General features: G+C 40.2%; 2 protein-coding genes across 4 annotated transcripts; one reads left to right on the top strand and one right to left on the bottom strand.

The window, feature by feature from the left end:
* Positions 1–2,999: 2,999 nt before the first annotated feature.
* On the bottom strand, positions 3,000–38,546 carry LOC132433521 (uricase). The gene is made up of 8 exons (XM_060024356.1): positions 38,465–38,546; positions 27,269–27,487; positions 24,999–25,115; positions 24,822–24,900; positions 10,175–10,361; positions 8,490–8,613; positions 6,436–6,519; positions 3,000–3,954 (listed from the first exon to the last, which is right to left on the bottom strand). The coding sequence occupies exons 1-8, from the start codon at positions 38,489–38,491 to the stop codon at positions 3,880–3,882; spliced, it is 912 nt and encodes a 303-aa protein (XP_059880339.1). The 5' UTR covers positions 38,492–38,546; the 3' UTR covers positions 3,000–3,879.
* A 336-nt stretch (positions 38,547–38,882) lies between these two features.
* On the top strand, positions 38,883–53,064 carry DNASE2B (deoxyribonuclease 2 beta). Of its 3 annotated transcripts, XM_060024382.1 has the most exons (7): positions 38,883–39,399; positions 42,393–42,570; positions 45,269–45,352; positions 46,400–46,481; positions 48,808–48,969; positions 50,315–50,512; positions 52,565–53,064. In XM_060024382.1, exons 1-7 carry the CDS (start codon positions 39,287–39,289, stop codon positions 52,903–52,905), a joined length of 1,158 nt encoding a protein of 385 aa, XP_059880365.1. In that variant the 5' UTR covers positions 38,883–39,286; the 3' UTR covers positions 52,906–53,064. The 3 variants fall into 3 exon arrangements, with proteins under 3 accessions (XP_059880365.1, XP_059880375.1, XP_059880384.1); XM_060024392.1 differs by lacking the exon at positions 45,269–45,352 and having other exon boundaries at positions 38,894–39,399; XM_060024401.1 differs by lacking the exons at positions 42,393–42,570; positions 45,269–45,352 and having other exon boundaries at positions 39,286–39,399.
* Positions 53,065–72,089: the final 19,025 nt, after the last annotated feature.

The following is a 72,089-nucleotide window of genomic DNA, read 5'->3' on the forward strand; positions in this document are numbered from 1 at the left end:
CCGTTAAGCGACCTACAAGCAGTAACAGCGTTCTAGATGACACCACCCCTGCCTGTGCTCTTGTCCTGGCCGGCAGCGCCATCCCGTCTGTCCGCCCTCAGTGCCCACAGCCGGTGCCGAGGCCGGGAGGGGCGGTGTAACAGCAGACCACAGGGTTAACACAGCGGTGCCTTTCTCAGAAGGGCCCGGGTTACTTACCTCAGTAGTCTCGGCTGGGGCCAGGCAGAAGACAGGGGAAACCGGCAAGTCCTTCCTAATCCTGTTGCCCACAGGGCGGCAAACTCAAACCACCGGGGGCTTACCTGCCAGTCCCAGGGCCTTTCCGTGGTGGGCTCCCCTGGACGTAGATCCTGTGGCCAGGGCAGAAGCGAGTTATTGTCCTGACCAATAGCTGGCGGTGGTCCTTCCATGGTCATCAGTTGAACTTGGATGATGTGGACTAACTGCCTCTGGGTTAACACGGCGGAGGCACTGGGACAATTGCTCCTGGGGTGTGTCCCTGTGTTGGGAGCCTCAATTGTTGTTGAAGTCGCCCATTCCTCCTTTCGATTAGCCCGGCAGCGGTGGGGTCTTAAGGCAGGTGGAAACGCCAGTGTATGGTGTTTTTATCAGCCCATTTCTGAACTTCATGGCCCGTAAAGTGGGTTCCTTGGTCACTCTCAGTGTCCATGGGCATCCTGTATAGCGTGCATGGCTGTTTTAGACCACAAAAAGCGGTTTTTCTCGTTGATGACCTGGCTAGGCCTTTTGTAACGTCTCCCACCTGTTGTAAGGCACTGTAGGCCGCATATGGCTGCCGTTCCATCTGCTGTATCCTGGCTCTGCCCCCTTCCAGAGCTGGGGCCGGAAGTCCAAGGGCACCTATTGTTTTGCCGTTGCCACAAGCCCCAACCAAACCCTTCCAGGTAACTGGCCACGTCCATTTCACAAGCCTGTCCCCGAGTAAAGCCTCTGTGTGTAACTGTTTAGGAGTGGTGGGTCGGGGGTTTGCTTGTGTTTTGTAGATAATCCAGGTCGTTGCGTTTTGTCTGTGTTCACCAGCCACCCCCATGCAGTCAGATGAGCCATGAGCATGGGGCTGGAAGTATCGTCAATGTAATGGAAGAGAAAGACATCTCTCATGGTGGTCGGCTGCCACAGGGCCCCGCATGCTAGCGGTCGGCCACCTCCGGGGTACCCCCTCAACTTTCCGTTTCCTGTCCTTAGTTCCTGACATCTTGGTGCTCACAGGAACCTCCTTGGGCTCTTGGCTGACTCGCCAATTGTTGGGCTGCACCAGCAGGACTGCAAGCCTTGTAGTTGCCCAGGCTTGAGACCAAAGAAAGAGCCCAGCAACAGAGACAGAGACATCAATGGCTTATTGGATAGGAGCTCTTACACATCCAAAACAAAGGGTCCTGGAGCAACACCCTACCATGTCTGGCAGATGGCAGACAGGACATGGCAACAACCCTCACTACTTGGGGGAGGAGAAGGCTACCATTTATAGGCGGAATTGACATCAGGTTGGCTCATCAGTTACCAGGGAAACCAGCAGCTGGGGCAGGGTGCAAGCACATAGGCAGTTACTGATTAAGCCTTATGATTCAGAGGATTGGATAGTCATGTGAGTGAAGCAGGGACTGGTAGAGCAGTGGACGCACAGAGAGCAAGAGAACAGCCATCTTGAGTGGACTGACCATACAACATCCTTCACAAAACAGTAACCTGGTCCTTGAAATTTTCACAGACTACAGGCTTTCCTGCCACACACCTAGGATATAATTTCCAATAGCTCATTTGCAACTCATTACAATAAATGTTTTAAGAACTCAGGAGAAGCGAAATGCATATATGTATAAAATAAGCCACAATTTCTAAGAATTCTGCTCTTCTTTTCTGAAACAAATACAGTGTTTCTAAAATTTATATGACCAAAACATATCGAGTAAAAAGGGCCTAATTAAGTTTTTTCTTTTTTTGTTTTTCTTTTAGGAAAAATCATGTTAGAGTCTAAATTCCTCTTTGCAGAGAATTATCAAATCAGCAGAGGAATAAAATGTACTAGCCATTTGGCCATGCAAGTTACATGATGTAGAAGCACATTTTGTGACATGAGTAGTCAATATAGCACAAAACATTCCTTATCACATTACTTCATCCTTCTTATCTCATGTTCTTTGCAAGTAGGCAGCAGCTCGAGAATGGCCGGTGGCACCTTCTACGGTTTGCTGCTCTCAGACCTCCCATCTCTCATCTCACCCATAAAGTCCAGTGATGACTTTCCATGTAGGTCTAACAACAAATGAAAAGAAGGCAGGATTTTTCATTTAACAAACACAGAAATTTCTATGTGTCAGGCATAAATACTACCATTGCTCTTTACAAACATTAATTCATTTAATCCTCAAAAAAACCTATCCGGTAGGTTCTATTTTCATATCCATTTTACAGATGAGGAATCTTGTCACAGAACTAGTAAGAGATGGAGCCAGGATTTAAATGAGTTTGTGCAATCAAACACGGCACCATACCGCCTTAAGTAGCAGTATCATAAAGGTGAATGCAGAATTATCAAATTATACTAAATACTCTTAGGTAAGTATTTGTTAAAAATGAAGACAAAGGGCTTCCCTTGGTGGTGCAGTGGTTGAGAGTCCGCCTGCTGATGCAGGGGACACGGGTTCGTGCCCCGGTCCGGGAGGATCTCATGTGCTGTGGAGCGGCTGGGCCCATGAGCCATGGCCGCTGAGCCTGCGCATCCGGTGCCTGTGCTCCGCAACGGGAGAGGCCACAACGGTGAGAGGCCCACGTACTGCAAAAAAAAAAAAAAAAAAAAATGGAGACAAAAAGTTTAAATAAATAGAGATTTTTAAATGGAGGAAGGTTATCTAGAATGTTCATGTGCGCAAGTTTTTGTCATGGATTGCTAAAATTATAGTTTATGAAGCTTTATGGTATATATACAACAGTAGTGTTAGATAACTGATACAAAGATAACCACCACTCAGATCTGCATACATCTTTAAACCATCAGTTAAATTTATTACCCTGATTATAAAATTAATAAATGTGAAAATCACATGACAAAAAAAATAAAAATCACTCATAATCCCCCCATCCAGAAATCATCATTGCTGATATTTTCATAAATATAGTCTCTAGTCTTTCTATATGTATATTCAACCACCTGGGTATTGACTTACCACTTATTAAATGTGGCTCTTTGTGCCAAAGTGATGCATTCTTCAAAGACAAACCATTTACACTTTTTTCAGTGCCTCAGTGTATACTAAATATTCTTTAAGGGTTGTAAAAGTCATAAAACCAATACATTAAGATTACAAAAGTACTTTTAGAGTGGAAATGTACTCCCAATGATACATATGCTAGAGCATTCTTAAGGACTTAAGTATTCGTCTAATTGAAGTCACAATGGTGATATTTTTCAAAATATGATATTATCATTACATTTTCTGCATTACCAAGGAGCAAGTTTTAGCATCAGTAGGATGAAAACAATGCTGACTTCTTAAATTTGTGCACAAAATTAACTGGTATCACACCTCCATTGATTCATGATTATCTTCTTAATGAATGGATTTTAAAACTTCTCTAAGATAGGAAGGAACAAGACCACTGAAATATTGATTTATGATTATTCTAATACTGCTCAGCATTTGTGAAGTAAACTGTGTCCACAAAGCATGTTATAATTACTCATTCTGAAACACCTTGCTGAGCTAGTATAGAAGAATTCTTTCATGTAGGCATGAAATGAACGCTATAAATCAACATACTAGTTGAAATTTTGCAGGGCTACACACTATGATTTCCAGCATCACAAGTGGCTTAAGGAATGCCTCAGCTGAGAATGGACTCCCACTGGTGGCCACAGTGTTACAGCTTTGAAGTCAGCTTCCTCTTGACTGTACCAGTAATTCTGCCATATGGATTGTCTAATGGTAGCAAGACCTGTAGAAAAACCACATGGTAAATTCAGAGGCATTAAAACAGACGCTACCCTTTTTTCTACAAATCAATATGAAATCAACAACAAAAAACAACTTGCTAAGCAGGAAACTGTATAGGCCCTACAGTAGTTACTTCAAGCAAGGTAATACCTTACTTTTCTGGCAATAGTTGAGACATGAGGCGATTTTCCAGAAAATTAAAGAGTTGTTTGAAAAATTTTAATCATCAGGATATAAATGTTTCTCAAATTCATTACATTTCCCTGCTTTTTAAACAGAGTGTGGTGAACATAATATGGCCTTTGCTTAATGACTCGCTCTGAACGCCAATCATTGTCAATGCTAAATACTGCCGTGCCCTCAGGAACATTTGAGGTCCTCAGGGCTCTTAGCCCAATGCTAAATGGCTCCAGACAGCGGTGCATTTACAGTTCTTCTGTCTTCCCACCCTGTCATTTGTCACTTCTCTGCTGTTCTCAGCATGTCCTGACTCACTGAGGGCTTCTCATATGTTGCCCTCACTATGTACACACCTGCTGAGTGAGGGCCCGAGAGTGGCTCTGGCCGTCCCCAGAGAGCAGACACAGACGTGGGGACAGCTTGTTCAGCCACTCGGGTGCCTTTATGCGGAGCCCTGGCCCAAAGGGACTCGGGCCTTCCTGTCTCCAGGTCTCCAGAGGAAGCTTCGTGTCTTACTTCTTGAGCAAAAGACACTGTGGCCTCAGTCTGCTGGCACACCTTCGAGCTAGGATCACTGCAGGCCCGAGGCATCAGGGGGCTCTGGGAGACCCTTCTCTCTCCATCGGGGCTCCTGAGCTAAGCACTGCTCTAGTCATGATGCCTGACCCTTTCTCTGTTTGGGGCCCATTGGTTTCACCTTTGTTGAACATGACCAGGTCCCTTTCCTGCCCTTTAGAAAGTAATCAGTCGGGACTTCCCTGGGAATCCACCTGCCAAAGCAGGGGACACGGGTTCGAGCCCTGGTCTGGGAAGATCCCACATGCTACGGAGCGACAAAACCCATGCGCCACAACTACTGAGCCTGCTCTCTAGAGCCCGCGAGTCAAAACTACTGGGCCCACGCACCACAACTACTGAAGCCCATGTGCTCTGGGGCCCCGTGCTGCAACTACTGAAGCCAGCGTGCCTAGAGCCCGTGCTCAGCAACAAGAGAAGCCACTGCGATGAGAAGCCCGCTCACCGCAACTAGAGAAAGCACATGTGCAGCAATGAAGACCCAACACAAGAAAAAAAAAAAAGTTCTGGAAATGTATAGTGGTAAAAAAAAAAAAAAGTAATCAGTCAAAAAAGTCTTTACATTCTATTTAACGGCATTCTGGGAATCTACATCCTCTCCTTCCTCTGAAGTAAATAGTGCTGCCTCTCCTTCAGCTGAGTGGACAGCAAGTGGGATCAAGATTGCATTCCTCTTTAACTCAGGGCCCTATACCAGCTACACCTGGCACCCGAGCATGACCTTAGGTACCCAGCACTGCTCCCCAGCCTCCAGCTCCAGCTGTAATGGTACAGAGCCCGATGGAGCCATCAACATAATTTGCAGAACAGAAACAAGGTACCTGGCCAGAGGGGCTGTGACTAATAAGGCTCCTGGATCAGCAGGCCCAGAATGTAGGACCTTTTGGACTCCCTTCATTGGCCTTTATCCACCAAAGGATATGAGCAGCAGGGCCATGGTAATAGACAGTCCCTTCCTATCTCACTCCCCCTACACACTAAAAGCAGCCAATAGAATGGTATTTTTTTAGCATTCTAGAAGCCCATGGGAAGATGGATCCGATAGGGGAAACCTGCCATTGTGAGAGTGGTCCAGCTGGGGAAGGGACAGTTCTGATCTCCCAGGACTGACCACAGCAGGCTACCTGTTGGGACTTCAGGCTGGCTAGTCAGACACACTGACTTGGCCTAGCCTTTTGCATGGCTGAAAACAAGTCAGGGTAAGTGCTTTTTTCAAGGCAAGGTTTCCTTTCAAAAAATGAACTTCCTCATCTTGCCTGCTGTAATGGCAACTAGAAACACAAATATCTTCATTTTTTGTGTGTATAATGTATTCCACTTAAATTGACTACTTAAAAGTTAAAGATGATAGAAGAAAATGAAAATAGAATCTTTCTTTCCTCCTCATTGCTTCATGATAGAAGAATAATGGAGCTGTGACCTTCTGTGGCAATTTTCAGAGAAGTAGATCTCAAAGCTATTTCATTGGGCACACTGTTCTTTCTTTGTCTTTTACTCTCTGCAACTTCCAACCTTCCTTTATAAGTATTCATCCACTTCTAGCATGCTCCAGCCTCAGATAGTGAAAGGCCAGAGTCTAAGAGGGCTCTAAACAGTGGCAACTATAAACATTCCAAAAGCAAGAGCTGTTGGGGATAGTATCATCCCAAGTTTATAAAGAGGGGTAAAGAGGGGTAAAGACTGGGTGGGGGGAAACGTGCTTTAAATATGTTTGAAGTTCTCTTACCTCTTCCCTGTTGATCAGTCCCATTTGGGACATGTCTATGGTAAAGTAGTGAATATTTGGCAGGCTGATTTCCATAGCTTCTATCTGAAATCCACAACAATATGCATTACATGGGGAAACTGTGAATCTGTCTCCGTTACTCCTTCCCCACAACTACCCACTAGCTCATTACTCAGATTCTACCTGTCTCTGAGATGTTCCTCTGATGTTCCTCTACTGCTTGACACTATTCTCTCCTGTTAGTACTATTATTAAATGATGGACCCACTCTTCTCTCTGTGTATGAAATCCGTTTCTCAGAAAAGTAAAATCTCCTTGGGTCAGAAACCTGGGACACGTGCAGCATCCAACTGGCCTCCTGGTGCTGGCTCGTCAGCCTCTTAAATTCCCTCTCCATCCATTCCCTCCTCTCCAGGCTTGTCCCTAACATTTGCAGGTCCTGGAGTAAGAGTATAATTGGATGTCCCCATACCAGATGTTTAAAGACTTAAAAGTTATGAATCAAGCTAAAACACTTTCAAGTGAAATATATTCTGTCCCTCTAACTTGACAAATATTCCTTCATCACAATCTGGAAGGTCAGGATCGAATTTAAAATTCTCTGATTCCTTGTAGCATCATGCCAGGACCTGGCATCATGGGAAGAGCCAGCCCTCAGCCCTGGCCATCCCATCTTCTCTCTTGGACTCATGTGGGTGGTTACACCAGCTTGCATGTCAAGGCCCATTCATACCTCTAGCAAACATCTGCCCCTTTTCTCACTCTCGGGCTTAAGGGTACACTGATGGCATGACCTGCACTCTAGGGGATAAATCTGGGGAACAGGCTTACACAGGTTCTGGGAGTAGTCTCAGGGTTATTTGGGCAGGACATTCTAGGATGTAAACATCCAGAGAATGGTCTAGAAGGGGAAGCACGGGCTCCTGAAGTGTTTGTTGCCTTGGTCCCACCAACTCCTCATCCAGCGGAGAGAGGCGTAGCTAAAGGAGGGCTTGGAGGGGGTGTGTGGGCCGTGGCAGGAGTCCCTTGTGCCCAGGTCTAAGGATGGCACTGTTCCTTTCCATCCCATCATGGCCTTAGTTCACATCCTCATTGCCAGTTTTCTGCAACAGCCTCCCAACAGGTCTCCTTGTCTATGGCCCATCATCCCTTTAATCTATCACATGTCTTTCAGAGTGGTCTTTGTAGAGTGAAAATCTGGTAGTGCCACACCTTGCTTAGATCCCTCAGTGGCTCCTAAGAGTTTTCAGGGTAAAATACAGACTCCACAGAGAAGCCCACAAAGGGCTTCCCAATCTGCTTCCCAACTCATCTCTAGGCACATGGAAAGACTTTCGCTCCTGGAGCTTCACTTGTGGCAGAGCCTCAGCAGTAAATGACTGTTCCATGTTGCCTCCTGTCTCCATCCCTACCCCCTCCCTCACCCTTGAGTATGAACTCAGATAACCCCTACCTGTCCCTTAAGACTCAGCTCAAATACCTCTTCCTCCAGAAAGCCTGGCTTGCACTATCCCTTACACTGGAGTTAGGTGACTTCCTCTGAATTTCCATAATATTCTATTCTCTATTGAACTGTAAGTTTAATTATTTTCTTCCTTTACTTAATGATGAACTCTTTGAGGGTAGGGAGGATGTCTAATTTATCTCTGATTTCCTCATGTGCTGACAGAGACATAATAACCATTCAATAATATCGAATGGATGGATGGATGAAATCTCTCTGCATTTATCCTTCATTCTCTGGCTCTCCTGAAACATAGACCCTTGGGATAATTACCCCTCCTTCAGGGCATTTGAGTGTCCTAAATTGTAGCAGGTTGAAGAGACTCAGAATTTTCAACAAAACTAAAGAACTACAGCAGTGGCCTGTGTTTTCAGGTCAGACAGATTTTTACTTTTTTTTATTCTCTTCTCACTTTCTATAACAAGCTTTTGAGCAACAACAGATGTCATTTTTCATGTGTCTTCCACTTTCTTATTTTAACTCTCTTTCTCAGAGCTGACAGGAGACACAAGTTCTCTCAGTCCTCGGAATGGCAAGTGACAAAACCTACCTCAGGAACCTGGTTCAGGGAGAGCACCTGGATGTCATAGAGGGTCTTCTGGATAGAGGGCGAGTACTCGCCTTTGTCATAGGGTCCAGCAAATTTCTTCAGGACAACGTCCCTAACAGTGTCCCTAAGACACAGAAAAGAGAACTGAGGGCCCTCACAGGGTGGTCTTTGGGGAACATATTATGAAGCTAAGAAGCGGTACCCTCTCTGTCTCCCCGAAAACAATTTTATTGCTGGTTTTAGAGAGGATTAATATCCTGTAACGCCAAAAAGAAAAAATAAAAAAAAACCTAACTTCCCATTTCCCTACACACACACACACAAGTCAATAAACCTATTGAGCATAACTAGGTTATCTTCATAATCTGGCACCAGGGCCCAGTGGGCCTTCCAGGGTGTTTCCCTCCATGCTGGAAGAATTTTTGAAGAGGACTTCCTAGTATTCTAATCTGCTTGGCTTGGCCCGTTGCTTGAATTGCTGCATTTTCAGGGGTATTACCGTGTCAGGCTGTGTGCTAAGTATTTTATGTAATTACTTCATTAAATTCTCTCAATATACCTGAGGCAGGTACTATTATTATCTCCAGTTTAGAGATGAGGAATCTGAGCTAAAAGTTAAATGATCTACTCAGTCCCCCTCCTTAGTGGGAGGCCCAGCTTGTACCCCGACTGGCTCAATTTCGTGCTCTTTTCAACATAAATACATCAGACTGCTGCCCATGGGGAACACTTGAAAAAAGGAGAAAAAAAGATTGAGGTGAGGTTCTCTTCAAGCATTTCCAACCTATCACATAATAAAAGGAGCAGAGTAACACTCTGCCCGTGGGAGGAAGCTACCAGGGGGCAGATTCCAGCTTATCACAGGGTAGAAGTTTCTAACAATTAGAGCTTCAGCAAAGGAATGAGATACCTGCTCAAAAAGCAAACTGGGATTCAGAGGCCTAATCACTGCTTGTTGAGGATGTTAAAATAAGAGTCACACCTTACAATGCTAAAGCATTTATCACTTATAAAATGCTTCTGTAACTTCATCTCATTTTGAGTTTAGCCTAGGGTGGCCACTTGTCCCAGTTTGCCTGGGACCAAGGGGGTTCCTAGGACATAGGACTTTCAGTGTTAAAATCAGGAAAGTCCTTGACAAACTGGGACAAGTTGGTCAGCCTGGTTTAGCCCTCTCTGCATCTGCCATGAAGTAACAAGGCCATTATCCTCATTTGATCCCGTGTTTCTTAAAGTGTGGCCTTTGGTCCAGTAGCATGAGCATCACCTGGGAGTTTGTTAGAAATGCATGTTCTCAGGCCCCATTCCGGGCCATAGAATTAGAACCTTTGGGGTTGGGCTCAGTGATCTGCAGTTTAATAAGCCCTCCAGGTGATTCTGATACACAATCATGTTTGAGTACTACTGATTTAGTCAATTAAAAAACAGAGGATCAGGGAAATCAGGTGGTCTGCTCAAGGTCATTATAGCTAATAGCATCTTAGCTAATAGTGCAGATTTACTAACTCAAAGTAAGACCAGTATTCTTCCTGTTATCCATCAGAAGGGGTGTCTTACAATGGGGAAGTGGAATTGAATGGCTTCCAAGTTTCCCTTTCAGATGGAAGACTCCATGAACTCTGGGCCCCTGGAAAAGAGGGTGGACACTACCTCCACCAGCGCCAGGCCCTAGCACTCGTTCATACCAGGTGGCCTCAAAGTCCACGTCTCTGTCCTGGTGGTAGCGCCACTTGCAGTACACTTGGGTGGCAAAGCACCGGTCCTTCACCTCAGGGAGGGTGGTGAACTGGTCCCTGATGAATCCTTCAAATCCGGACTGGGTTGTTTTCAAGACTTTGAGGTCTTTGATTCCAGAATTAATGACTGGAGGTCCTGTTTTACGTCAAAAGGTAAGAGGGGATGAGGTCATAAAGAAAACAGTGCCTTCTTACTGCCTAGCCCTGAGGATCCTGGTCATTAAAACATGGCACACTCCATTTGTACAAAGAGCTACATCATTGCCTGTGTTTTCTCTCTCCCTGTCTCCTCTGAAGTCCACATGATGAAGACGGTGTGCCTTTCCTTCTCTCTGAATTCCACAACTCCCTGCCTTCTCATGCCCTAGGAGAACTTATGGTCAGAGACTAAACGTCCATGCTGTGTTGAAGCCCACAGGAACAAATACCTTTTTCTCAGCTATGTGCAGAGGTATCTTCTAGGCCAATTACCTTCCACATTTTGAGCTCCATCTCATTGAGCAGGCAATCATGCTGGAATGAGTTAATAAACTCAAAAGCAGCTCCTCTGTCTGCTCTTGTGACGCCCTTTACTGGGGGTGGTCCTCATGTGGACTGTCTGCACTGCTGATGGCTCCAATCACCACCAGACCCCTCAGTTCCCTTGCGTTTATGAACTCAGCAACACCAGAAAATTTCATGAATAGGTAGCATCATGGGCATGGATGAGCCTAAATAGAGACTGATAAGATGAGGTCAGTGACCCATGAGGTATAGATTGCCTATGTGGATTCTCATAAAGGCCTTTGTTTTTTGGCTGAACTGAGAAGGTGCAAAGTTGGCTTGTGGGGACCTGGGCAGGGTGGGCAGAGTTGAAAACAATGGAGGAGATGACATGGCTCTCCAGCTGTCCCTACATTACCTCATGAGGTGCATCAGGGAGGTGGAGGGGAGAGAGGCATAATCAATCTGAAAAAGCTGTTTACTTATGCCTGGCAGTTCTAGGTCAGGGCCCAGATGACTGGTAGGGTACCGAGTTAGTGAGGGGAAGATTCTCTCTTTCTTTTTCTATGTGGAACACACTGTAGTTCCAGCAGTTTGGTGAAGCCTGAAGAACACATGGCACCAGGTGACACACTGGGAAGCCCCAGGGTACAATGTCTGTGGAAAGCAGCCTTCTTCCCAAGGAGGAGTGGCAACTGGCACAGCAAATGCTGGGCAGAGCCAGTGAGGCAGCAGTTGTACTCAGTGGACGCAAACTTCTCCCTGAGCACGTGTGAGACAGCCCTCCAGGCTGGGAGAAGGTAGGAAAGTTTGGCTGGAGAGGTACAGCAGTTTTGTAATAAGAGAGCAACAAGGTCAGGGAAATTCGGGAATTAACTTCACCATGGCCTTATTTGTATGTGCAGGCTGGTGAGGCCAGGACACTCAGGGGGCACTTGGGTACAAACTCCCAAAAGCATAGTCAAGGCAGAATGACTTAGATCACCTCTTTTCAGTCTTGAAATTAGTCCAGACTAATATCTATGCTTTTTGACCTGTTGAATCTTAAGCCAAGAGCTGGAGGTATCAGGCATCACTATGTTATACATGGTCTTAGTTGAAGAATAAGAATGTAACCCACAATCCTCAATTAAAATCCAGGGCAGCTCTTAATAATCCAATGGTTTACAACATCCTGTGTGATTTCTATTGCTGTGGTTAACTCAGGAGTTGTGGACTTTCAGAAGTAGGTAAATAATGACTATATTTTGATATTTTCCCAACCACATGTGTGTACCTGCCAGAGAGAGCAGTGGCCATAGTTAGTGGTAGATTTGCTGATTAAATATGTGCTGATTAAATAAGGTGTTCTGGTCACAGTGTTCTAGGATAATGTAGTAAGAGAGAAAATGGTATTTTCTCAATTGGAAAATACTGAAGTTCTCATTGGAAGCTATATCTGAATCAGGATCAAGAGAAAGATACCAGCAATGATTTCATGCCTTAGGTTGGCTGGGTTTATCAGATTCTAAGTGTTATCAAGACACGATTCTGCAAAATCGGCATTTCTAACAGTGTAAAGCTGACCCAAGTGAGTCTTAAGTCTCAGACCCAAGAGAATTGCAGAAGCAATCAATAAGTATCCGTTAAATGAATGAATGAGTGCAGTAAAATTGACTCACCTTAACAGCTTAGCCTTACAACTTAGTGTCGTTTTCTTTTAGACAGTTCTCCTCCATCAATCTTTACCATTTCCCTTCCTGATCTGCCCCCTCCCCTCAACCCTCACACACAGACAGTGTGACAGGGGGAGAAGGGGAGGGCATCAACACTGAATGAGAAGGTCCTGACTGCCAGCATGCGTTCTAGTCGTATGGCTAGACACTGGCAGAGGTGGAGTTTGAACTCAGCACCCCATTACGAGATTTCATGCTTTTCTTCCCCCTTTTTTGGATCACTCCCCATCCTCAAAATGTTTCCTCCTTCCTTTAACTCTCTCTTCCCATTTCTGTAATAAAAGAGGACTTTCCAAGAGACAAGAAAGTTGCCACCACCATTCCGCGATGTGCATTCAGGGCTCAGACAGAGGCCCCAGTTGAAAAATATCATCCCCATTGGTTTGAAATGAAGATTGAAGCATCACTTTTAGAAATGACCCCATGTGTCTTGAAAACATTTTATCATTTTAAAATTTCCTATTGAAATACCAAGACCCCTTAGAGGAGTGACTCCTTAAGCCTTTATAAACTAATATCATAATTTACTTCCAACAGTAATCCCTTCTAGAAAAAAAAATCCTATAGAAATGAAACTTGAATTTGTAATCAGAAGTGGGGTTAGAACAAGTAGTGGGAATCCTCGAAGGAGGATAAAGAGAAGTCAAGGGAAACCAAAGGCAAACTTTATCTATTTCTGCTTTTCCTATACAGCTGGCCTTGATCACCAGAATCTATGTGAGCCAACCAGACTTTGAATCCTCAGTTGTCTCAATCATAAAAGGATTTCCAGATGCAGGGTTACATATGTTTGAGTCCACAGTCTTGGGACTCAGGTTCCTTGAATTCAGCCTCAGTTCTCTCCATGCCTCTCCTCCCCTATTTATGGGCAGTATTTCCTTGATAGAATGACTTAACCTCTCTCTACCTTAATTTTCTCATCTGCAGGAGATGATAATCATAACTATTTCCTAGAGATGATAGATGTCTAAGATGATACACATAAAGGACTTAGTAACTTAGTAAAATGGCTGTCCAGGAGGAAATGCTCTATAAAATTATTATGATGATTTTGCCCTAATTGACCTTTTCTTATTGACATCAACTCCCTGTAAATACTTCCCATGTTTCACAAAAGTTCATTGGGTTCTGAAAACTCCTTCTGACATGCCATCCCTATCCACCTCCAGCCCTGTGATGAGATTTATTGATCTTTGGGGAGTGTCAGTCTGCTAGGCAACTTTGAAATGATCTACTTTCTTGCTAGAATCTGAAAATGGAGAAAGCAGTTGCATTTTCTAATGTGTTTTGACCTCAGTTTCACGTGTAATAAAACATCTCACGTTCTCAAAGACAGTTCACTACTGCCACAGTTTAGGCAGAACGCAAAACATCTACTCTGGTGTGCTCATCATTCTATGAACAACGACAAAAACCTATTCTCTTTGAATTTGAAAAATACATTTTCTTGGCACGCATCAGACACCCTGGATGAAATCTGGGAGCTTATTTTATCTTCTCTGTTGGCGGTGCCCCAGCTTTCTGAACACTGGTAGGAACCTGAGCCTTTCAAATTCATGGGCCCATCAACTAAAAATACGATGCTTCACACACTCTTAAAAAAAGATTCCAGTTTAGACTAACAAGAAGTAATTCAACCCAAAAGACTGTCCTTTTCTAGGTTACTTCCTATGAAACCACTTAATCAGCTCTTTTTTGCCTTTCTGCCATGGTTATGGAGTAACGCAAAAGGAAGATTTTCACATTTTACTTTGCTAGAACATAATCTTTTCTAACTTTCAGTGTCCTCCTACACACTTAACAGATTGTGGTTTATCTCTCAGAGAAGCATACATCCTACCCCTTCAGGTCTCTAAGAAACTGCAAATTAATAGAAACTAAGCCTGATTCCTTACCTACGCATCAGGTGTCACAAAGCACAAAGCTTTACCGAGCCAAGAAAAAAAAATCCTGTCATGAAGGGGATAATTGCTTCCACACTTAACACCTCCAAAAAGGACGCAAATAGCTAAAAGGAGGATATTTTAAAACTATATTAAATCATTCTAGTAGAAAACCTCAAATTTGTAAAGTGCTAGAAAAAGTGAAGATCAATTAAATATCATTTGCCTTTGAGAGTCCATTTAGCTCATGGAGGTAGGTTGAAAGCTCCCTGTGTGCAATTCTGGATGGGGAGAGATGATGTCACCCAGATGGAAGGAAGTTAACTGGGTTTTTGTACAATGAGGTGATGATCAAGATGATTTTTAAAAGATCTTGTGCTTGCCAAGAACTTTTATTTTGGAATAGATGAAGAGTGTCTTAGTCTTGATATCAAAATGACACAAGCAGCCTTCTTGGCAGTGGCCATCTCTGTCCTGAGTCTCCCACTTTCCCCATCTCATTTCTTCCATCTGCCCTGCTTGACACCTCTTAAATCTCTTCTCCTCCAGGACTTTAGTTTTATCAATCCCCTTCCTAAAATCTTCCTCCTACCCCTACTAGTCTCCATGTCAATAGATTTTTTTTTTCACCACTACAAGACAGTATCTCTTATTTGAAACCTCTTCTCTATCTTCCATTCCTCTATTTGGTTATGCTTTAGTTGAATTTTTATAATTAGTGTCAGATTGGGAGAAATTTGATGCTTAAAGAATTATGAATTATAATTCTAATTGTGTGTGTGTGTGTTTGGGGGGCGGGTGTTGGGGAGATTCTCTGCTTAGTTCAACTAGTTTAAATTAGTGACTCAACCATCCCAGTGACTTCAAGGCTTGGCTAAGCTTGTAGTTCACAAAGACTCACAGAGAAACAGTTTGGAAGATCGAGGTTCCATATAACACCTACATCAACAGCCTGTACCGCACACGCAGAGCCTAGCTCTCCTCTCGGAGCTGGGGAAGTCACAAAAATAACACCAGCCCTCATCCCTTTGGTGAAAAAATTTCTCTCTCTCTTCCAGATTCTCCCATGGAACTAGCAGACTTTGAAACAGCTAAAAGAACACTTAATGATGTAGCTTAAAAAGATACCCTAGGAGAAAATAGTGTAATGGGAGTTTTATAGCAATTCTCAGGGCCTAAAGTGGGTGCTTCAGATTCAGTAGGCTTTCTATAAATGTTTGTTCAATTAATAAGAATGAATCCAGTCCACCAGGAGAAACCCAGTTACATATCCTGCTGGGAAAATTTGCAGGCTGAATGGGTGATTAAGTACATGTGTTTGAGGGGGCAGAATTCTCACTATCCTAGCCAGCCCCCCACAAAAAGCCCTACTTAGAGGTTTGTAACAACAGCCTTCAGCATGTGAATTGGGGGGTGTGTGTTTGTGTAAGATGATTATTTTCTTTAGTTAAGCCTATGCAAGGGCATTTCTTATGACAGTGATTGTACACTGAATCACCTCATGATATCTGCAGTTTTAGCTCCTGGAAAATAAGCAAATTAAGAATTAAACTTTGTTACCAAAAAAAAACGGCATAGACCCCTACTCTCCAAAGAGGGACAGAGTACAAATATCATCTTCAAATAGACAACACAGGAAGATACACACACTCAGGAACGTGCACACACATACCGCACACACCCAAGGCAGCAGATGCCTGCTTCCCTGCTGACCCCTGCCAGCCCCCGCATGCTACGGGAGGGGGAAGGTGCTGGACTCTAGACAAGTCAAGCTGGAGCTCTGGGAACACTGCCACAGTGATCGCAACACCCTGAAGTTTTCTGCAGAAAGTAAAAGCTTTGGCCTGATTCTGTTGATTAGTTTCCTCCCGGTAGCAGCCAGGTGACTAGAATTCAGGCTGATGATAGCTCCTGGTAATTCCTGGAAAGAACAAGAGTGTGAAGAGCAGCCTGTTTTCTTCCTATGATCAGCTGAGCCCTATATTTGGCCACTGCACTTCCACCTCCAGGGGTCTGCTAAATATTCTTGCAGAGGGAGGTCACTAATGATGCCTACTTGCCAAACTGCACACTCTCTTCAGTCTTCTTTTAAACCAAACTTCTTAACCTTCCTGTGGCAGAGACCACTAGCAGGTCCTCTTCCTCCTGGGTCCCCGGCTAGACTACATTTCCCGGCCTTCCTTGCAGTTAGGTGTGGCTGTGTGATTGGGTTCTCTTCATTTGATGTGCTCTGTGCTACTTCAGGCCTTGAGCAGTTTCGCCTCCTCCTTTTTTTCTTGAAGGTCTTTTCTTCTCCTCGTTGTCTGGTATGCGGAATCTACTCTGAAGGTGATCCCAGAAAGTGAGGATCAAAACTGTCTGGTTGCATCAACCTGGATTCCTGAATAACTTCCTGGAGAGGAGCATCCTCCCAACACACCACACACACACACACACACACACACACACACACACACACACACACACACACACACACACACACACACTGAACTTGACTTTTACAGAAAGCTGTAAACTTCATGTGTGAAGCCACTACATATAAGCCTACTTATTATGCATTCTATTACCTCAATAACTATCCCTCATTTCTCGAAATGTATTTTCCCTTTGCTTCCATGGCACCACTGTCTCCAATCCTCCGCCTGTCCCTCTGACCATTCTTCTCTCTCACTCTTTAAACTGTCCAACGCTTAAACTGGGGAATTTCCCCCCAGGCCCTCTCATCTTTCCTCTTCTCACTTTATATGTTTTTCTGGATTGTTCCTTCTTCCCCATGGCTTCACCAACCAATTTGGAAATAGATAGTCTCCAAATCCATCCCTTATTCCCAAACTTACCAGCTTTCTCTGGAAACTTCCTCATTATATGTATTATTCTTAGTCAACACCCACAAGTCCCTGACTTTAGGATAACTTTAACCCCTCCTTCTCTATAACCTTCCATCCTTACGCAAATACTCAGACTTATAAGCACACTTCAGAAATGCCTCACATAATGTCTCTCCCCAAGCTCTGTAGTCTTTTCATCTCTACCTCTTCTGCCTTAGTTCAGACTCCATCATTTCTTCATCTCTGCAACAAGTCTCCAAATGTCTCACTACTGCCTGTTTCTCCAGCCAGTTTACCATAACCTTGGTCAGAATTACTAAACAGTACACATATACACATAAAGACCTTTCCTGTATCTCTATTATCATTCAAAATAATAATAATAACAGCTTTCTTTCAAGGAGTGCTTCTTTTGTGCCAGGTACTGTGCTAAATGTTAAATTAACATTTATCTCCTTTCATTCTCTGGGTAATTGCTGAGGTAGGCACTGTTATTCTCATGTTAGAAATAAAAAAAAACACTGAAGTAGTATATTTAATGTGCTCACAGTCACAAAGTTATTAAGTAGAGAAGCTCAAATTCAAAAACAGTTCAGTATTCATACAATAAAGTTAGGAAATCATCCACATGCAATGCTAGTAGGGAGGTTAAAAGACAAAAGTAGTCAATTCATTTGTATCCATGATAAGCAGTTAAGGGATACACAGAACAATTAGATGTAAAATATAATATCAAAAACAGTAATCATGAAGGGAGCAGAGTACAAATGCAAGGTATCTATATATAGAGAGATTGCTATACAAAAACCTCATGGTAAACACAAAACAAAAATACCCACAAAAAAGAAAAAGAAATCCAAACATAATACTAAAGATAGTCATCAAATCACAAGAGAAGGAAAGAAAAGAAGAAAGGGGAAAAAAGAAGAACTACCAAAACAAATCCAAAACATTAACAAAATGACAATAGGAACATACATATTGATAATTATCCTAAACATAAATGGACTAAATAGTTCAACCAAAAGACATAGACTGGTTAATGGATTAAAAAAGCAGCATCCATATATGTGCTGCCTACAAGAGACTCACTTCAGACCTAGAGACACACAAGACTGAAAGTGAGGGGATAGAAAAAGGTATTCCATGCAAATGGAAATCAAAAGAAAGCTGAAGTAGCAATACTTATATCAGACAAAATAGACTTTAAAATAAAGACTGTCACAAGAGACAAAGGACACTCCATAATAATCAAAGGATCAATCCGAAAAGAAGATATAACAATTGTAAATATATATACACCCAACATGGGAGCACCTTAATATATAAGGCAAATGTTAACAGACATAAAAGGAAAAATTGACAGTAACATAATAATAGTTGGGGACATTAGCTCTCCATTACATCAATGGACAGATCATCCAGATAGAAAATCAATAAGGAAACACAGACCTTAAATGATACATTAGATCAGCTGGCCTTACTTGATATTTATAGAACATTCCAGCTGAAAGCAGCAGAATACACATTCTTTTCAAGTGCACATGGAACATTCTCCAGGATAGATCACACACTGAACAACAAAGCAAGCCTTGGTAAATTTAAGAAAATTGAAATCATATCAAGATCTTTTCCAACCGCAGCACTATGAGGCTAGAAATCAACTACAAGAAAAAAATTGCAAAAAAACACAAACACGTGGAGGCTAAGCAATATGTTGCTAAACAGCCAATGGATCACTGAAGAAGTCAAAGAGGAAATCAAAAAATACCTAGAGACAAGTGAAAATGAAAACACAATGATCCAAAACCTATGGGACACAGAAAAAGCAGTTCTAAGAGGGACATTTATAGCAATACAAGCTTACCTCAGGAAACAAGAAAAATCTCAAATAAACAACCTAATCCTATGCATAAAGCAACTAGAGAAAGAAGAATAAACAAAACCCAAAGTTAGTAGAAGGAAAGAAATCATAAATATCAGAGCAGAAATAAATGAAATAGAGACTAAAAAAATAGAAAAGATAAATGAAACTAAAACTGGTTCCTTGAAAAGATAAACAAAATTGATAAACCTTTAGCCAGACTCATGAAGAAAGAAAGATAGAGGGCCCAAATCAAAATCAGAAATGAAGAAGGAGAAGTTACAACTGACACCACAGAAATACAATATGCCAATAAATTGGACAACCTAGACGAAATGGACAAATTCTTAGAAAGGTACAATCTCCCAAGACCGAACCAGGGAGAAATAGAAAATATGCACAGGACAATTAACAGTAGTGAAATGGAATCAGTAATTTAAAAACTCCCAATGAATAAAATTGCTGGACCAGATGGCATCACAGGTGAATTCTATGAAACATTTAGAGAAGAGTTAACACCTACCCTTCTGAAACTATTCCAAAAAATTGCAGAGGAAGGAACACTTCCAAATTCGTTCTATAAGGCCACCATCACCCTGATACCAAAACCAGACAAAGATACCACAAAGAAAAAAAATTGTAGGTCAATAACACTGATGAACATAAATGCAAAAATCTTCAACAAAATACTAGCAAACTGAATCCAACAGTACATTAAAAGGCTCATACAACATAATCAAGTGGGATTTATCCCAGGGATGCAAGGACTTTTCGAAATCCACAAATCCATCAGTGTGATACACCACATTAACAAATTGAAGAATAAAAACCATATGGTCATCTCAATTGATGCAGAAAAAGCTTTTGATAAAATTCAACATCAATTTATGATAAAAACTCTCCAGAAAGTGAGCATAGAGAGAACATACCTCAACATAATAAAGGCCATATATGACAAACCCACAGCTAACATCATGCTCAATGGTGAGAAGCTGAAAGCATTTCCTCCAAGATCAGGAACAAGACAAGGATGCTCACTCTAGCCACTTTTATTCAACATAGTTCTGGAAGTCCTAGCCACAGAAATCAGAGAAGCAAAATAAATAAAAGGAATCCAAATTGGAAAAGAAGTAAAACTGTCACTGTTTGCCGATGACATGATGCTATACATAGAACATACTAAAGATGCTGCCAGAAAACTACTAAGCTCATCAATGAGTTCGGTAAAGATGCTGGATACAAAATTAATACACAGAAATCTGTTGCATTTCTATACACTAACAATGAAAGATCGGAAAGAGAAATTAAGGAACAATCCCATTTACCATCGCATCAAAAGGAATAAAATACCTAGAAATAAACCTACCTAAGGAGGCAGAAGACCTGTACTCCAAAAACTAAGACACTGATGAAAGAACTTCAAGATGACACAAACAGATGGAAACATATACCATGTTCTTGGATTGGAAGAATCAATATTGTTAAGATGACCATACTACCCAAGGCAATCTACAGATTCAATACAATCCCTATCAAATTACCAATGGCATTTTCCACAGAAATAGAGCAAAAAAATTTTTAATTTGTATGCAAACACAAAAGACCCTGGATAGCAAAAGCAATCTTGAGAAAGAAGAACAGAGCTGGAGACATCATGCTCCCTGACTTCAGACTATACTACAAAGCTACAGTAATCAAAACAGCATGGTACTACCACAAAAACAGACATATAGATCAATGTTACAGGATAGAAAGCCCAGAAATAAACCCATGCACTTGTGGTCAATTAATCTATGACAAAGAGGCAAGAATTTACAATGGAGAAAAGACAGTCTCTTCAATAAGTGGTGCTGGGAAAAGAGGACAGCTACATGTAAAAGAATGAACATAGAACATTCTCTAATACCATATACAAAAATAAACTCAAAATGGATTAAAGACATAAATGTAAGACTGGATAGTATAAAACTCCTAGAGGAAAACATTGGCAGAACACTGTTTGACATAAATCACAGAAATACTTTTATGGATTCATCTCCTAGAGTAATAGAAATAAAACCAGAAATAAACAAATGGGACCTAACTAAACTTAAAAGTTTTGCATAGCAAAAGAAACCATAAACAAAATGAATACATAACCTATGGACTGGGAGAAAATATTTGCAAACAATGCTACTGACGAGGGATTAATTTCCAAAATGTACAAACAGCTCATACAGCTTAATATCAAAAAAACAAAGAACCCAATAAAAAAAATGGGCAGAAGACCTAAATAGACATTTCTCCAGAGAAGACATACAAATGGCCAACAGGCACTTGAACAGATGCTCAATATTGCTAATTATTAGAGAAATGCAAATCAAAACTACAGTGAGGTATCACTCTCACAGGTCAGAATGGCCATTATTAAAATGTCTATTAATACTAAAAGCTGGAGAGGGTGTGGAGAAAAAGGAACCTTCCTGCACTGTTGGTGGGAATGTAATTTAGTGCAGCCACTATGGAGAACAGTATGGAGGTTCCTTAAAAAACTAAAAATACTAAAAATAGAGTTAATCATATGATCCTGCAATCCCACTCCTGGGCATGTATCCAGAGAAAATTCTGATTTGAAAAGATACATGCATCCCAATGTTCACAGCCACACTGTTTACAGTAGCCAAGACATGGAATCAACCTAAATGTCCATCAACAGATGAATGGATAAAGAATATTACTCAGCCATAAAAAAGTGTGAAATAATGACATCTGCAGCAATATGGATGGACCTAGAGATTATCATATTAAGTGAAGTAAATCAGATAGAGAAAGACAAATATCATATGATATCACTTACATGTGGAATCTAAAAAAAATGATACAAATGGACTTATTTACAAAATAGAAATAGACCCACAGAAATAGGAAACAAACTTATGGTTACCAAAGGGGATAGAAGGAGTTGCAGGGGAGATAAATTGGGAATTTGGGATTAACATATACACACTACTATATATAAAATAAATAAACAACAAGGACCTACTGTATAGTACATGGAACTATATTCAGTATCTTGTAATAATCTCTAGTGGAAAAGAATCTGAAAAAGAATATATATATATATATATATATATACATATACATGTATGTATGTGTGTGTGTGTATAACTGAATCACTTTACTGTACACCTGAAACTAACACAATATTGTAAATTAACTATACTTCAATTTAAAAAAAGGTTTAAAAAATCTGTTAATAAAAATAGCAAAGCAGGAAAAAAAACAAAAACAAAATGAAAACAGTCTAGTCTGACAAGACCTATGGACTTAACTACCATGCAAAAACTGCCTCCTAGTTACACCAATTTTTTTTTTTTTAGCCATGCTGCATGGCTTGCAAGATCTTAGTCCCCTGACCAGAGATCAAACCCGGGCCCTCAACAGTGAAAGTGCAGAGTCCTAACCACTGGACCGCCAGGAATTCCCTAGTTAGGCCAATCTTGCTAGTATGGTACTTTAGGCTCAAACCAAGCTCTTCATCCTCATCTCTGCTCCTTACATTCTAAAAACTGAACCCTTCAACCCTACTACCGTTGCTCAAATTCTTTGCCCTTTCAACACTAAAATCATTTGCCTAGTATGGTGATCTACATAAGGCAGATGCTCGAAATATTTGTTTCCCTCTTCCACTCTTTATGACTCCTACCCATGTACATTCTGTTTCTTCTGTCTGTAATTTCCTTTCCCCTTTCTATGTCCAGCACATTCTGAATCATTTTTCAAAAGTCAGTTGGAATATTTCCTCCTCCCCCATCAAGCCTTCCAGACTGCCCTAGAAAGAGTTAGTTTTCTGCACCTCTTTACTCCCATAGCATACCTTTAATTCCTTCATAGTGGTCTTTAGCCCCTCATATTGCAATAAATCTATTTATAAGTCTATCTCCTACTATTCATCTACTGTGAACTCACGAGGGTCAGAGAATGTCTTATTCACGTCTGAATCTACCACCACTAGTATACCTAACAAGTCCTCAAAATCATTATTGAATGAATAGTATTTCAATCAATGACATAAATATATTTTATACAGGCTCTTATCTTTTTAGTTAGTTCTCCTGAAATCTAATTCTAGCCCCTTCTATTATTTTACATAATTAAAAGTGGAATGAGAAACATGTTAAGTATTGCAAAAATCACTCAAAATGGTTTAAAGCTAACCAATATGGCAGCCACTAGCCACATGTGGCTATGAAGCCCTTGGAATATGGTAAATGGGAAACGAGACGTCCTGTAAATATAAAATAAACACAGAAATTCAAATATTAAATATTTCATTAATAATTTTTATATTTATTACATATGTAAGTGGCATTTGGGATATATTAGGTTAAATAAAAAGTATTGTTAACATTAATTTGTTTCTACTTTTCTAATGTGACTACTAGGAAATTTTAAAATTAGATATGTGGCTTGCATTATATTTCTGCTGGGAAATGCCAGTTTAAAGTTTATAATTTTACAGGGGTATTCACTGTGATTTGGGTAGGAAAACACTGGCCTGGGGAATCAGGAACCTCTCTCCTCCAAAGTCACATACATAAAGCAAGAAAGAAGGAAGGAAAGAAAGGAAGTTACATTTTAACTAACAAACAGCTCAGTAAACAAGTTAATATATCACATGACTACATATTTGGAGGATTAAAAAAATCATTATCTTTTCAACTTAACAACTAGTTATTCAGTCTTCTCTATATAATAATAATTTCATAACTGTTAATCAAACACTGAAAAGGCCCTGGCTGTGTCTAGAATTTAATACAGATAGGGAAAAATATTAAATGATAGCTAAAACACTAGGACTTCCTAAGGGAAGGCATTATCCAATAGAACTTAGAATGAGAAGAACTTATATTTTATTAACCTTTTAAAATTTCTGACATTTATGAGATGTCACCTCAAATTCTTACTAAAGAGAGCTAGAGAAGAAAGAAAAAGAGATACAGAAAGGAAAAGAAATAAAATGAAAGAAACAAGCAGGAAAGGGAAGGAAAGGAGAAGAAAAAAGAGAAAAGGAAAATAGAAAAGAAAAAATTTCAGAGTCCACACTCTCAATTTATAATGATCATTAAAGTTTATTTTTTATTAGGATAGAGACATTTCTACCATGGTGGTTCTATGGTTCTTAGAGGTCTTCTAGTCTAAGTCTTAGTCAATTATTGAACTCTGCTCTGACAACCTCAACAAATCAGTGGAAGACACACTTTGCTAAGTTCAATAATCAGTACTAACAAGGTCTATATTGTAATTATGTTCCACAGTTAATTTTTAGATTTCTTGGTAAATAGAAAGAATTATATAATTGTCACTGCTATTTTTAAATGAGGTTTATTTTATGGTAACTATAATAATATCAGTGGTTTTATTATTATGACAAAATTTCAAGGAAATGTGATTGTTATTTTCTAGGTATTTCCTATAAAGGTTATTATAATCAAAGCATGGTATGGTACAAAAATTACTGGTCAGAAAATTCAGAGATTTGAGCTTTTGTCAGCCTGTGCCCTTTTTTCCCTCACTTCAAAATCATGCAATAAAAATGATCTACCCCACTCAACCCACAGATTTGTTGCAAAGGGTACTATTTCATTTTTATATTTTTAAGATAAAAAGCAGATAGTTCTTTAATGTAATCCAAGGTCACACTGTTCATTCCCATCTCAGATTTAAAAGACTTCAAAATTCTCTACAGTTTTCCTGGGTGTTAATAAACAGAGTTGTTTAGAAGAAAAAAAAAAAACCTGAAATTGCTATTGAAGAATCAAAACATGAAAAACATTTTCTCACCACTCCTCAACTGTTCAACCTCACAGAAGTGTGTTCCAGTGGGAGTATGAATAAATGCATGGACATGCTTAACTCCATTCTGAAAATTAGAAAAAAAAATATTTCCAGTAAAATTTCAACATATGTCATAAAGCCAATTTCTTTAATTAAACTGAGAGCACGAATAAGTGAGGTAACCTTTTCAAAACGCTTCCAAGGGACTTCTTCCACATAGACTTGAACTCGAATAACATGGTTAAAAGAAGAAAGGAAATGCTCGCAGATATTCACAGCAAAAGTTTCTATGCTTTTGATCTGTAAAAAGAAATAAATGTGAATGATCAGAAATACTTGTCCTACTTAAAAATCATTTTTAAATATCCATGGGACTCTTTTTCCTGATAAAGTGTTTTTTAGAATCAGAGAAACAAAGAATTAGAAAGAATTAGAGATGAATTTGTCCTAATCCCAATTTTTCACAAGGGCTCCTAAGTGTAGTTAATGGATCACCATCACCAGGTGAGACTATCCTGTTTTTAAAAGAAAACTGTGTGCAGGAGAGGATGTGTCTATCCATCAGTGGACGAGCAAAAAGGAACTTAACGTTCAGATTCTCCTCACGGTGAGCTCAATCATCACCCATGCCAGCTAAAGTACTGCAGGATACTTCAAAACACTCTGCTCTCTTCATGAGGCTGGGAAACAGACCTCCCAGTTTCCCAAAGAAAAATGTTAATGAAGGGTCACTTCAACTTCCTTGCCTTGCAAACAGGCCTTCTATTGACCATCCCCAGCTCTCCACCCCCATAAAGCAGCTCCCTACTTCCATCCAAATTCTTCAGGTTAATCTCTAGGCAATGTTTTATGGTCCTAGTACAGTCTACAGATTATTTATGGCTTTGCCTATAATTAAGGTAGACTGTATAGGTTTCCCAAGGATAGTTTTGTTTTATACCTGTTGTCTCAGAATAATTATTAATAAGCATCCTATTTCACTCTGAAAAGTATCCTGGTTTGGATAAGAAATTATGCAGTCACTCTATCTACAATGAATAAATTTAAATTGTTTTTAACATCCAGGTCCATTCTTTCACTTTTCTGAACTTCTCACATAGTACAGGAAATATAAGAATTTGTGTTATATAGAGACCCTCTTCTCTAACACAGTACAGAGCTTATTTTCGATTCATTTTTAAAGAAAGCAATGCCTTTTTCCATAGCCTTGCCTATACTTGCTGGGCCATTCTGATTAGCAAGAGAAAGGTTCAAGGTGTAGACAGACCTTGCAGAAATAATATTTCAATTAGTTTGTTCGGACTTCCCTGGTGGCACAGTTGTTAAGAATCCGCCTGCCAATTTAGGGGAAACGGGTTCGAGCCCTGGCCTCGAAGGGAAGGCGGGAAGATCCCACATGCTGTGGAGCAACTAAGCCTGTGTGCCACAACTACTGAGCCTGTGCTCTAGAGCCCGTGAGCCACAACTACTGAAGCCCGCGTGCCTAGAGCTCATGCTCCGCAACAAGAGAAGCCACCACAATGAGAAGCCCACGCACTGCAACGAAGAGTAGACCCCACTCGCCGCAACTAGAGAAAGCCGCATGCAGCAACGAAGACGCAATGCAGCCATAAATAAATAAATTTCTAAAAAAAAAAATTAGCTTGCTCATTTTGTGTAATATGGGTGTGAATTTCATGCAAAAGCATGAGAAAAGAAGCTTTCCAGTCTACATTTCTTGCCTTTCTAGACTTCTTAGCAAATAAAAAAATTATCTTGAATTGCCCAGAAATCTGCTGGTCGTCCAGCACAGTTTCACTCACACTTAGAGAAACCTGAGGTAAGTGCTAAGAGATTAGAGTCTATCCATTCCAAGACCCTTCTGAAAAGTACAACTACCACCAAATGTGGATGCTAAGTGGTCACGGAGTTGGGAAAATCAGGAAGGTATTAAAAGTTGGACAGATCTCGAAATGTATCTTATACTTGATTTTCTTCTAGAGTAATACCAAGAAGAGAAATGGTACTTTCTTCTATAAATGCACACCCTTCTAAAAGAAAAAAATAATAGGACTCAAATAATTGCATGACAAAAATGTGTAAAATTCTATTTGGAAATCTTCTCAGGGCCTTGATTTGCCAATGATCCTAATTAAGAGATAACATGTAAATTTGTCAAGTAGGATTCTCTGCCTAAAAGATGTTGTAGTGAGTTGAGAAACAAGAAAAGAGAACAAATGGGGAAAAAAGAAGAAAAGAAAAGAGAATAAAGAGGTGAGTTTAAAAAAAAAAGCAAGATTTTCTGTAAAGCTGAGACTTTTAGAATTAGAAAAGGAATTTTTTTCAATGGTTTAAATGTAAAAATAGGGTTAAAAAGTACAGGGAACTGAAATAAGCAAGTAGTATCCTCATAATATAGTACAGTGATTTCTGCATCCAGATGGGCAGCAGCTAAGAAGTAGAACGACACATACGCCTTTGAACTTTGCCAGGACATGAACTGTGTTCTTGATGGTGTCTGTAGGGATGAGGTCTGAATTGTCTCCATGCAGGTAATCTTTTTTGGAGCTCAGAGTAAGTTGCACTGAAGTTGACACTTCTTTAATGCTGTGATATTTTCCATCTCGCTGAATACGGAGAACTTTTACCATATCCTTCCCATAGCCAGTTCGGACAAGATCCATCTCATCATTCTGCAATGAAAACAGTCATCTTAATGAAGAAGGATAAATGAAAACAAAAAGTCAACTGCAATCTCTTTAAACCTTAATTTTATCATGTAATCATGAAAGGTAGGAGTCAGAGTATTCCTGAAAGAAAGATCATGCCCTACCTTTGAAGGAGAATGAGAATTTGTATGGAGAAAAGAGAATCACAAGGAAAAGATGAAAATATATCAGATTGGCCTGAAGAGAGACAGGTAGACGGCTTTCTTGATAATAATAAGCAACAACAATAATAACCATACCTCCTGAGCCAAACTATTTACTCTTATTTGATCTCTACTAACTTAATCCTTATATCAGCCCTATGAACTAATATTATTCCCATTTTGCAGAGGGAGAAACTGAGGTTCAAAGAATTTAAGTGACTTACCCCAGTTAGTAAAGGATAGAGCCAAGAATTCACCCTCAGGTCTGTTGACTTCAAATTGTGTACTTCTGACTACTACATAAACTGCCTTCCTCTATAAAATCTTTTGACTATGTTAACTGGAAATAATTATATCCCCTTTTTTATAGAGAGTAGTATTCTGGAGAAACTGCCCTGTGAGCAATAAAAACAATTTGAAAATTGCTTTTTCTACTTGCTGCCAGGAAGAAGAGTAATTAGTGACAGGGTCTAGACTACCTTCAGCAGTACAGAGCCAGAGCCAAATCGCTGCAAGGAAATCTATGCTTTTAGTGAAGAAACACTTAATAAAAGCCTGTGACTGATTCATTAGTATCCCTGTCTGAAGCTGGAGCCCTCGCTAGTGAATACGTCCATCTCCACTGCTAGACTCTGTAAGACTTGTCCCTGGGCTTTACTGGTGTTTGAGAGGAGAGGCAGGAGGGAGCAGAGGGACAGGAAAACCTATTTTATTTAGCATGAAGATTAGCATTAAAATGGTAATGAGAAAAGGTGACAAAAATAAAAGTAAACCAAAAACAACATGCAGTGAGAATCTGGGGAGGGTCACAAAGAAGAAACCTCGTCTGCGAATCCCATGTAGGCGATATGCTCAGATAGGCCAAGGGCTGCCTAAATATCTACCCGCATAAAAAAATCACCAAATCCCTTGGGAGGAATTTAAAAATGCTAGCCAACATCAGAAATTATTGTCATATTCTTAATCAAAGTGGGGTAGTGAAGGTTGTCTTAAATCTTGGGGATAAAGCCTGGTAGGGCATGCTGCTCTTGGTTATTGAACATACCCTGAAGGTCTGTGGTGTCTGAATTCAGTGCTTCCTCTGTACGAGGGACACATGTAAGGGACAACTCTTGGAGAGGCCCCTTGGATGCATCTGACCCAATTTTGGGGGGACTCATCTTCCAGAAAAGTATCAATAAGAAAACCTAAAGAGCAGACTTAAAGGATCCTAATAAGAACTATAATGCTGACAGGGAAAGAGGCACAGTTGTGTGATTGTAGTGGCTTTGAAATCAGACCAGGTCCAAATTCTGCCTTACCACTTATAGTTTTGTGGCTTGTGACAAATAATTTGATGTCCCTGAGCCTCAGTTTCCCGCTTTGTACAAATGGAGATAACTGCCCCTACAAGTTAGAGTTGCTGGTGAATGTGAAAGGGCTGGCTCAGTCCCTGGTACCTGGTGGTACAGTGAGGTCAACCCCAGTAAGAGTGGCCATGTCAGGCCTGGCTGTGGATGTAGCAGCAGAAGAGATAACAGAGGGGAACTTGATTAAGGGCACTAGTTTTTAGAGTGGGGAGCACTGCTGGAAACAGCAGAAGGAAGACTCTGGCATGTCTCGAACCGCAAGGGATTCTACCCGGGCCAGGGAGGCACTTGGCTGGCTTGGGGTCCCTGGATGGTATGGGCTGAGGTCCCAGACCAAAGGTCTCTGAGACCTTCCATCATCCTCGGCACACAGCAGGACTTAACAAATGTTACTCCTCAGTCCCATCCCCTGCTACTAAATACCCAAGTAGGTTAGTCTGTTGAAAGCAAGTGGTACCCATGAGATACAGAGTAAGATTAAATGATAGCTACCCTTCATTTCCCAACCCCTGCTCATCAGTTCAGCTTCATATCTTGCCACACCCTATTTCAAACTCCACTTCAGCTATCCTGAGCTAATTGTCGTCACCCAGGCCCTGAATGTGTTCTTCTTTGCCTATAGGCCTTTGACTTTGCTATTACCTCTTTCTTGAACATTCTTTCTCTTCCTTGCTATCCAACTATACCAGTCTCTTTACCTGCCTAACTTCTTCTGACTCAACTTTTTTAAGTCTCAGATGTCACTTCCACTAGGTAATTTGCCCCAGCCCTTCAAGTCTGGAGTAGGTGCCCCTTCTATGTGCTCTCAGAATGTTCTGTTATTGCCTTATCAGAGTCTTTATCAAATCACATTACAATAGCCTCTTCATGGGTCTGATTTGTTCAAAAATAGTAAACTATGAAAGCAGAAACAATTTCTATCTTGGTCGCCATGGCAACACCAGTGCTCAGCAGAATGCTTGGAACACAATTGGTGCTTAATAAATGTATCATGAATGACCGAATGCTGCCCCAACACCTGCACCTCTTGTGTAGTGACATGGAATAGTTCATGAAAATCCCCCAAAGATTGCAATACAGGAAAAGCTGCTTCGGCTCAGACCCCAATCAGGAAGTTCCTCTTCCTGGGAAAGTGAGGAAAGCAACTTCTGCCCGCTGGCACCACAGCCTGGAGATCACAGGCACAGCTGGCTGGAGAATAAAGGGCCAGGAAGGGCAGAATTGCAGGTAGACAAAGTTAGTGACACAGCACAAAGTGTTCACATTGCTAATAAGACAGAGCATTCTAGCACCGTGCAGCTATCCAGGGGTTCATGCATGACACACGTGGGAGAGGTCAGCACTCTTTAGCAAGCTCCCGCCTGGACTGTGACGCTCTGGCAAAGGCTGAGTAATCATGTGTACTGAGAAAAGAGTCAGAATAAAGAGGACAGGGCTTCCCTGGTGGCGCAGTGGTTGAGAGTCCGCCTGCCGATGCAGGGGACACGGGTTCGTGCCCCGGTCCGGGAAGATCCCACATGCCGCGGAGCTGCTGGGCCCGTGAGCCATGGCTGCTGAGCCTGCGCGTCCGGAGCCTGTGCTATGCAATGGGAGAGGCCACAGCAGTCAGAGGCCCGCGTACCGCAAAAAAAAAAAAAAAAAAAGAATAAAGAGGACATGACCATCTGAGACTGGAGCAGGATGGAACAAGAACGGTGTGGGACACCCAAGAGTCCCTCAGCAGGACCTGACAGAACAGATAATGGCCCAGGCCAGACTGAGGTTGTTCTCATCAATAAGACCTCCCCAGTTCTGCAGTCTGAGAAACCGGAAGTAGGTGCCAGAATCCTATTGTGTATAACACACAGTGTAGGGCAGGGATCCATGTCCAAGATAACCGTACAGTAAAATCCCAAGGTTGCTCTCATCTGGAGGGTGGGCGGGTAGCTGAGAGGATGGAGTCAGACAAGCCAAGTGTGAGTCTCTCTTCCACCACCTATTAGCTCTGTGAATGGCGGCAAATTTCTTCATTTATAAAATTAATAATAGTAGTGCCCATCTAGCAGGATTGCTGTGAGGATTATAGGACATAAAAACATAAAGCACTTAGAAAAGTGCCTGGCAAATAGGAAATGTTCAATAAATGTAGTTATGATTATCATTGATAAATAATAATTATATGTCATATTTTCCATCAAAGGGTCCTGCCAGTTACTGTTAGAGAGCAATAGTCAGACTGTACACCAATCCAGAGCTAGGGTGGCTAAAATCAAAGACTGCTGCTATGATATGGCCTACTTCTGCCTTCATACCTTGGTTGTCTTTCCTCAGGCTTGTGTGGCTTGAGGGAACAAAGTCATAAAAGGAAACAATTTCCTAGAGTAATACTCTGGACTTGTAAATGTCAGTAGGAGTAAATCTATACTTGGCTCTACACAAGAAAAATTCCCTTTTCTTAGACATGTCTTGAAATATAAAGGGATAGAGAATCATCGATTGCCTGCAAGTAATGTAGGAGAGAACTCTCAGAGATTTTAAATGAATCTTACGCATTTTCGCTTAGATACTGAGTGTTCTCTTATTTCCACATCATATTGAAAGTGATGTAGGTTGTCACTACAGGTCTAGGAGTTCTTAGCCTGGAGTCTCTTAAGCTCTATAAGGCCCAGTGGATGGATTTGAGGTGGAAAAAATATTAGGAAAGATAAGGGAAAATTTTTTAAATTTTAATTTTAAAATGACTAGAATTTTCTCTCAAGTATTAGAAGAGCTTTTGTAAGCATATCTCTACCCTCCATAACAGAGGGAAATACAGAAGTGCTAGCTATTTTGGACCCATCACACATATTTAAACATCAATTCAGTTGCAGTGTGCAGTGATAGATGGAAGAACTATGCGTGGAGACATGCCTCCCTCTCTATCTTTGGAATGTGCTAGAGAAGTCCTTTCAATTTTCCACCTAGATTTTTCCTTTGCCCGGCTATTTTCTTGGACATTTGTGAACAAGAAGACTTCTGAGAAAAACGCTGAACTAATATGAGAAAAAGGGGCACTCATATGAACCATCTTAATATCACTTTGTTGGATCTTAATAATACATAAAGATAAGAACAATAATGATGAATAATAATCTTAGAGGCATCTGGTATTTTTTGGCTGCTTAGGATCAACTAAATCTCAGATGGAAAAATATTGATATCTGCTAGCAAATGTCATGTTGCTTTAGGCTGTAGAGTGGCTTATTTCTACTATCAAGGGGGGATATGCCTTGAGTTTTGTTCAAAGTGTGGCTCCAAAGGGACTTGTCAAGCAGATGTTTCAAGCACAATATAACGACTCATATGCATAATTATTGCAGAAAGGGCGATCTGTCACCTAATGAAGACTCCATCTACAGGTGCTCCGTTATTTTCATACTTCTGCCTATTACAAAGGATGAGAGACTCATCACTAAATGCCAAGGGAAATGCTAATTTTCTTCTTGCCAGCCTCTCCATAGTACCAAGAGCCTTAGGGCAGGGAACTGGAACAAGGCCTCAGGAGCCTCTAGGAATAGGAGCAGAAAACCTCACAACGAAGAATTGATGGAGACCTCCAAACATGCAGTTGGAAGGAAATTCTACTGAAATGCATACACTGAAAGATTTCTCTTTCCTAATGTATAAGACTTGAAAATAAAAATAATAGTAGCAACAATTTAGTGAGGGTTTGATGGGAAATTTCTATATATGAGTTCCTCTAACCCTTTACAAGAACCCTGTGAAGCAGATATCCTTAACCAAGTTTTACAAAGGAAGACACTAGGGTTAGGTAACTTGCCAAGGTCACACAGTTCCTGGGTAACAGAGGGAGGAGGAGTACCTCGACCATTTGCCCCAAAGTGACGCTCTTTCTCACTACATCAGAGTCCCTACACTCATTAGGGAGAGAAAGGAAGCATTCTGATCCCGCCCAGAAGGAGGGAAGTGGGCAGGCTATTGCAGAAACTTGCATTTCTATACCATTTAAAAATTTTCTATCCAGTAAAGACCTATATTATCTTATCTATTCCTCACAAAACCTGTGATTCGGTGGGAAGGACACTTATTTTAATATAAACTAGATCAGTGATGTTAAGTGAGCTTCCCAAAGTCACACAGCTGACAGGCAGACTGGTATAGTGTAAAGGGCCCTACTGAGACTGAACAGTGTTATTCTACCTACACTATACTAGGCAGAACTAACCCCAAACTGGGAGATGCACCCTGCTCAAACCATTGGTTTTTCTAGCACTTCAGTCATTTTTCTAAATTACAGATAAATTCTAAGCTCAGATGAATTCTGTGTTTATTGCAGGTTTGTTTAAACTGTGAAATAGGGGAAGGAAAGAAGGGTGCTTCCCCTCTGGGGCAGGACTAAAATTCAGCTTCGTGCCTTCAACAACGTGGCACCACTATTGAGTTGAACATTGACTTTTTTCTGGATCAGCACCATTGAAAACACGAGTAATGGAGGCTTCTTTGTAGTCAGTAGAACCATATCACTAAAGGACTGTTTTCAGTCCATCTGCAAGGACAAAGAAGTAACTGCATCATGATAGAAAAGAAACAAGGTAAGAAGGAACCAACATTTAATGAGCACCAGTTACGTGCTGGAGGCTATGTACACAGCATCTCACCGAATCCTGATAGCATTTTGTAAAGGTGCAGCTCATGAGTCCCACCTTCAGAAAAGGAAGCTGACACTCATGAGGTTAAATAGTTTGGTCAAAACCGCATGGCTAATGAGAGGTAGGACCAGGCATGGAACCCAGGTTTGCCTGATTATTTTTATGATACTCAGCTATCTCCCTGATATAACATTATAGTGAAGTTCTTTATAATGGGATTTTACCTACATACCCACATTTATTTGTTTCTCTGATTAGGTTTAATTCATTCTAAAACCTGCATAAACCCAAAACTGAAGTCTCTGAAACCTTTTTCATTCAATCCATACATTCATCTCTATTTATTTAATTCCTTCTAGTGACAAGCACCGTGGTAAGTGCTGGAGATAAACAGCAAACAAGGCAGTCACTATTCTGCCCTGATAGAGATTAGAACAAACTTCAGAGTAGAATAAACTTTTCTGGTAAAGAATCAAAGAGTATTTTAGGTTTTACAGGCTGTATGATCTCTGTTGCAACTACTTAGCTCTGCCATTATGGCATAAAGTAGCTATACATAGTACATAAATGAATGAGTGTGACTGTATTCCAATAAAGCTTTATTTACAGGAACAGACAGTGGGCCAGATTTGACCCACAGGAGTTTGCTGACCTCTGCTTTCTAGAGGAACTTCAGAAAAGAAACCAAGTATTTAGAACACATTGTGATAATTACTCTAATTGAAAAAATACAGTGGGTTTTGGGACTATATTGCAAGGGACGCCTAAGCTGGATTGAGAGAGATGGGGGATGGCTTCCAGGAGGAACTGGTATCCATAAAGCCCCCTAAGTGATGAGTAGGAATTAACCAAATAAAACTGTCTGGTCCTCTTCCACTTATTCTACTTATATTTCCCTTTAACCACATTTTTCATGAACAATTCTTTATTTTACAAATGCCTGAGTCATTTTGTTTGTCTCATCCCATTTCATCAAAATAATGATGCAACAAGCATTCAACTTTCTGTCACATTCTAGATTTTACTCTGTATATTAACAGTTTTTTAACAGTTTGAACAAAACTAAAGTTGAACTTAAATATGAAAATTTTATGGTATGTAAACCATACCTCAAAAGGTTATTGAGGATAAATAAATAAAACCAACAGTCTAACTCCCAGGAGTCCTCACAGGATGACTGCACTTTGATGAAGCCAGCACAGACCAGGGTCTGGAGAAACCCAACTTTATTTCAACCTCAAATTCTCGCATATAAAGCTTTAAGGAACATGAACTCATAATCAAAAATCAAAGGTACACATGGTAGCAAAGTATCATGAGAGAGAGTCATAGAAATAACAGGTAGCAAAGTCTGACCAGCAAAGATTGGAATTATCAGACACAAAATAAAAGTCATATATTTAATATTTTTGCAGAAATGAAAGAGAAGGTTGCATAGCTTCTCTGGAGCAAGAAATAAGGCACTATAAAAAAGACAAAGAAAATTTGGAAAATAACCCAACAGAACTTCTAGAAATGCACTAATAAGTGGATTAAGAAACAGATTGAACACAACTGAAGAAAGAACTAGTTATTTGTAAGAGGTAAAGTAACAGATTAATCTTGCCAAAGAGAGAATTAGAGAACTGGAGATTGATCCAAATAAAGAATCAGGGATTAATGCAGACACACATGAGATAGAATATATGAAAGAGACATAAAATGTACTAGAAATGAACTTATTTACCAAACAGAAACAGACTCAAAGACATAGAAAACAAACTTATGGTTACCAAAGCAGAAAGGTTGGGGAGAGGGATAAATTAGGAATTTGGGAGTAACATATATACACTACTGTATATAAAATAGGACCTGTATATACTGTATATACAACAAGGACCTGTTGTATAGCACAGGAACTCTACTCAATATTTTGTAATATAACCTACATGGGAAAATAATCTGAAAAAGAATATATATATTCCGCTACTTTTGAGTTGAACATTGACTTTTATCTGGATCAGAATATATATATTCTTTTTCAGATTCTTTTCCAATGTAGGTTAGTACAAAATATTGAGTAGAGTTCCCTGTGCTATACAGTAGGTCCATGTTGTACGCTGAGAAAACCATAATTCAAAAAGAGACATGTACCACAATGTTCACTGCAGCACTACTTACAGTAGCCAGGACATGGAAGCAACCTAAGTGTCCATCGACAGATGAATGGATAAAGAAGATGTGGCACATATATACAATGGCATATTACTCAGCCATAAAACGAAACAAAATTGAGTTATTTGTAGTGAGGTGGACGGATCTAGAGTCTGTCATACAGAATGAAGTAAGTCAGAAAGAGAAAAACAAATACCATATGCTAACACATATATATGGAATCTAAGGGGAAAAAAAATCATGAAGAACCTAGGGGCAAGACGGGAATAAAGAAGCAGATGTAGAGAATGGACTTGAGGACACGGGGAGGGGGAAGGGTAAACTGGGACGAAGTGAGAGAATGGCATGGACATATATACACTACCAATTGTAAAATAGATAGCTAGTGGAAAGCAGCCGCATAGCACAGGGAGTTCAGCTTGGTGCTTTGTGGTCACATAGAGGGGTGGGATAGGGAGGGTGGGAGGGAAACGCAAGAGGGAGGGAATATGGGGTTATATGTATACATAGAGCTGAAACTAACACAACATTGTAAAGCAATTATACTCCAATAAAGATGTTAAAAAAAGGATATATATATATATTCTTTACTGTGCACCTGAAACTAACACAACATTGTAAATCAACTACAATTAAAAAAAATTTTAAAGAATAGTATTAAAAATGTACTAGAAACATACGATAGAGAGAATGTGGAAGAGGCAAAATTTGAAGAAATCAGGACTGAGATTTTCACAACTAGAGATTATCATACTAAGCGAAGTAAGTCAGAAAGAGAAAGGCAAATGCCATATGATATCACTTATATGTGTGGAATCTAAAATATGATACAAATGAACCTATCTATGAAATGGAAACAGAAGCATGGACATAGAGAACAGACTGGTGGTTGCCAAGGGGGTGAGGGTTGAGGGAGGGATAGAGTGGGAGGTTTGGGTTAGCAGATGTAAGCTTTTATATAGAGAATGGATAAACAACAAGGTCCCACTGTATAGCACAGAGAACTATATTCACTATCCTATGATAAACCATAATGGAAAAGCCTATAAAAGAAAAGAATATGAATGTATAACTGAATTACTTTGCTGTACAGCAGTAATTAACACAACATTGTAAACTCTAATTAAATTTAAAAAAAAGACTGAGATTTTCTAGGATTATTGGATGAATGAATGCAAACTTTCAACCATTGAAAAAGAAGCTCATTACCAAGTAAAGTACTCGTCTTTGTTCACTATACTTGGCCAAATTACAATGAAGGGATTTTCTACTAGTTCTACTATATAGAGGTAATCATATTGTGAAGGAGACGTGATATTTTCATAATATTGTACTAATTGGGCTTCAAAAGTGGGTAATGTGAAAAACATTCTGCTCAGTTTGTGTTTTCTCCATCCACCAAATTCACTGTGCTTCCTTCCACGACATTGCTTTGCTGATTTTAGTAAAAACCCAGGACTGGAATCTAGGCTTTAGGGTAATGTTGAAATCCCTGCAACCCCTCAACCACCGGTACAGTGTTTGACACCTAGTGATTGCATAAGGAAGGTTGTTGACTGACCATCAGCATGACCAGTTCAGCAACAACGAGAGTTAAGAAAGCTTATTGAAAGTGACACCTGAAAGGAAAGAACCTAATTGCATTTTTCCAGATCTTGAAATAAAATTGGCTTTAGCAAAACCATCCTAATACACATATCCTGCAGCTCAATCACAGGAAGGGCTCAGGTTGTAGTAAAAATAATCTTAGCTAACATTTATGGATAATTTACTATTTGCCAGGCACTGTGCTAAGCGTGTAATGAGGAGAAAACAAGAATTATTTTATATCCTATTCAACAAATGTTCTTTAGCCTACATAAATGAAAACAAGTTGCTTGCATTCTGTATATGAATTAATGAATCCTAAGCCTAGTGTACTCACCTGTTATCATTATAATACCAAAAGTTATCACAAGATAAAATTAAATTTATTTCACTTTAACTTAGAAAAGTAAACTTCATGCTATGAAATTTTTTTAAAAACTGATGAAATTTTGGGGCTGCTGAAATCCTTTTTTTCTGAGTGCAGTAAACACATACATTAAATAAAATGATACCCATGGAGGAATGGTCAGAAAAATGCTTCTCAGTTTACCAGTTTGGTAGGTTGTGAAACCAGATACAGCACAACGTTGGCCTCAGGGCATTAAGTCTGAAAGTTTAGGGTGCCGCAGCATCACCAAAAAACTTGTAAATAATGTAGATTCTTGAGCCCAACTGGAAGAATTCTTATTTAGCAAGTTTGGGTTGAGGTCCCTTTTTGCCAGCACCACAGGAAAATGTGGGCAGGTGGCCCATAACATTCCTCACAAAATTCTGTTTTAGGAGAAAGAGCTCTAAGCCCTTCGTTTTTTATGAACCCCAAGGATCCTGAACAACACCAGCTCAACCATAGAAGTGATCCAGTTTGCAAGGGTCCAATTTAGTCTGAATCCCTAAGTGACTCTGATCTGGATCCATAAGCAAAGGGACAGATCAGAGCCATACTGACTTTCAGGCATAAAGTAAACTGCTATTTATTATTATAGCATCTTTAATAATTGATTCAAAGGCATCATGCACTTAAAGAAATGTTTTCATATGCCTATCTACTTCTTCCCTCCTCCAAAAAGAGAATGGTCTCACCTTTGTATAGTCATGGAAATGAGCCATTTTCCCTTTGCCTTCAACTTCAGATTCAGTTTCAAGAATGGGAAAGAATAATTTGGGCAAAACAGATGCTTGTAACATTTTTATTTGATCTGAAGCATGAGCGGTCAATATGTTTACCTGATTGCGTTGCAACCAATTGGACACCAAGGCCTCTTTGGAGTAAAGCACCATGCTGAGTGGCTAAAACCAGGAGGTGGAGAGGCTATGTAAACATCTTCAGTAAAATACAACTGGATTTGCTCTTTCTTTGAAGCAAACCTTTGAAGTACCCTTTAGGAAATGTTTCCTTAAGATAGAGAATATTACAAGTGATAGATCCTAATTATTACTAAGATATAAAGTTTTGTCATTTTTGTGTAATGTCTGAACCACAAACATTTGCTCTCACTCACAGAGAGACAATCATAAGGGAAAAAACATGAAACAGATTTTATTCAACATCTATTTATCAGTACAGAGTTCTCCTGTCCACTGAATTTCATACTACATGATGTTTACTCCCAAGAGTTAACGATACATCCCTTTTTTCTTGCCAGGACTTTTTGATGACGTTGCAAACTATTCAGCAGTCAACAATTCAGCACAAAGGCATTCAGAGTCACGCCGGCATGTTGTGACAGAATCACACAATTACATGGGATTCGTCCCATTCTGAAAATGCCTAAACAGCAAATGGCAGAAGCAAATGGAATCAAATGTCAGAGCCAGCACAGTCTGAGAGACTTGAAACTGAGACTCCACGATCCATGGGGAAAGTTTCCTGCTGTGCCATGGAATAAAGGTGCCAGATAGAAAATGACAGCAAGACTTCTAAGAACACCCCTGGCTTTGCTCTTCCTTGGCCTCTTTGGGATCCTGAAGGCGACAACAATATCGTGCAGAAACGAGGAAGGTGAAGCTGTGGATTGGTAGGTAAATGAAATGTAAGGCTTGGTGCGTGCAGATAGAAAGCCAGAGTACTGGTGGCTAACTGGTGCACTGTGAAGTTCAGGAGACTTCCACTCCACCTCTCCCCTTAAAAAGAAAGCAAGTTGAAGTGTATAAATGAGCCACGTATCCAGATAGGGGTAGGCTTCTGAATGAGAGAGCTTCCCTTTGAGAAAGAGCTTAGCAGCCCCTCGTGGGCCTGATTCATGCTCTCAGCAGGGCAAGGCTGGTGGCCACAGAGGTGCATTAGAGCTGACAGCTTCTCTCAGTTGGCAATTTCCTTTAATTGCATTGTGGCTTTCCTAACAGAACCCTTCCAACATCCTTTTAGAGTTGATGAAGGAGAGAGGTTAATTTTTCCCTGACACTGGAGCGTCTCCTTATGTGAAGGAGAAAGAGGGCTTGATGGTACAGAGCACTGTTTGGTTAACCTTATTTATTGGACAGCACAGACAGCTGTTGGAGTGGGTGGTAGGTCACCAGTCTCCTGCAGTGTCAAAGAGACGAAACACAGCTTTGAGTTACAGTCATGGATTCTCCGAAAGCTTTGATCACTTTTTCACTCTTTAATTAGGGTGTTTAGGTTAGCCTTTATGGTTGGCATCAAGCTTTGTGTAAACTTCAGGCTAGAGAACATAGATCCACTCAATCAGTCTCTCAGCAAACAGTTACTGAGCTCACACCAGCCCTGTGCTGAGTTTTGAAAATACAAATATGAACAAAACATAGTTCTTACCCTCGAGGAGCTCATCGTTATGTGGTAAAGGCATATATGGGGCATTAGATGGGGCATTGGGGAGGATAGAGCCCAGAAGACTTCTCTGGGGAAGTATTGGGCTGGCCAAAAAGTTTGTTCGGGTTTTTCCATACCATCGCATGGAAAAACCCGAACAAATTTTTTGGCCAACCCAATAGTTTTGAGCTAAGTTTTGAGAAGAATTATGAGTTAGTTATAAAAACAAGGGAGATGCAAGGGCACCTCAGGTCAATGAAGAAGCAATGAGGAGGTCCAGAGGCAATAAGCAATGGGGAGAGTTTGGAAGCAGTTAAGTAAAGTTGGCGCTTCAGGAGAACGTGGGGAAATGGCAGGAGGGGAGAGGGGAGCTTAGAGAGATAGGTGAGAGCCAGGTCATGAGGGGCTTCATGTGCTGAACTGCTGAGTCTGAACTTGACCATGAAAGGGAGCTACTGACAGACTTCAGATGGGGACTTGATAAAGTCATATTTGCATTTTAGAAAGCCCACTGGCAGTACTCTGAAGGCCAGCTGGCTGGGGACTAGTCTAGAGTCATGGAAACCAATAGGACTTCACCAGTGTTACAGGTGAGAAGAAGTATGGACCCAAGTTAAAGAAGAGGAAATAGAGAGGAGGAACACACTGAGAGGACTTGGTAATGGATAGGCACAGGGGAGTAGGAGAGAGGAAGAAGTTAAGAAAGACTTGCAGGTTGCTGGCTTCTGTGACTGTGTGGATGTGTTCCCTAAGAGCAGGGGATGAGTAGAGTTGTCGCAAAATATTGTGAACTTGGTTTCGAAGATATGGAGTTGGAGGTCTCTGAGACATCTTTGTATTTGGGCTTATCTAGACCTCAGCATAGAGATCTGGGCTAGAAATAGATTCAGAAATCTTCAGATTATAATTGGAGATAGTCACCCAAGGAAAATGTTTAAAAGCACTAGTCCTTAATTGGTATGCCATGATAGCTGACAAACATTTCACTGGTGGGCCACCAAATTGTGATCAATCTATAAAATTTATTTTTGCCACAACCGAATGGACATATTACTTAGCAATATCTGTCAGAGAGAATGCTGTGCTAAGCAGACAGGGAGGCACAATCTCGAGCTGCTACAACTACCTGCAAGAGTTAAAGGGCAGAGGAACGTGAGGTCAGCATCAAAGAATAATTTCATGTTTCCTGCCATGTGTGAGGACCTGGCCCTGAGAGTAAGAAAGCCTGGACAGGGCAGGAAAGAACATAAATGGAAACATGAGACTGATGAGAACCAAGTGACCGTTGAAGCTTTTCTCAGCAGTGTGAGACACTGTTGTGGGGTAATAGTGAATGCATTACAATGTTTGGTCCAGTGTGAGTATTTGAGGGTTAATTGTGGGGTTTGTGCTATTAAAGAGTGTTTGGCTAGAACTGGTCAATTTTGCCTTCCAGGTACTTTTGACAATGTCTGGAGACATTTTTGATTGGCACGACTTGGGGAGTACTGTTGACATCTAATAGGAAGAGGCCAGGGATACTACAATGCACAGAACAGGCTCCCAGAGAATAATGGGGCCCAAAATGTGAATACAGCACACTGAGAAACCCTGGGTTAGATGATCCAAGAATGGCTGAATGCCATGCGGGTCTAACAACCTCACCTCCCTGTGAGATAACCAAAGGAGATATACAGATAGGAGACAACAGTAAAGAAAGCAAGGCATTTACTCAATTGGCTGGTCTTGGACCTGAATCCTCAATGCAGAGCATTCTGATAAACTGAGCTGAAGAATGTGGCTTAGGCCAGAGGCTCAAGAAAGCCTCCACTGACTCTGATGACTAAACCCAAACCTCAGACCCAGCCAGCCCACTACAAAGAGATGAGCATGCCAAGCACCTAAGGCAGCAGAGAAAAACAGAGAAGAGAAAGGAAAGGAAAGAACAGAGTTCTGTTCTTTCTGTGGAAAGAACAGAGAAGCCATTCTCAAAGTGTGCGAACTTCTACTATGGGGATCCCACCACCCAGGCCAGTAAATGTTTTTAGAACACGTACAGTCAGATTTGCATTTCCTTCATTGGGAAGGAGCAACAGTAAGGGTGGAAAGAGAGGCAGAGAGCTTGCGCAAATCCCCTTCCTTAGACTTAGAGGCCTTCGGTGAAACATAAGTGAAATGATACGTTTAAGTGCTTGACACAGTGGCTGCCATCAGGGAAAGAGTTAGGAAATGTTAGTAATTCATAATTATTTCTTTTGTTAGGTTTACATTTTATAAGTTGCCTAAAAGGCAAGACAAGGAAAGTAGAGAGACTGGGGTAGAGTACCTATACCTAGACTCTGCAACCAGAAGCTGGAGAAGGAGTAAGCAACTAATGAATACCACCAAGAGTGTTTTGGGAAGGACATTACAACAGCTATATGAAGCATATGCTTCCGAGGTATGTTATAGTTATCATTTATTTGAATCATATAAAATGCATAATACAGACTCCAAGGCTTCCAAAAGATTTTAACTCCTTGTCTACCCAGTGCCCAATCCTAGCAACTGGAAGTAAGCTAGCTCAGAATCTGAATCAATCTAACTAAGACCTTAGGGAATACATCAACATACTCCATAGCAATGCCAAATTGTTGATATGTTCGGCACTATGTCCAATGGCATCACTGGGCAAAGTGTGAACTAATTACATATTGAAATCTTTTGGCTGCCAAACTCTGCCAATGTGCTCAGTACTTGCTATCTTACTCCTTTAATGGAAATAGAGAGAAGAGCCCTCTCCTATTACAATGCAATATAGATCTGTGATCAATATGCCATGAGTTATGGGTTGTTTAAGCCATGGTGGGATGAGTTTGGTGGGAAAAGTAAAGGGTTCCACTTGGTCTTCCTTTTAATTAATTATTTTCAAAATAGTAGGTTGAGAGCTAGGGCTCTAGTTCAAGGCCCTGGAACTAACTTGCCTGAATATGGAGCTTAAACCTGCTATCTGGACTCCATCAGGCAATGAGTTAGCTACCTCAGTGTGGGCAGTCTCCCAACATTCCAGGCACCATCTGCTGTTCAGTGACAAGATACTGCTTTTCAACCAGGGGTGACAAGTAAAATCGAACAATAATTAACATCCAATTATACTCATCTATGCATTTCCTAACAATAATTTATAGAGAAGTAAATATGTAAAATAACTCAGCACTTACAACGTGCTGGGTCTTTACATATGTCAACTAATTTAATCCCCACAACAATACTGAGTTAGACTCTAGCACCACTATTTGAACATTTACTGAAAATATGCAGAGAGCTGTCACCTTGTGCACAAATATCCACTTTATTCACCTGTCATTAAGACCAGCCATCGGAGCCAAGTTACAAAGTCAAAACTTATTTGTAAGCTGTTTGAGTACATGTGATGTTCCAAACACTGTCCTAGAGGCTTTTAGAAATTGTTCATTCTCAGCAACATCCCTGCTTTGAATTAGTCGATTATTGTATAAAAGCAAAACTACCTATAGCTGCTTCTGCTTTCCAAGGTTGGGGATGGAAAGCCTGGAGTATAACCCATCAGTGAGAAAATAAACACATTCTTGCAGACTGTCCAAGAAGAGAAAGGCAAGAGCAACACTGCAGCCTCTGTCATTTATCTTATTTGGGGAAGATGGGTCTTCGTTTGGCAAACTATAATAATGATCTTTGGAAGTGCAAAAGTAGCCCCAGAGCCTAGGAGGGCATGAGAGCTAAACTGCTCTGCAAAATAAAGAAGGGGTAGATGGGAGCTAGGAATTAAAAAGTATACAGAACATGGAGGGAGATTGGAGGCAGGTCAGCTTGGTGATGTAAAACCATTCAATGTTTCATACCTTCTGTAAAACCTGCTCACACGCAATGTCTTGAGTGGTGGATTCTGGGAAGAAAATGGCAGTAAAGGGGCTGATTTCCATGTCTGATTGGCATGGAGCCCAAAGAAGAACAACCAAAAAGACTGAGTGTTCTCTGGAAGTTGGAACTATGTGCCAGAAGTGACCATGAGAACACAACTTCCCCACCTTCTGATCTGGAATTGAACTTCTGACAGAGAGTAGAATGCAAGATCAGACCAACTGGTTTTAAATCTCAAATGTCAAGTTATGCCAATATTGGGGTTATGTTGGAAAATATCCCTTCTTTGCCTTTGTAAATGAGAACCTTCCATATACCTTGATAATAACACTTATCAAACTATATCACAGTTGCCTATATTTACCTGACTATTCCCTGCTAGACTGGGGTCAGAGACCGTACCCTTCTTATTCAACATCCAGTAGTCAAAATAATACCCAACATAAGTGTTAAAGGAATAAAGATGTCCTGGGAATTTGCTGGTGGTCCAGTGGTTAGGATTCCATGCTTCCACTGCTGGGGGCCTGGGTTGGACCCCAACCCCTGGTGGGGAACTAAGATCCTGCAAGCCACGAGGCCAAAAAAAAAAAAAAAAAAGGTCTAGAGGCACAAGCCTAGGTCTGCCTATTCTTCTTTTTTAATTTTAATTTTATATTGGACCATAGTTGACTAACAATATTGTGTTAGTTTCAGGTGTACCGCAAAGTGATTCAGTTATACATATACATGCATCCTTTTTCAAATTCTTCTCCCATTTAGGTTATTACAGAATATTGAGCAGAGTTCCCTGTGCTACACAGTAGGTCCTTGTTGGTTATCTATCTTAAATATAGCAGTGTGTACATGTCAATCCCAAACTCCCAATCTATCCCTCCCCACTATCCTTCCCCCTGGTAACCATAAGTTTGTTCTCCAAGTCTGTGAGTCTGTTTCTGTTTTGTAAATAAGTTCATTAGTATCAATTTTTTTAGATTCTGCATATAAGCGGTATCGTATGATATTGTCTTTCTCTGTCTGACTTACTTCACTTAGTATGATAATCTCCAGGTCCTATTCTTAGGTCATGATTTTTTCGCTTTATGAGAGAGCTTCTTTTCACTAGAGCTACATCTCATTTACCTTAGCTGGCTGTTATACCTCTGGTTAGAATGTTAAACTTCATCTATTAGAAGAATTAAGTTCCTTACTGAATTTTCCCAGAGGCCTTCCACATTGTACCCCAAAGGCACACAATGGCCTTGTTACCGCATTCCATACAGGCTCACAGGATAACTAACTGTCAGAGTTCTCCAGTGGAGAATCTGAACACCAACGGTAGCGATGGTCAATTACAGAAAATGCAGGTAAGAAAACAGCTTAATTTCCTAAATATTCCTAAACATAGTAGCCAAGAATGCTGTAGAGACTATGTTGTGCCTTTTTTTAAAAAATGGTTTTAGATTATATCAACTAATGAAGCAACTGTAAGAAACTCAGTTATTGATTTTTTTTTTTTTCTAAGAGACAAGAAAGGGTCTTTTTTTAAGGGGATGGGTTGTCCTTTCCTGCTTTTAATTATGTCACTGAGACTTTTTAATATTGACATCATTGGCTTCATTAAAAGTCACTGCATCATGACACAACTGAAATGGAACGACACAGAAAAAATATAAGCAAGTTTCCAAAACATGACAAAGAGATACTATCAAAATAATAGCTTCACTTTGACTCAGAGATTTGACCAACTGTTTGGGGAATGTACTCGCATGTTGCCTTACCAGAGGAAATCCATTATCACATTCAACTATACCACTTTTTTTAAGCAGGAAAATGTCAAGTTGAAAAGGTGAAGTGACAGGAGAAATGGATTGAAGAAAAATCCTCCCCTATCAGGGAGCTAGTAGAAGCAGAGAATGAGGAAACCTGATTAAACAGGAAGCTATGACCAAGCAGTGAAACACAAAGTAGGCAGAGGAAATCAGACCCTGACAGCCAATTCCGCATTGTGCCTATAATATCAATGGAGAAAACTTAGCTGTAATCCTTGGCTGGTTGTTCCTACTGCATTTCCTGAATGAATATTTAAGTACCCCTTTATCATACACTAGTTGCCAGATCAGAAACATGGGTCCAAAATAACTGAAATAGGAATATTGCCCTCACACACACATCACAATGCACAGGGCTCCTGTCACACAAGACAAGACCATGTGTGGTTGAGAATGGACTTCTTGTCCCTTGTCTTGCATGTCACAGAATTCATATCGATGGGAAAGCTGCCTATTAGAACGGATGACTTCTCATGTGTATTAATGAAAGTTCTGTATTGCAGGCCGGGTAGCTGGTAGAAATGTTGTGAGCATTTATGAGTGAAAGATTTATGCCATTATAACCCTAAAATGTCCCTGCAGGATAACAGCACAGCCTATCTAATATACAACGATGGAGTCCCTAAATCCATGAATTACAGCAGAAAGTATGGACACACCAAAGGTATGACAAAGGCTCTTATTTTCTCTTTCCTACTGGAAATCAGTATTTTTGTAAACATTCCATCTTCAGTAGTCTTATACTCCATACTAAAAAGATAGCTTTTCTTTTTAATGGTCTGAGTTATCAAAATGAGTGATTTCTGTATCACAGGTTATAATGATATACTTTGACTTTGCAATATCCTTCTCACAAATTCCATTTTATTTCTTAATGTATCTTTTAATATATACTTTAAAGAAGAAATCCAATATTGACTACTGGGAATACCAGCCAGACTATTTATATATGTGTGTGTGTGTATACTGTACACACATTTTAGTCAGGTTTATAGAGGTATAATTTGCATAGAGTAAAATTCACCCTTCTTAGTGTCAAGTTCCATTTGAAATACAGTAAACATTTTTGAAAAAGTATTTAAAAATATTTTTTATATTATAGTAATTTTTGTTGTTATATATTTTGTTCTATAATTATAATAATTTTTATTATAGTGATTTTTGGTATTTTTCAATTTATAAGCTATGTATATATATGTTAATGAAAAATTCAAAATGATAGTAAACAAAAAATCTGTAAACCTAATACTCATTAGATAATTACACTTAATACTTTCTACTTTTTCTATGATACATATTTTGAAACATTTTTATAAAACTACTGTAATGACTACTTCAAACTTTTTTCAACTTAATATACCATGAATAACTTTCCATGGCAACAAGTATTCTTCAGAAGGTTCCAAACTCAAATGTCTTCAGAGGCAGGCAAGTGATGTCAGCAAGCCAAGGGGGCTGAACTGGCAGGTAACTAGACAACTGGAGAGTATATACTTGCTCTAAGGAAGCAGTTACTATTCAGCTTGCCTTGTGGGAATGCAATTTTTCCAGAGAAAATTAGAGGTTGTGGGAAATCTCCCCAGTTTTTAAATGTTGGTAATAAATTCAAAGTTTTAAAAAATACTCTGCAAGCATAATAATATGTATCTGCAGGCTAGATTTGGCCTGTGGGCTGCCTGTTTGCAACCTCTGATTAAGAATATCATTTGTAATGGCTGTCAAATGTCATGAGCATTGAAAGCCTTTGATTTAGCTAAGTTGCCTTCTTGATGGTCCTATTTGCATGGAACCCAACAATTTTTATAACATGCCGCATTCTGCAACCTCTCCTTTACCAACCTCCCACCACCATTTTCGCTCCACCCTGTTAGTTGATACAAGGGTTTAGAAAAAAGGCTGGAAAAGGAGTGGGACCTGATGTCACATTGGGGAGTTCCCTGCCAACAGGTGTCCCGACATCCTGTGGCATTTGTACCAGGAAGTTAGGATTTCAGACAAACAGCAATACTCATCTGGGCCGAAGAGAGTCCATGAAGATCATCCAGCTCTGTGAGGCAACTGAACTTTGAACATTTTCCATCTCGACACAGGTATTGATTCCATAGCCACTGACAAAGTCACTGACAAATACCCTGCTTCCTTAAAGTGTGTTCTTTGAAAAAGAAATAACTGGCAGGCATTTGGTTTCTGTTCTAACACTAAGGCAAACATGACTTTTATGTCTCCATGGTCGTATGCAAACTGGAAAGTCTAGTTAGCATACCAAAACTGTCTTGATATATTTATAAACACAGAAATAGTCATAGATGCCTGTTGGACAGGGTTCTTTGTGCCATGTCACAAGATGATGAAAATCTTTCTGTTTTCTTCTCTTCTGGCTTTCATGTTAGTCTGCTCTAGAGATTTTTACTAAATACAATTAACTGGGGTGCTTTAGAACATGGCTTCCCTGTTTTTTTTCTCTCTGCCTCTTTTTTCAATCTTGTGGAACTGGGTGAATTCTGCACATAAATGAGCATCAGTTTCTGACAATAAATTACTGCAAGTACATGTTTTCATTTGATATTTTCTCTTTCAATTCTGCTTTTTAGCTGGCTTTTGAAAATAGCTTAGCTGCTTAGCAGTAAAGACATTATCTGAAGCTTGCCAGGTGACTACATAGTCTAACAAGGTCAAATACCAATTTAGCAAATTTGCATTCTGCCAAAACAAATTTTCCTTGTAGTTTCAACATGAAATGCCTCTCAACTCTTCACAGGGTGGCTGCCCTAGCTCCCTTTTGTGGTGGGTTATTAACAGTAATGGGGCAATATGATGTGTACCTGAATTGGTTCTGAAATTATTGAAAAAAAACGTGATCCTTGTAATTATTAGCCTAATAAAAAATTAGCCTGAAGTATAAAGGGCTTAAATGTTGTAGCTTTGAACTCTGTTTTTTTAAAAGGAGCTTTGTTTTTCTAATTTATCTGTATTTACTGTATCTTTGGTAGGTTTACTTCTGTGGAACAGAATCCAGGGGTTCTGGTTGATTCATTCCATTCCCCATTTTCCTCCAATTCCTGAAGAAGGCTATGAGTATCCACCCACAGGGAGACGAAATGGACAAACTGGCATCTGCATAACTTTCAAGTACAACCAGTATGAAGCAATAGGTAACACTAGAGTGTGTAAAAAAAGAGAGAGAGAGAGAGAAAGAGAGATAACAATATTGAAGAAGGGCTTTGGAAATATATTAATAAATTTATCACTTCATTTGCTTCTCTATTCATAAACCCTCTGATACCTAGATTCTAATATTGGCTTTGGTGAGATCTCGGGCAGGCTCACTTACTGGACCTTGCTTTCCTGGTCCACCAATGAAGTCTTTGAACTTGATCAGAGACAGTAGTTTCAAATGTCTACAGGGGCCAGGCAGGTAACAAAAATGGGTGACACAGGTGGACATTGCATGGGCAGTGGGGACAGTGACAAACTGGGTTGTTGACTCTCCCCTAGCTTCCCTCAAAAGCTTCAGCTTCATTATACTGTGGTTTTGTGGGAATACAGACTTACATCTCCATATTTTTAGAGGAAGCAGAAACCTAGGGGAGGATGTAAGAATACAAGAGAGGGAAGGAAAGAGGGAGATAGATCCTTTGATTTTCAAATATGGTCTCAATCTTATTTATTTTTTAAATTGTGTTGACCTCATGTTGCCTATAGGCCACCAACATGACACTTCGGAGCATAAACCAGATGATCTTCCCTTAAGATCTCAAGCTCAAAGGGCCAAAAATACTTGGATTTGGAAAATCCAAAGTAGGAATAGGGAAGAGAAGTAGGAATGGTATTTTACCAATCACTTTTTACTGAGGAAGCTGCTAAATAGTAAAGAGTGATTATTTGCCTCTGGATATAGGAGGTTTAGAATATTTTTGTTTTTTATCAAATTTCCATCTTATGGAAAGGATTATTGAGCCTCTCACCCAAATTAAGCCCTAGTCTAACTAGCTGAGTTCCTATAATGATTAGAGAGCTTAATAGCATAGAGATTAGGTGTGCATGCTGATGAGTTGGTCATTCTTGGAGCTGGATGATCAGTACATGGGTGTTCTCTACTTTTGTATGTGTACACATGGGAGAAAAAACACATGGCCTCCAAGACCAGACTGCCTGGGCTTTAATACCAACTCCTTCAGTTACAAGCTTATAACCTTAGGCATGTGACATAAATTCTCCATTAATTTATCTATAAAATGAGGATAATGATAAAAGAACTTACCTAATAATAAGGTTGTTCTGATTAAATTAGTAAACCCACATAATAATGCCTGGAAAGTAGGGAGTGTCAACTATTTTAACCAAAAGTTTGAAGGCTATTGGCTTAAAGAAGGGAATACTTTTGCTTTTGTTTTTCATTCTATTTAGTTTTTTAATTCACAACAAGACCTAAAATACCAACAAGCATTTCCATTTGTGTCTTAATTCTCAACTTTTCTTTATTGTTTCTTGATTCAGATTCTCAGCTCTTGGTCTGCAACCCAAACATTTATAGCTGTTCCATCCCAGTAACCTTTCACCAGGAGCTCGTTCACATGCCCCAGCTGTGTGCCAGATCCAGCTCATCAGAGATCCCTGGCCGGCATCTCACCACACTTCAGTCAGCCCAGGGACAAAAATTCCTCCATTTTGCAAAGTCTGATTATTTTCTTGACGGTATGAAAGCCCATCATCAAACAATATGCTATTACACTGCTGCTGGACTCACTTTGGATTGAAAAGAGGAAATATTCTGATTATTCAGGGGAGTAGAAGTAGAAAAGGAAGGAGGACAAAGAAAGGAAAGGGAGAAGGGACACCAAGGGCCAATTAAAATATTAGCCACTTGAATAGAAGGGTTGCTGATCCAACCACAAAAGTATCTCACAACCATCTAGCCAGAGGCCAGTAAAAACTCAGTCTCCATCCTCAGCTGGGCACAGAACCAAGCTGTCTCCTTTTTCTTTCACTCCCTAAGTAGTTATTTTAAGCCTTCCTTACCCTCAAGTCCTGCCTCTTCACCTTTTCCTTCATAGAGAGAATAGAAATCACCAGAAAGAAACCACTTCAAGAGCACACCCCACCCTCAACAATCTAAGCTATTTTCATTCTTTTTTTACCAGTTTTCTCTCATCCAAACAGAAGTAGTGCACTCCGTGCCCTGGAACCTATCCCAGCCTCAGAATACTTTCATAAACTCAACCTGTTCTCCCTCTTCTACTTCAGCTCTCCTGCTCTACAAGCCCCTTAGAATATAAACATTCCTAAAAACCCTCCCTCAATTCTAGATTCCCTATATCTCTGTTTTTTTTTTTCTTCTAAATTTACTTTTAGAAAACTCTTCAGGGTCTTTACTTGCTCACTGCTCCTTGACTACAGTCTTGCTTCTCTGTCTGTAGACCTTACAGTCTCTCTCCAGTCACCAATGGCCATCTTAATTGACCTCACTGTCTTCCTTCCTTCCTTCCTTCCTTCTAACTTCCTTCCTAACTTCCTTCCTTCCTTCCGTCCTTCCTTCCTTCCTAACTTCTTACCTTCCTTCCTTCCTAACTTACTTCATTCGTTCCTTCATTCGTTCCTTCCTTCCTAACTTCCTTCCTTCCTTTAATATTGAATAAAATTTACTGAATGCCTACTACTTGCCTGTGTTAGGCATTAGAGATCCCAAAATTAACAGGACAGAAATAGCTTCTGCAGAATTTGGCACAGTTGGAACCCTTTCTTTTGAAACATTCTCCTCCCTGAATTTTGGAAGTACACAGTCTTTTGGTCTTCCTCCCACTTCTTATAAGTCTCTTCTGCCAGGTCCTCCTCCTCTGCATACTCCTTATGTGACTAGGTTGCCCTGTGGTCCTCTACTTACCCTTATCGCATATACATATTCCTGCTAGGTGATTCCCAAGTCTAGATCTCCACCCTAGACCTCTGTTCTGACAGAAGTATTCATCAGTGAGTGGGACATTTCTGCTCGCAGGGTGGCACAGCCACACAAAATTCAACACGCCAAACTCATCTCATCATTATTCCTAACATATCTCACTCTTTTTCTCATATTCTGCATGGTCCGCTAGAACTCTTGATCCCTCTTTTTTTCTCTTCCCCCTTATCAAATCATCAAATTAAATCAGTTCCCAGTCCTTAATAACTCACATTTACCTTACCCCCTCTAAACTTTCTGCCATGGCCATGGTTCACACCTGTGTTTGTTACCACACTTATTGTGACAAGCTGGTGGTTTTCCTCTCTCCAATCTAATGTAGCCTTCTCAATTCATCCTGCACATTGCTTCTCAATTGATATTTATGGTCATAAATCAGTTTCTATTAATACCCCAATAACACTCCTTAAAAAATTTCCCATTGATTTCAGGAAAATTCAAACACTTTGGCATGGTTTATAAAGATCTCTAGATGCTGGCCTCTGGTTACTGCTCTATCCTTATTCTTTCCAAAGGTCTTTTCAGGACAAAAACCTATATTGCTCTCTTGTATGTGTGGAATAGAAGACATTTTCAGAGACCAATATCATCCTAGTAATAATGATAATAACTTTTATTTGCATATCACTTTAGCGTTTACAAAATGTTCTCCTATCCACTCTCTCAGTCATGTTGTTATTAATGTGCTTGTGACACCCACATATCAGGGGTGCGTGATGATTCTATTCCTGAGGATATTTTCAGGGATTTAAAAATACTAACCTCACTATTTTTCTCTTTATAAACTCTAGACATCTTTGCAGCCTGGATGGCTCAACGGTTGAAGACTCACTTGCTAACAGAAACCTGGCAGCGAAAGAGACAAGAGCTTCCTTCAAACTGCTCCCTTCCTTACCATGTCTACAATGTCAAAGCAATTAAGTTATCTAGACAATCTTATTTCAGCTCTTATCAGGATCATGCCAAATGGTGTATTTCCCAAAAGGGCACCAAAAATCGCTGGACATGTATTGGAGACCTAAATCGGAGCCCACACCAAGCCTTCAGAAGTGGAGGATTCATTTGTACCCAGAATCAGCATATTTACCAAGCATTCCAAGGATTAGTTTTATATTATGAGAACTGTAACTAAACTTGGTGAAAGGACATATGTGCTATCATTTTCAACACTGATATGGTATCTTCTTCTACTAGATCTATTCTTTATATATTAAAAGCCTGTGAATTTACTTATGGTCCACATACCATCAAATAAAATGTTTTTCTCCCATGCTTACCATTTTATCTTCCAAATAGTAGCAATTTATCTACTTAGCATGTATTTATTTATTTATTTTACATCCTTATTGGAGTATAATTGCTTTACAATGGTGTGTTAGTTTCTGCTTTATAACAAAGTGAATCAGCTATACATATACCTTTATCGCCGTATCTCCTTCCTCTTGCGTCTCCCTCTCACCCTCCCTATCCCACCCCTCTACTTAGCATTTATATGCCATAAACACACTCTGTTATGTATACCTAAAGTGAGAATAGAAGGAGTGAAAGAAAAAATTTTGTTCCAGATTAGTCAGCTCTCAATTGTCCATGGATTGACTGGCCATCTCTTAGAGTAATTTCATCTTCACAAAGAATTCCCTGACTCTCCTCCTCACCCTTTTTTGAAGAAAAAAAATTTCTATCTCTCTGTACATCAAACTACTTAGTCATATTCCTCCTAGAGTTCTTTTCAATGGTTTATGGTCAAGTCTAATTGGTCATTCTTGAGCTACTACTTACTAACTGTACGATCTTGGACCATTCACCTGAACTCTCTGAGCCTTGGTTTTCTTCTCTATGAAATGGAGATAATATCTAGGTATCTTCAAGCAAATAGCACACAGCCTGGCCCAGTTGACACTTAAAAGACTGATGGAATTTGAATGTGAATCCCCCTACAGTGAGAAAAGACAAAAGAAAATTTAGAAATGAGTAATATTTTTCCAAAAGGAAAAAATAAGTCAGGGACTTCTCTGGTGGTGCAGTAGTTAAGACTCCACCCTCTCAATGCAGGGGGTCCAGGTTCGATCCCTGGTCAGGGAAGTAGATCCCACATGCGTGCTGCACCTAAGAGTTTGCATGTGACAACTAAGGAGCTCGCTTGCTGCAGTTAAGGCAACCAAATAAACAAAATTTTAAAAATAAATAAATAAAATACTTTATAAAAAAATAAAATAAGTGACAGCCAAAAAAAAGAAGTCAGATTAGAAGAAAGAAATAAAACAACCCAACAACTTGGGGGGAAATAAAGAAGTGTAACATAAGGAAATCAGAATCAAATCTAGTAATCTTAATTCCAATGTGTTTCATTTTCTGGAATTCTTATCACTAAATATAACAATTATATAAGTGAATAATAATAAATTTGTATTAAGCACTCATTGTTTACTAAAATTTGAAACATGGTTTCTAATTTCAAGAAGCTTACAATCTAACAAAAGTAATCATAAGAATAACTAAAGCTAGCGCTTATTGAGTGTTTACTATCTAGTAAACAGTCAACCCACATTTTCTTATTTGATCTTCATAACAGTGCTATGCAGTAGGAAACGTTATAATCCTTATTTTACTGACAAGGTAACTGAGGCCTACAGAGTTTCAGTAACTTGTCCACTATCACAGAGGTCTATCTGACCTCTAAGACTATGCTCTTAACTTCTATCTCAAGAGACAAGTTTTAAAAAGTGATGTGATATAGGATAATACATATCTTGAGGTCTTAATCAACCAAAATTCATAGGACATAATGGCACTGGTTCAATGGAAAGCAGAGAAAAAAAACAAAGTTTGTCTTCCTGTCAGTAGCAAGCATAAGTGATGGGAATGTTGAATACTAGCTAACTAACTTACATGCTTGAAAACATAAGGAGGTTTGAAAAATATGTTTTAGCTTTGCAGAGAGCATCTGAGCATAAATAATTCCAATAAAATCAGATTAGAAGAATACAAAATCCTGACTTTAAAAATGAAGAGGATAAAAATGTTACTGAGCCCAAGCTTGGTAACAAATTTTGGCGAAGCCAGCCAGGAGCGCTGCTGCTTGTGGCCTGCGAGCCCTAGTTAGGGAATTTTCATGTAAGGCCCTAGCAGCTGCCAGGACCACTTGTCCTGAGGGTTTTCCCTTTGAAATTCCCTGAAGTGGCACCAGCTCCCCCAGCGCTTGGCAGTTGGAGCAAGAAATCAACATTTGGGAGCCAATGGGCCCCATATAGTAGGGTAAGTCACTCCGGTATGTACTGGGAACTGCCAACTGGGAACATTTTCTCCTCAGTTAGGGCTTTTCCTTTAAGGGAAAAGCCAATTTGTTCATTTGATTGGGGTACCCTGTTGGAGGGGGGAATTATTGTTGGACTCTACCTGATTTGTAAACCGGTTTGTTGGCTTTTGTTTTGCGTTCATTCATGATGGAATCTGTTTGTGTTTTTGGTATTGGAATTTGCTTGTGCTTTTTGTGTTTTGTTGTTCTTGAACTTATAAATATGGGAAATATTCTATCTGTCCCTAAGGAAAGCCCTTTGGGGTGTATCTTAAATAAATGGGCAAAATATAGCTGTGGGCCTATGACTAAGGAAGAGAGGATATTCTATTGTAATTGTGTGTGGGCCCAATATATGTTAGGTTGAGGAGAGTGATGGCCCTTGAATGGCTCACTTAATTATTATACAATCTTGCAATTAGAATTGTTTTGTGAAAGAGCAGGTAAAAATGATGGGATTCCTTACATAGAAGCATTTATGCTATTGCATCAGGAGGAAAAGAAGTCAGAAGGCTCCCACCTTATGGTACAGCAGTCTGAAAGGAAAACCAAGGGAAAACCTGCTCTTCAAGAGGGAGAAGGTGAAAGTGAGAGTGACGACATGTTATTCCAAAACTTAAAATGCCCCCTCCAGTCAACCAGACTCCCCCACTGGCCAAGCAGGCTGCACCAGCAGTTGTTCCGACCACCCCCATGCCACCAACATATTCATTGCCTCCTGTTTCCCCTACTTATGTGCATCAATTAGAAGTTTCTATGTTAACCCCAGGGGCACAGGGGCCTGGTTTGGTTTTACCATATAAGACCCAACAGGGCATCCAATTTGGACTGGGAGTCACTTCTGGAGCAGGGCAATTTCCCTTGTGCTGATGTCCTGTGGGAGGCCTTAATGCAGATGGCCAACCAGCTGGGTTTCTATGGATGCACAAGCCATTGTCAACTTCAGATCTGTTTAACTGGAAAAACCATAACCTTACGTACTGAGAGTCCCCCTCCATATGACTGAACTTTTCACTTCTATCTTTGCCACTCACCATCCCTCTTAGGCAGACATTCACACTCTTATGAATATGATGCTTACTGGGGATGAAAGAAGAATCATCATTGACAAGGCGAGAGAGGAAGCATACCAGCTTCATCTAGCAGATCCAGATGGAACTCCAGAAGCAAATTTGGCAGTTCTTATTGCTGAGCCTGACTGGGATCCTAATAATGGAGATATGCCACTCCTAAAACATTATAGGAAGTGTATCTTAGCGGGTCTTTGAAAAGGAGTACCTAGGCAAAAGAGCTTAAACAAAATTCAGGAGACACACCAAAAACCCAATGAGGATCCATCAGAGTCTCTAGAAAGAATTTATCAAGCTTATAGGTGCTACATTGGTACAGATTCTGAGTCCCCAGAAAATATGAGAATGGTAAATATGACCTTCACTGGGCAAACCACCCCCAGATATAAGAAGAAGATTGCAAAAGTTAGATGGTGCATTTTGAATGAACCCTTCTCAATTGGTAGATGTTGCTTTTACAGTGATCAACAACAGTTGGAGCAACCTTAACAGGGAACAACGACAGAAGCAAGAGGATGCAAGATGGAATGCCACTTTTCTGGCATCAGCACTGGATTCCGGGAAAGCAAGTAACCCAAAGAGAGATAAGCCACCATCATGGAGGGACCAATGTGCTTCCTCTAAGGAGGACAGGCATTGGAAAAAAAGATTGACCTAGCCTAAAGAATAAGAAAGAAAACAATGAAAGAAAGATGGGAACCTCTCATATGTTAGAAAAAGAGGAACACTCTCATGATGAATGAAGAGGCCTGGGGGCTCCTTTGGACTTGAGGTGTACAATTCCAATTTCCCCACAGGAGCCCTGGGTAACTTTTGATAGTGGGGGACAAGTTGATTGACTTTCTGATAGATATGGGTATAACATACTCCATGGTAAACACCAAGGTGGCACGGAAAACATCTCAATCCATCCTGGTCATGGGAGTTTCTGGAGAAATACAAAATTGTTATTTCTTACCACTTCTGGAATGCCAACTAGGGGACCTCACCCTGAAACACAGTTTCTTATCTATGTCAGCGTGTCCAATCCCTCTTTTGGGCCGAGACCTCCTTTGTAAATTAAATGTTCAAGTAACTTTTTTGCCAGGACAGCTTGACATCAGGTTCCCACCAGAGCATGCTATAAGCCTATATGTGGCACTCACGGATGCCCCAGAAAAGGAGACAGAGCTCTCCCCCAACCTCCAAGGTCTATGAAAAGGTAAGGCCAGAAGTGTGGGTTGATGGCACCCCAGAGAAGGCCAAAAACACATGGCCAATAATCTCATTAAAAAAGCATGTTGGGGAACTTCCCTGGTGGTCCAGTGGTTAAGCAGGGGACACGGGTTCAATTCCTGGTCAGGGAACTAAGATCCCACATGCCGCGGGGCAACTAAGCCCGCGTGCCGCAGCTACTGAGCCCACAAGCCACAGCTAGAGAGCCCACGTGCCGCAATGAAGATCCTGCATGACGCAACTAAGACCCAATGCAGCCTAATTAATTAATTTTTTAAAAAGGGATGTTGGGACACCTAATCTAAAACAATACCCTCTAAGGCAAGAGGCCCAAAAGGGAATACAGCCAATTCTCGAAAAGTTGTTTAAAACAGGAGTGATTATACGTTGCAGGTTCCCATGTAACTCCCCTATCCTCCCGGTCAAAAAGCCAAACTCAGCAGAGTATTGCTTTGTCCAAGACCTGAGGACTGTTAATGAAATAGTCCAAGATTTGTACCCTGTGGCACCTAATCCATACACTCTGCTTACAACTATTCTGGGAGAATACAGCTGATTCTCAGTTTTGGACTTGAAGGATGCTTTTTTCTGCATTCCTACCACAGAAGAATCACAGCAGCTGTTTGCTTTTGAATGGCAGGACCCAGAAGCACGGGTAGTCCAACAGTATTGTTGGACAGTCCTGCCTCAAGGATTTAAGAATTCCCCTACTTTGTCTGGGGAAATGTTGGCTAGGGACCTTAGAAACTTAATATTGGATGAAGGACTCTTACTCCAATATGTGGACGATTTGCTCATAACAAGTCCTACATATGATAAGTGTCTACAAAATACCATACGAACCCTGAATTATTTGCCCATTTGTGGATATAAGTTCTCCCAGTAAAAGGCCCAAGTATGTAAGCAACAAGTCACATATTTGCATTTTGTCTTTTCCCAAGGACAGCGGGGTCTTTTGCCTGATAGAAAACAGGCAATGGCAGGCTTGAGAACACCCAAGACTCGCAGACTACTGAGGGGATTTCTGGGAATGGCAGGAATCTGTCGGATTTGGATCCCGAAATATGGGCTCATAGTAAAGCCCCCCTATGAAGCTTTAAAGAGGCATGAGGGCTTCCCTGGTGGCGCAGTGGTTGAGAGTCCGCCTGCCAATGCAGGGGACACGGGTTCGAGCCCTGGTCTGGGAAGATTCCACATGCCATGGAGCAACTAGGCCCGTGAGCCACAACTACTGAGCCTGCGCGTCTGGAGCCTGTGCTCCGCAACAAGAGAGGCCGCGACAGTGAGAGGCCCGTGCACCACGATGAAGAGTGGCCCCCACTTGCCGCAACTAGAGAAAGCCCTCGCACAGAAACGAAGACCCAACACAGCCAAAAATAAATATAAAAATAAATAAATTAATTAAAAAAAAAAGAGGTATGATTTTGAGCCCCTTACTTGGACTACAAAGTGCCAAATAGCCTTTGAAATAATAAAAACAAAGTTAGTCCCAGCCCCAGCTTTGGGACTACCAGACTTACAGAAACCTTTCAAATTTTATGTCCATGAGAGACAAGGCATAAATCTCTGGGTGTTAATTCAAACTCTGGGGAATTCTCGAAACAACTAGAACAGACTGTTAAGGGATGGCCTCCTTGCCTTCGAGCTGTAGCAGCTACTTGTGACATACTTCAGGAAGTTGAGCAGTTTACCCTGGGGCAACCCACCACTGCGTATGTCCCTCACCATGTCCCTTCTTTACTGGAACAAAAAGGGGGCAATTGGCTGACTTCTGGGAGAATGGGAAAGTACCAAGCCATTCTCTTAGACAATCTCAATGTAGGACCTCAGGTCACTTCAGCCCTAAATCCTGCTGCATTGCTCCCAGTTGATGCTGGGAGCAGGACCCCAGAGCAGGACTGCCTATGGGTCATTGAGCTCATGTACTCTAGCAGACCAGACTTAACAACCCTTGGCCGAGCCAGAACATGGAACTGTTCACCGATGGAAGCAGCTTCACGGACCAAGGTAAGTGGTACGTTGGGTATGCGGTGGTAACCCTTAAAAAGATTGTTGAAGCAAAAGCCCTGCCCCCAGGGAGCTCAGCTCAGAAGGCAGAAATCATTGCTCTGACAAGAGCCCTACTTCTCACTGAAGGCAGGCAAGTAAATATATTCACAGACTCTTGCTATGCACTCTCCATGGTGCATGCTCACAGGGCAATCTGGAAAGAAAGGGGGTGCTTCACTTTGAACAATAAAGACATAAAACATGCTTCTGAAATCCTGTCACTCTTAGAAACAGTCCATAAGCCCTCACAAGTGGCCATAATGCACCGCCCAGGCCACCAAAAGGGTGAAACTCATATAATGAAAGGCAACCAGTTAGCTGACCAAGCTGCAAAGAAAGCAGCAAAGGAAGGGGATTGTCAAGCCATGAAAGGGTCACTTCTATCACAGGTCAGCTTGTCAAAATACCAGATAGTGTATTCAGAGAAGGACAAGGAGAGGGCCAAAGAGTGGGGATTCACTCTTGATCACACCTCACCTGGCTGGAAATGTAGTGCACAAAGAATTGTTTTGATTCCTGAGGCCCTTTTGGACACTGTGCTGCAGCACACTCATAATAGTACCCATTATGGGAGCGAAGCCACCCTACAATGGATTCAGAAATACATAATGGGACCTAACCTACAAAGGACCATCCAGCAAAACACGCAAAATTGTATGATTTGTGCTGAAAATAACCCAAAGACTGCTCTCAGAACTCCCTAGACGGGGACCCAACACAGAGGAACCTGCCCCGCCGAGGACTGGCAAACAGACTTTATTCAAATGCTTCGAGCCACAGGAAATTTCAGATATCTGCTAGTATTTGTGGACACTTTTTCAGGATGGATGGAGGCATATCCTACCAGAACAGAAAAAGCTTCCAAAGTGGTAAAAGTCCTCCTTAAGAAAATTATCCCCCAATTTGGGATGCCTAACTCCCTTCAAAGTGATAACGGGCCTGCTTTTGTCTCTAGCATAACCCAACAAGTGTCTAAAGCACTGCAAATTAATTGGAAGCTACATTCATCGTGGAGACCACAATCAATAGGAAAAACTGAGAACATGAATTATACATTTCAAAGGAGCATTGCTAAAATATGTCAAGAGACTAATTTTACTTGGGATAAGGCCTTGCCAGTTGCCCTGCTATGGATCAGAGTGGCTCCCAGAAGCAGGCTTAAATTAAGCCCCTTTGAAATATTGTATGGTAGGCCACTCCAGGTGTCTGCCCCAGCGGGAGAATCTATAAATGCTCTGAAAGATCCAGCAGTTGCCAATTACGTTAAAACTCTGGGCACAATACTAACCTCTGTTCATGAGTTTGCTTCCAGCAGGTCTGCCTATCCAGCTGAGGTAGCCTTACATCCTTTCTGGCCTGGAGACCGAGTCCTCCTTAAAATCTGAAGAGAACAAGGGCCTGAGCACCAGTTGAGTGCAAGGTGGACAGGACCACGTGTGGTATTACTCACCACACATTCATCTGTCAAGTTAGCTGGAGTAAAGCCATGGATTCATCACACTTGGGTTAACGTAGCCCCACTGTCATCAAAAAATGACTAGAGGCCTGAGAGGCCTAGAGAGCAATGGGTTTGTGAACCTTTAGAAGGGTTAAGGCTGCTCTTCAAAAATAATAAGTATTGAAATTAAAATTGCATTGTAGAAGGAATTTCATTAGGTTCAAATAGTTGTAGATAAAGAAAGAGAATTGTATTGCTTACTAAAAATTTTAAGCAACGTTCCCGACTCAAAACTGATCAATTCCATTTCACGATCACACCCTCATTGCCCCTGTTCAGTGGGAAGTAGCCAGAAAGATCATCATCCCTTTTCCCAAGGACTGTGGAATGGACATTGACAGTGGGGAATTGTAATAGGGATGGGGCAGGCATGAGCTATAGCAGCCCCATTCAGCCATTGGTCGGTGCCAAAGTGGGCCCCTCCCCAAAGCGAGCAACTGTCAATGAGCAACCGTTAGTGGTCCTGCTAAGCCATTGGTAACACAGTGGGCCCCTCCCCCTCCTCTGCATAAAAGGAGCCAGAATTTAGACTGGGACAAGATGGGGCTCTTTTTTTGGGACGCCAGTCTGCCATCTTCTCGGTCTGCTAGCTTTCCAATTAAAGTCGTTCTTCCTTGCCCCAACAACTTGTCTCCTGATTTATTGGCCTGTTGTGCAGCCAGAAGAGTGAGCTTGGGCTCAGTAACAAAAACTTGATCCAATAGTATAACGAGGAATGAATGGGAAGGAAAAAGAGAAAGACAACGTGAAGAAATTCTATTGAACTAAACATACACAATAGGTATGAGCTTACTCCCAAAAGTATTGATAAACCAAGACCTTCTAGAAAAGTTGTTTCATCCCAAGCTCAACAGAACAATCTGAAGGAGAAGAGAATTAAAATCAGAATCCATAGAATAAAGAGTATAGGAATGTGACAGAGAAAGGAAAAGAAGATACTGGTCTGCTGGAAATGCATGTAAAGATGTGTTTTGCATTGAAGGAGAGAGAGGAAGTGGCTAGACCTCCCTTGAGGATGGAAAAAAATGCCATAATTGAACAGTCCTGGTAGTTCGAGAATATCAAATACTGACCCTGGGATGAAGGAATGTATCTTGGTGTTGGTAGTTCCCTGTGGTGGAGCTTAGAGGCAGCTACAATAAACCAAAGGACAGCTAGTATTGCTATCTTTCTCAAGCATATGCCCAGCATTGCTACCCAGTCATTCTGACTCCCGTAAAGACAATGGGGACATATCTTTAGGGTAATAACATCCTTGGAAGGAAACTGAAATATTTGAGAATATAGGGGACATTTTAATTGATTCTCTTTGGGAGAAAGAGGAAAATATGGGTGATATCAATAGATGAAATTTAAGTCCTAAACCATGATTTAAAACACTGAAATTAAAGAACCATGTCTAAGATGGGAATGTATCTTTCAAAGAAGTGTAAGACTGTGTTTGTCTATAAACTACTTAATGTAATTGTGAAGAAAAGAAATTAGAAACAGAAATAAACCTATGGCAATAATAATTAGAGTGGAGGATGGCAGTTCTAACATGGAAACTCCAAGCCATTTTTCTGCTGTGCCTTCACGCTCCCTCCTAGAAAACCTATTTTCCCCAGTTTGTGGTATCAAGAGACCCTTTCTTCTCTAGCTCCAAATGGCAGGACTGAGTGAGTTTGCGATACCAAAGAACATAAGTCAAAGGCCCTTCCAAGGCAATTAGATATAGAGAGTTTACAGTAGGGGTACCAAGACAGAGTTTTGGGGGTTGGACACTTGATCTGGAGGGTCATGTCCACTGGAGATAGCTTCACCATTTTGCTGCCTTGTACACACTGAAGCAGAGAATGCTGGGCTGCAGAAGCTGGAGAATGGTGCAAATGAACCTCAAAATCAAAGAGGCACAGAGCGGTATCAATTCCTAAGTGTCCAGATGTCAGCTGAGTTCCTTGTGGAGCCAGCTATTCTCCATAGTCACATATCCTATGACATACCCTTACATTCTGTCATTAACTCCCCTATTATTAGTTTAGGTTAGTCTGAATAGGTACTAATTCTTGCAAGCAAACAATTCTTATCTAAATTATGTAGAAAAAAGCATGACAGTGTGAGTGTGGTGTCAAATCATTTCAACAAAAATAATAGAGAAATGTGTCCTAAACAAGTCTCACAGTCTCATAATCTCAGGTGTTTTATATACTAACACAGAATATGGGTTATAAAGGAGAGAAATTTGATATTGTAGCATGGTATGGTAAATAGGCTTTCACAGGAAGCAATAGAAAGCACTTGATGGGATGGAATAAGAAAGAGTTATGGTGTAGCTTCAAATATTCAGACATTTACTAAGGGTCTCATCCAGCTAAAATAATTCTTGATTAACTTTCAGCTTAATACACAGACAATTACATCGCCCAAAAAGTAGAGAAATGTCTAGAGGAATTTCAACTCTGAACCTAAGACTTGCCAGAAAGAAGGAGTTTGCTGGTGAAATGAAAGTAATGGTGTCCCAGGAGAAAAACATCCCTGGGAAAGTTTTCATTTTCCTTTCATCAGGGAAAGAAAAGTTGAATATACTCCAAGGTTAGAAAGTCTGAGATCGAGGTACAGAAGAAAATATGATTCCATGGCAGAAGATTCTTAAAGGGAATATAGCTCAAGAGGTTAAGAAGTTATCAAAAGTGAAATTCTGACTATGTGATTTCTCTATGAAGAAGAAAGGGAAAAAGCAATGTAATTACACAGTCAGTTTTCTCATGAGCTTATATATAACAGTTGCATACAAAGCATAAAAGAAAAAGGCCAGGGACTTCCCTGGTGGTGCAGTGGTTGAGAGTCCGCCTGCCAATGCAGAGGACACAAGTTTAATACATGGACCGGGAAGATCCCACATGCCGTGGAGCAACTAAGCCCGTGCACCACAACTACTGAGCCTGTGCTCTAGTGCCCGCGAGCCACAACTACTGAAGCCCACGTGCCACAACTACTGAATCCTGCGCACCTAGAGCCTGTGCTCCACAACAAGAGAAGCCACTGCAGTGAGAAGCCCGCGCACTGCAATGAAGAGTAACCCCCGCTCACCGCAACTAGAGAAAGCCTGCGCAGCAATGAAAACCCAACACAGCCAAAAATAAATAAATTTATTTAAAAGGAAAAGAAAAGAAAAAGGCCGATGAACAAAGAAGAATAAAAGAATGGCACCAATCTGTATACAGAATTACATGAAACAGCAAAGGCTACTTGTTGCAAAAAATGTTAAGGTTAACAAAAAATGTTTTATAGTTATATTTGATCAGGATTACATTGGAAAAAATAGTAGTTTGTGAATGCCAAAAAAAAAACTTTGTCTCTTTTAGTTCTGTCTTTTCAGTAAAGATGAGTGGTATTCAAACTGAGAAGGTAGGGAAAAAATGGTCAGGGATAACTAAATCAAGACTTCTGCAAAGCAATTTTAAGAGCACACACGGCTCCCTACAATGAGTTCATGTTTCCAGGCCCAAAGAATGATAGCGAAAACTGTTGAAAGATCAGAGATCTTTGAGGAAACATGGAAGACAGACAAATAACATCTTCCTTTCCAAAACTGAATGGAAGGTGTGGTCTCAAATGTAATCCCCAGAATGATCCTGTAGTGGATCTTTAAAGGGCCATATTGTAAGCACTTAGAAAATGATCAACTAGACAATCTGCAGTTGTCAGCCTGAACCAGGCTCTCTACAAGACAGGCATCTCTGACTACCTCATTTCCATTTAGACAAGAGTTACAAGACTGGTGGATCAAGAAATTGTAGTAGGTAGGGAATCCTTGAGCAGCAACAAAACAAAAGTCTCTCTTGATATCCTGTGGTCAAGATGATAACATTGGGTGAATGTAAATATAGTCCAATGAATTTATACGTTATTCAAAGAGTAGTCAAGGTGGATTTGTGTCAATTTGAAAGGAGGTTCTTGATGTCATACCAAAGAGCATGAGCACTTTTTCCAATTTAATCCATCAAACATAGTCTGTACTAGACACTGTGATGAGCAAAAGGAACAACAATGAACAAGACAGACAGTCTCTGCCCTTAAAGATCTTATACTTGAGTTCTGTCCTTAGCCCTATTCCATAAACATTTTTAGATGACTTTGATGAGTAACCACAAAATATGTTTATTAAATTTGTATATGACAAACAGGTAAAAAAATAGCAGATCCAGCAAATGATGAAATTTATTCCCAAGGAATCTTGAAAGGCTGGTGTGATAGATTAAATAATACTAAACATGATAAAGATAAATGTAAGTCTATTCCCTTGAATCCAAAATCAACAACAAAAACCCACAATGAGGGCTTCCCTGGTGGCTCAGTGGTTGGGAGTCTGCCTGCTGATGCAGGGGACACGGGGTCGTGCCCCGGTCTGGGAAGATCCCACATGCCGCGGAGTGGCTGTCCCTGTGAGCCATGGCCACTGAGCCTGCGTGTCCGGAGCCTGTGCTCCACAACGGGAGAGGCCACAACAGTGAGAGGCCCACGTACCACAAAAAAAAAAAAAAAAATACCACAATGACCATGACAGAGGTACAGGTTGAAGAAAAATATAATTTAACAGCAGATGATGTAGAAAATGATCCAGAGGTTTTGGCAGAAAACTCAATATGACTAAACAGTGTGATTGGCTATAAAAAGAAAGAAAAAAGAAGATACTATAATATTGAGATGTATGGATAGAACATTACAAAGAGTAAGGAAATAGGCATACTCTATCCTATGTTAGTGGCCCAGGTATCATTTTTACGAGGAATATAGAAAGAGTGAAGGATGCATAGAAGAAATTGGCCAGAATAAATATGGCTTCTGTGATAGAAGAGGGAACAGTAGAAAGAAATGGAAATGTCTATCCTCAAAAAGGTTCACTGGGGACAGGATACATATCTTCAAAAATATAAAAGACTATTCTGTGGAGGAAGTTCTACACTTGCTCTATATGACATCTAGAGGCTGAGGTAGGATAAAGGAATAGAAAATAGAGTGAACCACATTCAGCTCAAATGAAGTACAAACCATGTTGTCTAAATATTTTGCCATAGCTAATGAGCTCTACAGGATCTACCACGGACTTCCTTCCTGGCCACTGTCCCACAGCTCTCCCACCCACTCATTACACTTCATCTACTGCTATTCTTATTCCTCAAACTCACCAACGCCACCTCAAAGTCATGCAACTGCTAGTCCTGCTGACTGAAAAACTTTTCTCCCAGATGTGTACATGGTTGGCCTCTTAGCATTAAGGGCCTCAGCATTAAGGTAATTTCTTATGAGAGGCCTTTTCTGATCACGCAATCTAAATTAGCATCTCCAGCACTTTCCAATGCAACACTCTATTTTATTTTAGCATTTATCACTATATGATATTATCTTCATGATGGTACATGGATTTTTCCATCCTGTTCACTGTCGAATCCCCAGTCCCTGTGCAATTCCTGGAACATTGAATGCTCGGTGAATATTAGTTGAATGTATGAATGAATGAATGTAAAGTTGGCAAGATCTGCCAAGATATGTGTTTGAGTGAAGAGCAAAACTCATTGGAAAAGCTGTGGTAGGGGAGATTCGCACATAGACTGAGAAGTATAACTGGATGACCTTAAAGTCATTTTCAATCCTGAAGTTCTATAATTAAACACTAATTTATGGGAGGCTTTATAATTTCACTATTGGTTCAAAGAGAGATGACAAATGAAGACTGGAACAGCCAAGAAGGCTTCATTGAAGATGTAGAGATAGGTGGAATTTAGACAGTTGGAATGGGAGAAAAGATGTTTGAGGAGAAAGAAATAGCATGAGCAAAGTCTCAGAGGCAGACCTAAGTAACATATGAGGAGGAGACAACTGTTAAGAAGTTATGCCATCCAAAGGAGAAGATGTGCTTTGGGAACTTGAGAAAAATGAGACAACAGGTAAAATAGGGCCACAATGCATGGTTGAACTTTAAAGCCAAACTATGAATTGAACTCAGTAGGAAATCCCTGAGTATCCTGAGAAGATAGATGAACACCATGATAAAGGCAATGATTTAAGAGAAGGTAATCTCTGGTAGAATCAAAGCCTTGTAACTGATTTAAACTAAATTATATCCCTTAAACTATAAAACAACCTGTTCTTTTCTATTCTATGCCATTTTAGGAGGCTCTGACAATAATTCTGATGTGAGATATGAAGTCCTGAACTAAGATAGTAACAAGTGAAACAGGAAAAGATAAATATGAGAGACTTAAAAAAAAATAGACAAATGAAAATGCAGAGGGCTATGTACCAGATGAAGGAACAAGATAAAGCCCCAGAAAAACAACTAAATAAAGTGGAGATAGGCAACCTTCCAGAAAAAGAATTCAGAATAATGATAGTGAAGATGATCCAGGACCTCAGGAAAAGAATGGAGGCAAAGATCGAGAAGATGCAAGAAATGTTCAACAAAGACCTAGAAGAATTAAAGAACAAACAAACAGAGATGAACAATACAATAACTGAAATGAAAAATACACTGGAAGGAACCAATAGCAGAATAACTGAGGCAGAAGAACTGATAAGTGACCTGGAAGACACAATGGTGGAATTCACAGTCATGGAACAGAATAAAGAAAAAAGAATGAAGACAGCCTAAGAGACCTCTGGGACAACATTAAACGCAACAACATTTGCGTTGTAGGGGTCCCAGAAGGAGAAGAGAGAGAGAAAGGACCCAAGAAAGTATTTGAAGAGATTATAGTCAAAACCTTCGCTAACATGGGAAAGGAAATAGCCACCCAAGTACAGGAAGTGCAGAGAGTCCCATACAGGAAAAACCCAAGGAGAAACACGCCAAGACACATCGTAATGAAAATAGCCAAAATTAAAGACAAAGAAAAATTATTGAAAGCAGCAAGGGAAGAATGACTGATAACATACAGGGAAACTCCCATAAGGTCAACAGCTGATTTTTCAGCAGAAACTCTACAAGCCAGAGGGAGTTGTATGACATATTTAAAGGGATGAAAGGGAAGAACCTACAACCAACATTACTCTACCCGGCAAGGATCTCATTCAGATTCAATGGAGAAATCAAAAGCTTTACAGACAAGTGAAAGCTAAAAGAATTCAGCACCACCAAATCAGTTCTACAACAAATGCTAAAGGATCTTCTCTAAGTGGGAAACACAAGAGAAGAAAAGGACCTACAAAAACAAACATAAAACAATTAAGAAAATGGTAATAGGAGCATACATATCGATAATTACCTTAAACATGATTGAAATAAATGCTCCAGCCAAATGACACAGGCTTGCTGAATGGATACAAAAACAAGACCCATATATATGTTGTCTACAAGAGACCCACTTCAGACCTAGAGACACATACAGACTGAAAGTGAAGGGATGGATAAAGATATTCCATGCCACTGGAAATCAAAAGAAAGCTGGAGTAGCAATACTCATATCACACAAAATAGACTTTAAAATAAAGACTATTACAAGAGACAAAGAAGGACACTATATAATGATCAAAGGATCAATCCAAGAAGAAGATATAACAATTATAAATATGTATGCACCCAACATAGAAGCACGTCAATACATAAGGCAACTGCTAACACCTATAAAAGAGGAAATCGACAGTAACACAATAATAGTGGGGAATTTTAACACCTCACTTACACCAACAGACAGATCATCCAAACAGAAAATTAATAAGGAAACACAAGCTTTAAATGACACAATAGACCAGATAGATTTAATTGATATTTATAGGACATTCCAACCAAAAACAGCAGATTATACTTTCTTCTCAAGTGCACACAGAACATTCTCCAGGATAGATCATATCTTGGGTCACAAATCAAGCCTCAGTAAATTTGAGAAAATTGAAATCATATCAAGCATTATTTTCTGACCACAACGCTATGAGATTAGAAATCAATTACAGGGAAAAAACCGTAAAAAACACAAACACATGGAGGCTAAACAATACATTACTAAATAACCAAGACATCATTGAAGAAAACAAAGAGGAAATCAAAAAATATCTAGAGGCAAATGACAATGAAAACACGATGATCCAAAACCTATGGGACGAAGCAAAAGAAGTTATAAGAGGGAAGCTTATAACAATACAAGCCGACCTCAAGAAACAAGAAAAATCTCAAATAAACAATCTAACCTTACACCTAAAGGGACTAGAGAAAAAAGAACAAACAAAACCCAAAGTTAGTACAAGGAAAGAAATCACAAAGATCAGAGCAGAAATAAATGAAATAGAAACAAAGAAGACAATAGCACAGACAAATAAAACTAAAAGCTTGTTGTTTGAGAGGACAAACAAAATTGACAAACCATTAGCCAGACTCATCAAGAAAAAGAGGGAGAGGACTCAATTCAATAAAACTAGAAATGAAAAAGGAGAAGTTATAAAAGACACTGCAGAAATACAAAGCATCCTAAAAGACTACTACAAGCAACTCTATGCCAACAAAATGGACAACCTGGAAGAAATGGACAAATTCTTAGAAAGGTATAACATTCCAAGACTGAGTCAGGAAGAAATAGAAAATATGAACAGACCAATCACAAGTAATGAAATTGAAACTGTGATTAAAAATCTTCCAACAAACAAAAGTCCAGGACCAGATGGCTTCACAGGTGAATCCTATCAAACATTTAGAGAAGAGCTAACACCTATCCTTCCCAAACTCTTCCAAAAAACTGCAGAGGAAGGAACACTCCTGAACTCATTCTATGAGGCCACCATCACCCTGATACCAAAACCAGACAAAGATACTACAAAAAAAGAAAATTACAGACCAATATCACCGACGAATATAGATGCAAAAATCCTCAACGAAATACTAACAAACAGAATCCAACAACACATTAAAAGGGTCATACACCATGATCAAGTGGGATTTACCCCAGGGATGCAAGGATTCTTCAAAATACAAAAATCAATCAATGTGATACACCATATTAACAAATTGAAGAATAAAAACCATATGATCATCTCAATAGATGCAGAAAAAGCTTTTGACAAAATTCAACACCCATTTATGATAAAAACTCTCCAGAAAGTGGGCATAGAGGGAACCTACCTCACATAATAAAGGCCATATATGACAAACCCACAGCAAACATCATTCTCAATAGTGAAAACTGAAAGCATTTCCTCTAAGATCAGGAACAAGACAAGGATGTCTACTCTCACCACTATTATTCAACAAAGCTTTGGAAGTCCTAGCCACGGCAATCAGAGAAAAAAAAAGGAATACAAATTGGAAAAGAAGAAGTAAAACTGTCACTGTTTGCAGATGACATGATACTATACATAGAGAATCCTAAAGATGCCACCAGAAAACTACTAGAGCTAATCAATGAATTTAGTAATGTAGCAGGATACAAAACTAATGCACAGAAATCTCTTGCATTCCTATACACTAATGATGAAATAACTGAAAGAGAAATTAAGGAAACACTCCCATTTACCATTGCAAAAAAAGAATAAAATACATAGTAATAAACGTACCTAAGGAGACAAAAGTCCTGTATGCAGAAAACTATAAGACACTGATGAAAGAAATTAAAGATGATACCAACTGATGGAGAGATATAACATGTTCTTGGATTGGAAGAATCAATATTGTGAAAATGACTATACTACCCAAAGCAATCTACAGAGTCAATGCAACCCCTATCAAATCACCAATGGCATTTTTTACAGAACTAGAACAAAAAATCTTAAAATTTGTATGGAGACACAAAAGACCCCGAATAGCCAAAGAAGTCTTGAGGGGAAAAAAAATGGCACTGCAGGCATCAGACTCCCTGACTTCAGACTATACTACAAAGCTACAGTAATCAAGACAATATGATACTGGCATAAAAACTGAAATATAGATCAACAGAACAAGATAGAAAGCCCAGAGAAAAACCCACACACCTATGGTCAACTAATCTATGCCAAAGGAGGCAAGGATATATAATGGAGAAAAGACAGTCTCTTCAATAAGTGGTGCTGGGAAAACTGGAATGTAAAAGAATGAAATTAGAACACTCCCTGACACCATCCACAAAAATAAACTCAAAATGGATTAGAGACCTAAATGTAAGACTGGGCACTATAAAACTCTTAGAGGAAAACACAGGAAGAACACTCTTTGACATAAATCACAGCAAAATATTTTTTGATCCATCTCCTAGAGTAATGGAAATAAAAACAAAAATAAACAAATGGAACCTAATGAAACTTAAAGCTTTTGCACAGCAAAGGAAACCATAAGCAAGATGAAAAGATAACCCTCAGAATGGGAGAAAATATTTGCAAACAAATCAACGGACAAAAGATTAATTTCCAAAATATATAAACATCTCATGCAGCTCAATATTAAAAAAAACAAACAACCCAATCCAAAAATGGGCCAAAGACCTAAATAGACATTTCTCCAAAGAAGACATACAGATGGCCAAGAGGCACATGAAAAGCTGTTCAACATCACTAATTATTAGAGAAATGGAAATCAAAACGACGTGTTATCACCTCACACCAGTTGGAATGGGTATCATCAGAAAATTTACAAACAACAAATGCTGGAGAGGGTGTGGCGAAAAGGGAACCCTCTTGCACTGTTGGTGGGAATGTAAATTGATACAACCACTATGGAGAACAGTATGGAAGTTCCTTAAAAAACTAAAAATAGAATTACCATATGACCCAACAATCCCACTACTGGGCATATACCCATAGAAAACCATAATTCAAAAAGACACATGCATCCTAATGTTCATTGCAGCACTACTTACAATAGCCAGATCATGGAAACAACCTAAATGCCCATCGACAGACAAATGGATAAAGAAGATGTGGTACATATATACAATGGAATATTACTCAGCCATAAAAAGAAATGAAATTGGGTCATTTGTAGAGATGTGGTTGCATCTAGAGACTGTCATACAGAGTGAAGTAAGTCAGAAAGAGAAAAACAAATATCATATATTAATGCACATATGTGGAACCTAGAAAATGGTACAGATGAACTGGTTTGCAGAGCAGAAATTGAGACACAGTAGTAGACAAAGAAATATGGACACCAAGGGGGGAAAGCAGTGGGGGGTGGAGGTGGGGGTGTGATGAATTGGGCGATTGGGCTTGACATGTATATACTGATGGGTATAAAAAAAATGGATGACTAATAA

Source organism: Delphinus delphis, chromosome 1, assembly GCF_949987515.2.
Source record: "Delphinus delphis chromosome 1, mDelDel1.2, whole genome shotgun sequence".
NCBI classification, from domain to species: Eukaryota; Metazoa; Chordata; class Mammalia; order Artiodactyla; family Delphinidae; genus Delphinus; species Delphinus delphis.

What these genes read in the sequence shown, in the direction of transcription:
- DNASE2B (XM_060024382.1), top strand. Translation starts at nt 39,287, where the DNA reads ATGACAGCAAGACTTCTAAGAACACCCCTGGCTTTGCTCTTCCTTGGC. An exon ending in GTCAATTACAGAAAATGCAG is followed by an intron (nt 45,353 to 46,399) that starts GTAAGAAAACAG and finishes ATGTCCCTGCAG; the next exon opens with GATAACAGCACAGCCTATCT. An exon ending in AAAGTATGGACACACCAAAG is followed by an intron (nt 46,482 to 48,807) that starts GTATGACAAAGG and finishes TATCTTTGGTAG; the next exon opens with GTTTACTTCTGTGGAACAGA.
- LOC132433521 (XM_060024356.1), bottom strand. Translation starts at nt 38,491, where the DNA reads ATGGCTCATTTCCATGACTATACAAAG. An exon ending in TCCTGGCAAAGTTCAAAGGC is followed by an intron (nt 25,116 to 27,268) that starts GTATGTGTCGTT and finishes TTCTTTTTACAG; the next exon opens with ATCAAAAGCATAGAAACTTT. An exon ending in GGTTGAACAGTTGAGGAGTG is followed by an intron (nt 10,362 to 24,821) that starts GTGAGAAAATGT and finishes GACGTAAAACAG; the next exon opens with GACCTCCAGTCATTAATTCT.